General features: G+C 45.9%; 1 protein-coding gene across 10 annotated transcripts; it reads right to left on the bottom strand.

Annotated features, from left to right (window-relative positions):
• Window positions 1–9866: 9866 nt before the first annotated feature.
• Window positions 9867–45388, bottom strand: RBM17 (RNA binding motif protein 17). Of its 10 annotated transcripts, none has more exons than XR_013956890.1 (14): window positions 44751–45296; window positions 43457–43597; window positions 41387–41503; window positions 39874–40040; window positions 37905–38002; window positions 36537–36593; window positions 34577–34718; window positions 32320–32471; window positions 31207–31280; window positions 30764–30862; window positions 30209–30281; window positions 21350–21464; window positions 17871–18111; window positions 9867–9897 (listed from the first exon to the last, which is right to left on the bottom strand). XR_013956890.1 is itself a non-coding variant. In XM_080618485.1 (12 exons), the coding sequence occupies exons 2-12, from the start codon at window positions 43577–43579 to the stop codon at window positions 29981–29983; spliced, it is 1206 nt and encodes a 401-aa protein (XP_080474611.1). In that variant the 5' UTR covers window positions 43580–43597; window positions 45314–45388; the 3' UTR covers window positions 29800–29980. The 10 variants fall into 10 exon arrangements, 6 of the variants coding, with proteins under 6 accessions (XP_080474611.1, XP_080474612.1, XP_080474608.1 ...); XR_013956891.1 differs by having other exon boundaries at window positions 9869–9897; window positions 17871–18042; XR_013956892.1 differs by lacking the exon at window positions 9867–9897 and adding an exon at window positions 15352–15369.
• Between the last annotated feature and the right edge of the window lie 17475 nt (window positions 45389–62863).

Below are 62863 nucleotides of genomic sequence, written 5' to 3'. Positions count from 1 at the left end.
CTGCCACAGGCAGGGACACCTTCCACTGGAGCAGCTTGCTCCAAGCCCCTGTGTCCAACCTGGCCTTGAACACTGCCAGGGATGGGGCAGCCACAGCTTCTCTGGGCACCCTGTGCCAGCGCCTCAGCACCCTCACAGGGAAGAGCTTCTGCCTTATATTTGAGCCAAATCTGCATTTTTTCATCCTAAAGCCACCCCTCCCTTGTCCTATCACTACACACCCCTGTAAAACGTCCCTCTGTAAATGCCAGGGCTTCAAAACTGAGGATCTTGGTGGTGGGCAGGGAAAAAAATGACCTTGAGCATCCCAAGGACGCAGAGGTGCAGTGAGGTGCAGAGGGAAAGGCAGCACAAAGGAGGGGGGTCTGGGAGAAAAAGGTGAAAAACCCTGTTTCTGTCAGAATAGGACACAGGTTTCTTACAGGGTTTGCAGGTTGTGAACTTCTCCAAAGCACCAAAGCCCAAACCCCTCAATTCCCTTCTTTTTCCCCTGTTGCTCAGCTACCAAACAGCAATGCATCCTGAATGGGGGAACTGGGCTCTGGGTGTATCCCAAAATCACAATCCCAGACTAAATTCCCCATCGCCTTTGGAGAACCTACCAAAACCAAGCGGCCAGCTTCCCCCAGCACCCTTCCTTTGGCATCAAAATCCAGGCAACAGCAGTGATTCTCTGGCAGCCCCAACTCTGACTAAGCCATGATTCATTCTCCTTTTTCTTTCTTTGATTTTTTTTTTTCCCTTCTAAAGCAAGCTTGGAAGCAAAGGAGAAGTCACGTTCATGTCTACGTTCAGTGCAACACGAACCATCTGCTTAGGATGTGTCATGCTGGGGACACAGTGTGTGATTCCTGGTGGGATCAGAGTTGCGCAGTCCAGCCCTGCACCTAGCGCAGTTTGGAGACATTGGCTGGGAGCCCTGCATTCATCACCATAGAGCATCATAGAACCATTTGGGTTGGAAAAGCCCTTTAAGCTCATCCAGTCCAACCATTCCCCAGCACTGCCAAGGCCACCACTAACCCATGGCACTGAGGCCTCGTCTCCACAGTGTGTGAACACTTGCAGGGACGGTGACTCCAGCCTTGTTCCAATGCCTGAGCACCCTTTGGGGCAGGAATTGTTCCTCAGCTCCATCTAAACCTGCCCTGGTGCAGCTTGAGGCCGGTTCCTCTTGTCCCATCCCTTGTTCCTTGGGAGCAGAGCCCAGCCCCTTCCTGGCTCCATCCTCCTGTCAGGCAGTTGTAGGCAGCGATCAGGTCCCCCCTGAGCCTTCTCTTCTCCAGACTGAACCCCCCAGGTCCCTCAGCCCTTCCCCATCACACTGTGCTCCAGGCCCTGCACCAGCTCCATTGCCCTTCTCTGGCCCCGCTCCAGCCCCTCAATGTCTCTCTTGTAGTGAGGGGGCCGAGAACTGGACACAGGATTCGAGGTAGGGCCTTAACTCTCATATAGATGCAGCCATACATGCTCTCCATTGCAGGGCAGCAGTTTCCAGCACAGCCTCAGTTTACACGGATGTAAACAGTTCTCTCTACCCTAGGAGGAAGGTTGCAAAAGTCAGGCAGCAGCTGCCTGAATTCTTGTTCGTGCATCAACAGCACCTTCTTGCAACAGAGCAAATCATTCCTCTGGGCTGGCTGGGGGATATTTATACACTTCTTTGGAAAAAGGAAGAGAAACCAACTGGTAAACATCCAAAAAACCCATCAGTGGGGTCCTGGAGAAGCCGAGAAAATTGGCTGTAATGTATTAGGAGAATCAGGGGCTTTCAAAAAGGTCAAGGAGGAAACCAAGTGGTTGGCCCTCCTCTCAGCCACTGGATGCTGAGCTGGTTTTGCTGCTAATGGCACTTCTTTGCATGGACTTGGAGTCTGCAAAGCTGCTGAGGGTCACGCTCATGGTGGGGAGGGTTTTGCCAAGGCTGGTACAAGCGGGTTTGGAGAGGGAACGGAGATCTTGGTCCTTTGTGTCTGCACCTCCCCATTGCCCATCACAGTATTTCAGTTCCAGGAATACACAAATGAGGAGTGAAGTGCAACCTGTACCTACAGCATGGAGGTACCACCGCTCCCACTCCTCATCTCACCTTCTCCCTCTGCCTGCCCCAGCCCTGCTGCTGGTGGGACCATGATGAGCTCCTGCATCAGCCCCTGTAAGACAGTGAGGGGGTTCTGCCATGGAAAAGAGGTTTTGCTGTGAGGGTGCTGAGGCGCTGGCCCAGGGTGCCCAGAGAAGCTGTGGCTGCCCCATCCCTGGCAGTGTTCAAGGCCAGGTTGGACACAGGGGCTTGGAGCAAGCTGCTCTAGTGGAAGGGGTCCCTGCTCATGGCAGGGGTTGGAGCTGGATGAGCTTTAAGGTCCCTTCCAACACAAACCAGGCTGGGATTCTCTTAATCTGACATTTTCCTTCATCATTTCTTGCCCTTTTCCCCCCTACCCTTGCAATCTCACACTTCTTTCCCTCCTCAACAGCATCAAACCTGCAGCATCAACAGCACTGCTGGCCGAAGAGCAACCATGATCAGGCAAAATCTTTTATTCCCGGTATTATTTCAATTCAGGGCTTCCTGCAGTGGTTATGGGATGCCCTACACTTGCAGTCCCCTACCCTGACATCAGACACCTCTCATGTTTGAAACCAGGCGCAGGGCAAGGCACATCGTGTGCTCGGGCTTCCCCTGAGCCGTCCCTCCCTTCACCCATTGATGCAAACATCCATTCCCCTGTATGGGGACAAGCCGTCCAGTTTTGAGACTATTGCACTGGAACTGTACTTCATGTGCTCATCAAACGTCTTCCTTCCCCAACGGTAAGGAACTAGTCGTTACTAGCAGCCGAGCACTGAAATGCCATCAGAGCAAGCACTTGGGGCTGCCACTCACATGCCTTTACTTACAAATAACTGCAAGCAGAGAAGGGGAAAATTCCAGTCTCAGGCACTGAGAAACTGAGCACAAGAGAGGGAAATCCCCACAGAGGCTCAACCCCGCTGTATCAGCACCGGTCAAACACCACACCAGGAGCTGATCTTGCCTTTCCTGACAAGAGAGGCAGGAAAAACCACGGGGAGGCTGCAGAAATGCATGGGGCTGCGGCTCCCAATGCCTCGGCAATAAGCAGCAAGAATGAGCTCTTGTGCACCTGACCTGGCTTACAATGATGGGCGAGGAAAAAACCCCATCGTTTCACTGTCCACCGGCAATAAAGGGGCTCTCTATATTCTTTAAGTGCTTTTTCAACCAACTCAAGCCTCAGGACCTGTTTGCCACTGCTCTGAGCTCCCCTGTGTGCTGACACTGCCGCTCTCTGTGCAACACATAAATTCTTTCAGGGGCAGTGAATTCTGCCTGAAATCAACCCTCTGTCATACTCTGCCATCAGAACTGCTAAAACCAATTCATTTGTTATAAACCCCTTTTCATTTAGGAGCCCTTCAAGCAGGAGGATGAGGGTTCAAACCTGGTTTCTTTTGAGCTGTCGATTTGTGCACTAACTGGAGGCATTTGGTTATAACTGGGTGAGTTAAAGGTAGATGGGAAAGGAAATGGGGGGGTTGCAAATGCATTGCTGGCCATAATGAATATGGGGAAGAAGGAAGGATGCGAGCCTGGATTTAATCTCAATTCATCAAATTAGAAGCAAAATTGCTCAAGGACCCCTCCATTATCCCCAGAGATAGATGGGTGTCCCCAGCTGTGCTCAGGTTTTGAAAGGTCCTTGGGAATCATGGAGTCAAAGAATCACAGAATGATAGAATCACAGAATGGGTTGGGTTGGAAAGGACCTTAAGATCATCCAGTTCCAGCCCCCTGCCCTGGGCAGGGAAAAGACCCAGGGAAGCTGAAAGCTAGGGATGGGGAGGTGTAAAATGGGTGTTGAGTAGCCAGGACTGATGATCCCAAAGGAGCCTCCAAAATCAGTGTTATTTAAAATCACAGGGAAGAGATTTCATCTACAATTTCTGAGAATTACATTCTATAACAGAATAAACTTGGAAATAACGTTCTGAACCCACAACATCCATTGGAGCAGGGACGTTTCCCAGCGTTGGCGGGTCTGCTCAGAAACACGTTCCGGAGGATTGAGCAACCTCCTGTGAAAGTTCCTGACCTTACAAGAGTAGTGCAAAACAAAAGTCACCCCATAAACAGGGTTTATAAACAGGGCTAAATCATAAACATAATTGACTCCATGGGCTGTGGAGATGGGAGATTTAGATGAGATATAAAGAAGCTCTTCCCTGTGAGGGTGCTGAGGCACTGGCACAGGGTGCCCAGAGAAGCTGTGGCTGCCCCATCCCTGGCAGTGTTCAAGGCCAGGTTGGACACAGGGGCTTGGAGCAAGCTGCTCCAGTGGAAGGGGTCCCTGCCCGTGGCAGGGGTTGGAACTGGATGAGCTTTAAGGTCCCTTCTGACACAAACCAGTCTGGGATTCCATGAAATATGCGGGTTTAAAAAGTGGTTAGAGGGTAATTAAATGGCAAGAGGTTGGGATATTCCAGTCTCGGGAATCTGATACTGGTTCTCCTTGAAATAAAACCTGACTGCCCGATTTCAGGCTTGATCCCAAAAGAAAGGGTGAGGCTCAGTCAGAGAGCCACAGTTCAGGTTTTAGCACTGTCCGTGGCTCTGAGTGGCCAATATTCACATTAGCCTGACACTGGGTTGTACCTCCTATTCCCAGGGACTTTTAGTTATGTGCAAGGAGCTCCCCATTTGCCCTGTGATGTTGGGGTGTGAAATTCCCCATTGAACATCCTGGGTGTAAATCTATTTGACTTTAGTTCACCTCGTCCCTAAGCAAGATGCCACAACAACCTTCGACAAGGCACTGATCCAGCACAGAAATCCAACAAGTGTGTTTACAGGGTTACTCTATCCCCGCTGCCAGATCAGATGTTACCTGTCCTGCTGTTGCCGGCATAAACCTGGCATATGTTACCATAGAGCCTTTTCCAGATAAATCAGCACAAACACACAGCACACATCCAAAACACAGCCCCATACCAGCTGCTATGAAGAACATTAGCCCAGCCCAAACTAGCACAGTGCTGCAAAGTGATGCAGCAAGTTGGAGATCCAGCAGGAAGGGGCTAAAATCACAGCCCTCCTCTAAGCACAGATTGTGATAGGAATCAATGCCAAGTTGCCCAATGGCTGAAGTTCATGAGGAGCTTAATTCCCAGTCCAGCGATGCATTCGTGATGAGAAGAAGCATGAGCAGCAGATAAAGGGAGGGGATCCTGCCCCTCTGCTGTGCTTTGGGGGGACCCCCCCTGCAGTCCTGATCCAGCTCTGGGGCAGCAGCACAAGAGGGACGTGGAGCTGTTGGAGTGAGTGCAGAGGAGGCCATGGAGATGCTGCGAGGGCTGGAGCAGCTCTGCTCTGGAGCCAGGCTGAGAGAGCTGGGCTGGGGCAGCCTGGAGAAGAGAAGGCTCCTGAAGGGGAGACCTGAGAGCAGCTCCAGTGCCTAAAGGGGCTGCAGGAAACCTGGAGAGGGGCTTCGGACAAGGGCCTGTAGGGACAGGCCAAGGGGAATGGCTTTAACCTGCCAGAGGGGAGACTGAGATGAGCTCTTAGGCAGAAGCTCTTCCCTGTGAGGGTGCTGAGGCGCTGGCACAGGGTGCCCAGAGAAGCTGTGGCTGCCCCATCCCTGGCAGTGTTCAAGGCCAGGTTGGACACAGGGGCTTGGAGCAAGCTGCTCCAGTGGAAGGGGTCCCTGCCCGTGGCAGGGGTTGGAGCTGGATGAGCTTTAAGGTCCTTTTCAACCAAAACCTTTCAATGATTCTATGGTCCGGGATGCAGCTCTCCTGCCTGAAGGGCCTCAATGACAGATATGAACCCCTCTATGGATGAGACTATTCAACTCATTTAGAGCTGAAAATGGTCACCATCTGGAAATCACATCCTGTCATTATCCCATGGACTTTGCTATTGAACTATTTCCTAACATCTTATTAACACCCACCTTTCATTAACAGCCTGGATCGTTATCTCATCGTTGCAGGTTATTAAATCAAACAATGGCAAAGGCTGTGGCCTTTCATTCTGAGGCTGACTCACCTCCTGATGCAACAAGCCCAGGCCAGTGTCAACCTCAGCATCGCCATGGTGACCAAGAGGCTTCTAAAGAGATGTAGGCAATGATGGCATGAAGCCAGATACCCAGGAGATGCTGGGGAATCTCTTCAAAGTAATGCAGAAAGCTACAACACGAAAGCTTTTGGGAAGAAAAGGGGTGGTTTGTATTTCTGCTGGTTGAGGAGGAGGTGCTTGTAGGAGCAGCATGCACTGGATTAATTACAGCCTAGGAAAAAGGGTATTTTTTTATCCCTGCTGTCATTCCCTACTAATATTGGGTTTTGATACAGGGACTTTTGATCAAGGGGTGATGAAATGCCATCCCAGGAAGCAGCATCCCAGGAGTATATGCACTGCTTGGAAGGCTCAAATGGAAATGTTACTCGAAGGATGCTGAGCAGCTAGGAGATGTTCCAGCCCTGAAGGGCTCCTGCTGTGTCTGCCTCCACCCTGATTCATGTCATTTTGAGTGTCTACAAGGAACGGGTCACCTTTGACTTCTACCATCTGCAGAGAGAAATGAGCACTCCCAGAGCACCACACTTTCCCTGCTGTGGATGCTGATTGTAAACCAGATTGAGATGTGTCCTGGAGATGTTTTTAGCACAAAGGGAGACCTCAGTGTTCTCTGCATCCAAAGGCACCCAATACACATTTCAGTGTGCCCCAGCATGAGGTGACACAAAGCACAATTCCTTGTTCACCCCAGAGTCCCATGTAGGGAGGAAGAGTAAAGCTTTGGTGAGGAAGATGCATTTTGAAACCGCATACGTGCTGAGGATCCTTCCACCTACACCCCCATAGGCACATCTGCCATATCGACAACCTGCTTAACCCTGCTTCCTCACAAGCCTGGGATGATACAGGCAATGGCAGGTGATGGTTGTCCAACAGAGTCCTACACACCTCAACTCCGGCCAAGAAGAACCACTCCTGAGACCAACATCACTCCTCAGGCTGAGCTGGTCCTTGAATCAGACTCCCCAAGGGTTCACCTCTCCATTCAATGGATGGAAAACCACAAGGCAGTAAGAGGTGAGGTCTAAATGACTGTTATCATGTGCTCTTAAACCTGAGACCTGCAGGAACTGCTTCAAGACAACTAAGGGAGAAAGTGTATGGTCAATAGGTTGAAATTGAGAACACTCTGATTTTCCATCTCTTTTGATGGAGCTCTCTACAGTCAAAGCTTCCCCCAGGTAACCTTTCAGCTATCTGGTTTCCTAACAACCCTCCTAACCAATTTTTGGAGCCAAATCACTGGGATCAGATCACACAGGTTGCTGGAATGCAGAAGTTAAACAACCACATTCCCTTATCAGGGTTTTCTTATTTCTTTTCCTGCTTATAGGGCAAAGATTTTCACTTATCTAATTCCTAGCAGATGTTTTGAATTCATGCATTTCATTTACTCTTTTGCATGCCATGGAGACCTGGCTGGGGAAAAATAAAAATAAAAAAGGCTAAAATTATCCAAAAATATCTCCAGAATTCCTTCTTCCCCTGATATTTTCCATCAGACATGAGAAAATACTAACGGGGAATCTCTCTGCAATTTCGGGACAAGCTGAGACAATATGGGGAGCTTCCTGCCAACGTATTTTCTCCAATGCATTTAGATTTTCCAAGCCACAGTGACAAGTTGCTAAGTCCTTGGAAAAAAATAGGAAATGAAAAAATTCACCTTAATGTCTAGATTTCTGCCCTGGAGTTTAACATGCAGTTGCAAGCCAGCACTGGACGCAAACTGCATCCCCCTGGCAGTTTGGTGGGAATCACAAGGGAAGATGCTGTGCTTCATAGACCTAGGAAGTGACCCGTTTTCCTCCCAAAACAGCTGCTGTTCCTTGAGATAAGAACCAGAGCCATGTATCTGAAGGGGGCCTACAAGGATGCTGGGGAGGGACTCTTCATCAGGGACTGTAGTGACAGGACAAGGGGTAACGGGTTCAAACTGAAACAGGGGAAGTTTAGATTGGATATAAGGAAGAAATTCTTTACTGTGAGGGTGGTGAGGCACTGGAATGGGTTGCCCAGGGAGGTTGTGAGTGCTCCATCCTTGGCGGTGTTCAAGGCCAGGTTGGATGAGGCCTTGGGTGGCATGGTTTAGTGTGGGGTGTCCCTGCCCATGGCAGGGGGGTTGGAACTGGATGATCTTAAGGTCCTTTCCAATCCAAACCATTCTATGATTCTCTGTGGTGGTGGCACTGGTGAAAGCACATGTTTCCGTTCACCATGAGCTGTCTCCACCAAATAGTACGGAGAAGGGGGAAAACCGCTTTCATTGCTTCTGTCTCAGTATTTCTGCCATCAAGGAATCCCAGCACAAACTCAAGTGCCCCAGATAGGGCTCAAGTTTTGCTTCTCACTCCTTGAAAACCAAAGAAATGACTCCAGGAGAAACGGGCTCACTCCGTGTGTTCATCCCCACCATGCCCATGTGCAACTCTGCACCACACCAGTGGGTCTGTGCTTCTCTACTTGCACCTCCTGGGTTGACGCCTGTGGCAATGGTAAGGTCAGAGGGAAGGTTCACATTTCCCAGCCTTGCTGTTTACCCAGTGCTCAGGCTGAATTAAAGCAACTGCTAGAGATTGGCCTGAGTAAACAAGAGATTTGACAGGCACCCGACTCCCGGGCAGGCTCTCCTGCCAACTACCCAATGACGAAAGAGAGCCGGGCTCGGATTGAGGGCATGACCTTCCTTTGCTTCATGATGTGCTTTTATCATCCAGGTTTGGATGGTTTCAGGCACATAAATGATGGCATCTCATTCCCACTGCTGGGTGAAGGTGCTTGTGGTGCTTTGTAGGATGGTTGGTGTCTCCCGACCTGTGCATTAAGCCACCAGGAGCTACAGTCTGCACCCATGCAGGTGCCAAGGCCCATGGAAGTTTGCATGGGGAAAGCCCAGAGCACTTCCTAAACCTGCCAGCTGTGCAAAAGCAAGGTCTTTCTGCTGTTGTGGCTAATGGGGATGCCACCAGCATGGGTTTGGGGTGAAAGCAAGGGTGGCCAGAGGGTCAGTAGCTGCAGTCCTCCATATCTGCAGGACATGGATGTGTTATGTGTCACCTCCTTGTGCTACTTTAAACACAGATGCTCATTTCAGAGCTAAATAACACTGAAAACCCACCTTGGAGAGGGTCCAATCCAGCCCCCCATGCCTGGACAAGCACAGCTCTCTTGCACACATGCAAGAGCACACACACCACCACCTCGATCCCTGGCAGCCCATGCCGCTGCTGCCTTCGGATGCTACTCAAACATCTGGTCCTTTTGCATTCAGACAGAGTCAGTCATCAATGAAACAGGGTGACTAAGACTCAGTGCTGGCACATGCCAGCCTCATCCCACGTTGCCTTGTCTCGTCTTGTTTGCAGCCATTAACCATCAAGGCCACCCAACCCCATTGCTGTAAGCTGCAAGCACCGCATCCAAAGGCAAGCCAGAAAAGGCAAGCTCAGGTTTTCCAACATTTGGACTGGTAAAGCCATACCCAAAAAAAGACTTCCTCCCACCTTAATGTTCTCTGCCCAGAAGTTGCCCAAATTGCTGCTGTTGCAACAGCCATAGAACATTTAATGGTTTATTAAATTGCTCTCCTGTCTATGGTGCCAATGTGTTTGACTTGTGTCTGAGCAGCTCAGCTGCAGCCAACAAGTATGAAAAGAAAGAAAGGGGGAAAACACTGCAGCAACCAGAGGTGATCTCATGTTCAGGAGGACCAAAGGCTTTGCTGGCTGCATTCTCCTATGTGCACGTTCTCCATGGCTGGAAGGAGGCAGAAATCCGTTTGCCTTTGGCAAATCAACCTTGGAGAAACAAATAAACACAGAAATCACTGCTTGGCAGGTGCCTTTTCTGTCTCAACTCTTCCTGCCCAGGTCAGTTCAACAGCATAGAGGTTTCGGCAGCAAAGCCACTTCTGAGTCCCTCTTCCCACTGCAAAGCCTCATCCTCATCTATGAGCAGGATCTAGCTGGGAAATGGACCCACGTTGGAAAACAAGCCAATAGTTTCTTTTTTTTCCCCTTCTTTATTATTATATTTGGGGTTTTTTTGCAAAGGGAATGTTGTTTTCAGAGCATGGATCCATCCTTGGAGCACTGGTGTTGGCACAAAGCAGGGCAGCATCCCATGGTGCTGGAAGTGGAGGGGCTTCATCAGTCTGCTCAAGCCCAAATCACAGCCTCAGCAGTGTCGTTCTATCCCTGCTAGAAATCCCTTACTAATAGGGAAGATTCATAAGAAAATCAGTGAGTGGGAGAAAAAAGCAAGTCAAACCTTCCAATTTGTGCACCAGGCATGCCAAAGTCTCCTATTAGCATCAAGGGTGGGATGTTTCCGTGGCAAGTGCTCAAGGCCAGGTTGGACACAGGGGCTTGGAGCAAGCTGCTCTAGTGAAAGGTGTCCCTGCCCGTGGCAGGGGTTGGAACTGGATGAGTCTCAAGGTCCCTTCAACCCAAACCAGTCTGGGAGCCTACGAAGGGAGAATTTTCCTCCAAATAAACTTATATTGGTGACTAAGGATCCTTTACTTTCTACTTGTGCAGGGGAACCTGGCAGTGCCCATTTATATTTTTAGGGACAGACTAATCCAGTCTCCAAGGCGCAGGAATCACCTCTGCCAATCACTCAGTGGCCTCCAAGCCACGAGCGAGACACGCGCAGCACAACCCATCCTCCTGCCTATGCCGAAGCAGCCGGAATATCCTGCCCAAAACAGGGAACTCGCATCCATTTGGGGGCTTGTAGCCAGATCTGCATGCAGGAGGCAAAATACCCTATTTCTCTCCCAGTACATCTAGGACACAAACACCTCCTGTCCCAGCCTGTTATCCCTGTTGTTTACGCATCTCGGCTGTCCTCCATGCTTCCTGGAAATAGCCGGAAAGCCCAGCAGCCCCTCTCTGGCACCGCTCATGCCCCTTTCGCATGTCTCTGGCGGAGGCTGCAGCTGCTTGGCGTGGTTCTGGGTCAGGCACGCAGAGCCTGGCAGCGTTTCCTCCCTTGTGTGCATGCGAATGGAGCATGCACAGCCCGTGCCGCTTCCCGGGGCTGGCACGTGCTCCGGCGGTCCCCGGCATTCCCGGCGTCCCCGCGTGCCAGTGAGCCGCTGCTGGCCAACAAGTCATAAACACATCGGTAAACAGGCTCAGCCCGCTGCCCTGCATCAGGCTGAGCAAACAGGCTCCAGAGCTGAGCGACCGGCGTCAAGGAAGGGGATAAATCAGGTTGCCCGAAGGGTCGTAGCTATTCAATACCAACCCCGCCGTGCCCTTGCTTGAATGCTGGCTGCCGGGCCCATCAGGAGAGCACTAAGTCAGGATGGGGCTGTGCAAGAACATGGAAGCGCCTCCTTCTCCCGGTGGATTTAGCATCACCCCTTCCTCAACCCCGAAGTAGCATCATTTCTCCCCCATCTATTTCACAGGGAGGCATTTGCCTCTCCACCTCCAATAAGCTAATTCCAGGGCTGAGCAAAGCTTTCCCTGCTTTCCAACCCAAATATCCCCAGCTGGGTTTAACACTCTGCTCCTACCCACATAGGTTGGTATTGAAGCCCCACGTTGCACTGTGGTAGGGTATGGACCAGTGATGCACACCAAAATGTACCGACATGGTGCGGACACACTGCAGGATGCACTGGCACAGCCAGGGTTGATGCAAAGTGAGCTGGATCTGTGGATAAGAGCAGCTAAAGCCACAATCACCGTGGCCTCCAGCCTGTAGCTGCACCCTGCCGTGCCTCAGTTTCCCTTCAGTCAAGTGATAAAGCTGGAAACTTTGAGGTTGAATCAATGAGGGTTGAAGGACTGACGAGAAGGAGAATAAATGTCTCAGCAGCCAACTATGAACAAGCAGCATGATGAACCTGGAGAACATAATATGAAAATCCAACGGGAAAATCCAATTCTGGGCTGTTTTACCAGGAAGGTTGCATAGAAAGTGCAGGAGGTTGGGTTTTCTGGCCCAGATGGTGCTGGTTCCTCAGCACTGGGGAAGGGCATGTCCCACTCCATGCTCCATGCTTTTGGGAAGAGGTTTAATCTAGGACGGGCAGCGCCAAGGAGATGTTTCCAGAATGGAATATATGGGAGAGCACCAGAGTGATTTTGTGCTCCAGGAATGAGAAAACTGGAGTGGAAAATATGGGAATAGCTTTCAGGATGAAAAAGAATGCTATGAAGACAGTAATAGATGTTCTTTATAGCAAGGAATATTTAAGGTAGATAACAGGAAAACTTGCCCAGGTATTAGGGGGTGTCTAAAGTGAGATCTCCCTGCCCATGGCGGGAGGTTGGAACTAGATGGTCTTAAGGTCCTTTCCAACACAAACATAGGGGAAAACCACAATGGAAATCTAAACCTGCGTGTGTGGGTTTGATGTTGATTCCCATCCAGGGCTCATCCCTCCTCCTATGTTTTTGATCAGCCACACAATGGGGTTATGCAGGGCATAAGAAGCAGGGTGCCCTGCAGAGACGTGTGTGGCTGCGTGCGTGCACGCACGCACTGGGCAAACTGGGATCCTGCCTCCCAGCTGCTGGTTTGGAAATCCTCCCACGTCCCTCAACCTGTGCTCATCTGATCTGCAGCCTTTGGAGTTGCTCTTATGCCGAGGTGAGTTTCTCCATCGCCGAGGGTGTGTTAGGGAACGGTTCGGCATGCCAGCCGGCACAGCTCCTGGTGCCAAAGAGAATGTCTGAGGTGGTGGGATGCCACATTGAGAGTGGCAGTGGGGGGGGATCTCAGCACTGGGGTAAAGTCCAAGCCCCTGCTGAGCTTCCTATGGAGGGGTTGGACAATTCTTCATGGGCCAAGTGCAGGCAGATGGGCTTTTCCTATGGAGACAGGCTGAGGGAGTTGGGGCTGTTCAGCATGGAGAAGAGAAGCTGCGTGGAGACCTCAGAGCAGCCTTCCAGTATCTGAAGGGGGCCTACAAGGATGCTGGGGATGGACTCTTCATCAGGGACTGTAGTGACAGGACAAGGGGTGATGGGTTCAAACTGAAACAGGGGAAGTTCAGATTGGATCTTAGGCAGCAGTTCTTCCCTGTGAGGGTGCTGAGGCGCTGGCACAGGGTGCCCAGAGAAGCTGTGGCTGCCCCATCCCTGGCAGTGTTCAAGGCCAGGTTGGACACAGGGGCTTGGAGCAAGCTGCTCCAGTGGAAGGGGTCCCTGCCCGTGGCAGGGGGTTAGAACTGAAGGAGCTTTAATGTTCTTCCAATCCAAACCAGTCTGGGTTCTGTGACCCTATAACATGGCTACTGAGACTGGTCTTCAGCTGGTGGCACAGACAGAAAGCACCAGGGTCATGCTCACAGTGTAAATACATCAAAGTCCTTCCCCCTCCGTGCAGGAGGGAGGCAAGACACCAAAATGAGGGTTTCTTCCAGCATCCTGAGTTACTTGGTGGGTTGCTGGCCATGGGAAGGCAGGCTCCAGCCACGTCTGCCTGCTCCCAGGGTAGGAGATGAGGATATGCTATCAGCAACTGCATCTTCATGTGGTTTCAGCTCCCAGACTAAGGAAGTCTGAGAGGTGGGAAGAACCCATCTCTCCTCACCAGCGGGTTTCTGGGGAGCAATCAGGGTACCCCAAACCCCCACTGGGCCTTACAGATCCCACCTTTACAACAGTCTGAAGTTGGGTGATAGTTTCACCACAGCTTGGCATGCCCTCCATCATGAAACGAGGTGGGCTTTGCTGCTTGGTGCACGATGCCAAGAGCATCAACCACTAATCACAGCGGCTCCTTAAACCCATGAGAAGCTGTCCATGAGTCAATGCTGAAGTGTAATGTCAAAGAGGCAGCAGAGGGATCATGCTCACCAAGAGCTTTCTTGGAGCTGCAGGGACGTGCTGTGTAGGGTGTAATGGGGGGACAGACACCTGCTCCTTTGGGTCATTTACTCGTGTTGCACTTGAGAAGCCAGTGAGGTGAAAGGGGATGCAATGAAACCGAAAGCCAGAAGGAAAATACCCTGCCAAGAAACAGCACCCAGGGGTTAAAGCAGGACAACGAGGGGGTTTCCAGCCCTAAAGGAAAGGTGCTAACTGAAAACAAGGTGATGGATTGACTCAGGCATCAGCTGGTGAGTCAGGAGAGATGGGGCCACATGTTTCCTCCTGCCCTTTGAGCAGACGGCTGCGAGCAGACACGTACATCAGTGAGCAGGCACCTGCACCAGTGAGCAGACACCTGCATCTGTGAGTAGACACCTACATCAGTGAGCAGACACCTGCATCTGTGAGTAGACACCTACATCAGTGAGCAGACACCTGCATCAGTCAGCAGACACCTGCATCTGTGAGCAGACACCTACACCAGTGAGCAGACACCTGCATCTGTGAGCAGACACCCATCAGTAGGACATCCCCAGTAGGAACCTGAAGTAGGCAAGACCCCCTCAAGCATCTCCTAACTTCCCCCCCCCAGGCTTCTCTGCATCATCAGTGCTCATAAACCCTCCCCAGTGCCTTTGACAGGAAGCTCTGGATAAAAGGCTTTCCGTGCTGCCAGGAAAGTACATCGAGGAGTGATGGGGGATGTGACCAGCAAGCACAGCAGCACTGCCGGCAAGCCAGAAAGTATCCCAAAGAGGCAAAATTATCCTTTTTCATACCAAAAAGCTGAAGAAAGACAAATCTCTGCCTTAGCTGTAATCACTGTGTAAAACCAGATAGCTTCCTATCAGAGGGTGCTACAGTCTGACTATCAGAAGTTGTGATATCAGGAAGTGCTTGATAGAGAAGGGGGTGCGCAGCAGGGATGGTGATGTGTGGATATGGTGCTGTCCTGCCCTTTCCCTTCACACTCATGTGCAAAAGGCACCTTTGCTCCTGCCAACAAGAACCTCCTTGATCTCAGCAAGCAGAAACAAGACCAGAAGTTGTCGTAAGTTCTGCTAACAGAAAGCAAAAAGGCCTAGTAGCATTGTTAACAGTGACAGGGGGCTGGAACTGGATGAGCTTTAAGGTCCTTTCCAACCCAAACCGTTCCACAAGTCTATAATTCTATGATAACACATTCATGGTGTCATGCTTTTTCCAGCTGGGAAGTATCTTGCACCATCGGTCATGCCCTTGCCAGCTTGCTAATGGGAACCAGTCGCTCCCAGCGTCACACATTCAATCTCTCCTCACTGGCTTTCAGTCTTCTCTCCAGCTCCTTCCCAGCCAGCAGCAGCCCCAGGACCTCATTTGTCCTCCAGCAAGTGACAGACGTCCCGCTCTCTGGCACTATCCTGCTGCTTATCACCTGCACGCTCCCCGGCTGCCCTGTGTCCACACAGGAATTAAAGCACATTATCCAGACAGGATGAAGAGCATTTTAGGTGCGAGCTCCCAGCAGGTCCTGCCAGCAGAGCTGCAGCCAGGGATGGGGCTTTGCCGGGGTAACAGCATCACTGGGGGATCAGCGCTCCCAGCTGATGCAGCGATGCTGTAAGATATTAATTCCTGCCCTAAGCTCATTCCTTCTATCTGTCCTTGACCATCGCTGCTAGAAACACCTTCCCTTAGCATCTGAAACTGCCAAATGCCTTGTGGTTGGCTATACTGAAACTGTTGGATAGACACAAAGTGCAGATCCTGGGGCAATGCCACTGGTGACGATGCCCCAAGAGAAAGGAGGCAGAACAGAGCCAAATAGTGAGGATTTAGCACAGACTTGTCACAGAGAGCCAGGAAAGTGATGCCAAAGCTGCAAGTGGTGAGGAACTGGCAGAGCTAGTGGTGGGGTTTGCATTTTAGTCCATGGGATAGTCCAGACCCTCCTCTGTGCAACCTGGATCTGGGGGGCAGTGGGTGAGCCCTGGGGTGAGATGGTGTTCCCAAAAGGCTCCCAAAGGAAAGGAACGGGGTGCCCAGAGAAGCTGTGGCTGCCCCATCCCTGGCAGTGTTCAAGGCCAGGTTGGACACAGGGGCTTGGAGCAAGCTGCTCCAGTGGAAGGTGTCCCTGCCCGTGGCAGGGGTTGGAGCTGGAGGAGCTTTAAGGTCCCTTCCAACACAAACCAGCCTGGGATTCTCTGACAAAACCCATTCACTTTGGCCTCTCCACTTCTCCCCAAGGCAGAGCTGCAAGTGGATGCAAGGAGCAGCTGGCATCTCCTCTAGCATTTCAAGGTTGACCTCTACAGGAAGTTTGTAGATGAGCCATGTCTGCAAGCGTGACACAACGGCTGCAGTACAGAATCGCCCACAGCAAGGCTTTAGTGCCAGGTGTCCAGTGGTGACAGCAAGCACAACACGGTGCCCAACAACCGGGTTCTCCCCATTCACGTGTGCTGGGCAGGACAGCATGGAAATACATCCTCATTAGTGCAAACCCATCGTGTGTCCCCAGGCACTGGAGACCTTCCTCTCATTTCTATCACCAGCTCCTTGCTGAGGCTGCAACAGAGCCATGTGAGCTCTTCTCCAGCATAAAGCTCTCCCCAGCTCCCCATGCTCACCCTCAAGGGCTCAGTGCCTTTAAATCCTGACACACTGCTTTCTTCCCCCATCCTCAGCATCTCTCCTGCTCTATATGAACCCATTTGCCACCTAAACTTAAACCAAGACCTGACGGCTGTTGCACTGTCAAGATGTGAGGGTGTGAACACATCGCACTTCACTGAGCCTGAACAGCCCACGTTAATCTCATGTGAGCATCACTGTGGGCAAATCCCCGCACACACAGGGCATCCTCCCCGGAGCAGGGTGAGGTGAGGATCAAACCCAGCCCTCCCTCCCCAGTTCTCGTTCCCTTCCTGATGCCCTTCCACACCATGCAGCCTCGGTGGGTAACATCCCTGCAGTGGTACCCTCTGCCCCAGCATGACACAAGCCCAGAGACACTGGTCCACTTCAGCAAAGCATCTGGGTTAGATGCTGAGCAGCATCTTCTCCCTGTGTCCTTGCACATCCCTGCTTAACCCTGCTTCCCTGGCTTTTGTGTCTCGCGGAGAAGACTTTTCCCCTCTGTTTCTCCTCCCAATATTGCTGCTAGGAGAAGGGGCTATCATGAGCTGTTTGCCACCATGCCTGCACTGTGATACCCCTCTGGGATAAGCAGGAGGTGACGTTAAGGGCCTCTGCTTTACAGCAGCCTGGAGAGGACGGAAAACTCATCCATCCCCACTGCAGGGCAGTACAGAAGGAGCATCAGGGGGTTAGGTCTCATAGCTGGGTCCTTCTTGCCCCACGTTGCCAAGCCAAACGCTGGCAAAGGGGAAATGCTGCCAGCTGATGGGATGGAGTTTGGGGGCAAAAGAAATGGTTTGTGGTGCAGATCTGAGAGCTCCATGATATGAAAGAGGGTTGCCCAGGTGGGATACCCTGCTCAGAAACCATTTACCTCCGCGGTCTCTCCTCCCAGGCTCCCAACAGCAGCTCCTCCAGCTGATCATCCCCCAAAGACCACCACGAACACCCACAGGTTGCCAGTTCTCACCCTGCATGTCCAAAACAACCCCCAGCAGCATCCCCCTGCTTGGGAACATCATTCATCCTCAGCACTAGCATCACTCAGAGTAGCTTATACCCTGCAGCAAGGACATGAACACACCACAACCAAGGAAAGGCAGAGGGGAAACCACTGCCCTTTACAGGCTGCATTTCTGCCCCATCCCCACCAGCATCACAGGGTGCCCTGCATCCTCCTCTGAAAGCCAACGCTGCAGCAAAGCACCCGGTGCTCCCATCTCCCACCACGGAACCCAACCCCAGAGCCCTGGACCCCCAGATCCCCCCTCCAGGTTCAGGAGAGCCCTCTGTGATGCTGAACACCCCAATCTTACCTTTGCGGAACGGCATGAGGCAGAGGATGCAGGCTTCCGCGGTGGCGATGACTTGCTCTTCTCTATAGATCTGTTTCTTCTTGATTTCTATCTTCTTTCTTCCTTCTTTTAGGAGGAAACAGACATATTTGGGCAAAGCCCGGCAGCAACTAGCGTCATTGGGAGGCAGGCACTGCAGAGAGGAGGAAGTGTGCTTGCTGGTTCGGAGCTTTTAACCCCTTGCTTCCCGGAGGCAGCGGGGCTGGGAGAGAGGCGATAGGGACAGAATAGTGAGCTGATGCTGTTAGAAAGAGGTGGAAGGCACTGAGCAGTGGGACTTGGGTTTGTCTGTGGTGGTGTTTTTTATCTTTCCTGGTAGGACCAAGAGAGAACTGAGTGTAATGGATGTGTGTGGGATAATGGGGTTTTGGCCTCCCACATCCCCTCTGCCAATCTTCTGAGCTCAGCAGAGCACCGATCCTGTCTCCTCTATGGTAGTACTGGGCCAAGCTGCTTCTAATAGGAAGGCAGAAACTCAGAGCCTCAAGCTTAGTATCTCCTGTTTGCCCCTGCATGGGTTGGACCATCCAAGGTAAAGGCAATTGGATGCAGCAATAGGACGTGGAGCTGTTTGAGCGAGTGCAGAGGAGGCCACGGAGATGCTGCGAGGGCTGGAGCAGCTCTGCTCTGGAGCCAGGCTGAGAGAGCTGGGCTGGGGCAGCCTGGAGAAGAGAAGGCTCCTGAAGGGGAGACCTTAGAGCAGCTCCAGTGCCTAAAGGGGCTGCAGGAAACCTGGAGAGGGGCTTTGGACAAGGGCCTGTAGGGACAGGCCAAGGGGAATGGCTTGAACCTGCCAGAGGGGAGACTGAGATGAGCTCTTAGGCAGAAGCTCTTCCCTGTGAGGGTGCTGAGGCGCTGGCACAGGGTGCCCAGAGAAGCTGTGGCTGCCCCATCCCTGGCAGTGTTCAAGGCCAGGTTGGACACAGCGGCTTGGAGCAAGCCGCTCTAGTGGAAGGTGTCCCTGCCCGTGGCAGGGGTTGGAGCTGGAGGAGCTTTAAGGTCCCTTCCAACCCAAACCATTCCATGATTCTATGATTCTATGAATTGCAGGTTCAGATCCTGCTGTGCTAACCCTTGTGCTGAGGATGTGCAAACCCAGCTTCTGCGATTACATCAGGACTGAGAGCTGAGCTAAGCTGTGAGCTGAGCCTAGGTATTTGGAACAGAGTCAGGTCTGTGTGTCCTGATCTCTACCATCCAACCTGCAGCTCGGGGTGCAGCAGGATGCGAAGGTGCAGCATTATCACCTGAGAAAGTTGCTTATTCTCACTGTGGTTCCTTTACTGCCCTCCCTGGATGTAGAAAGAGGCATTGGCTTGGAGCTAGCTCAAGAGAAACTCCAGCTATGCAGGTCTGGACCCCATCTTGGTGGTTAACAGCCACACCATGAGCTCTCTGCTGTGGCTTTGCTCCCTGCCAAGACCTTCCTCAAAGCATCCCTGTGCCAGTGGCCGTGGTGGTTTAAAGCCTCCCTGCCCAGCTAGTACAGGCTCCAGCGCCATCGACCTTAGTGGTGCTCAAGGTGAGCGCTCTCCATCTGCTCCAGTGGACAGCTTTGACTCAGTCTCCCCTTGGAGAAGCCTGTTTGAGCCAGTGGGTTGAGAGCACTCAAAAAATACCCCTCAGGCTGTGTTACAAGAGCTGGAACTCCAGCAGGGACATCAATGTCTTACATTGCATTGCTGCCTTTCCCCTGCTCTGGGACTGATCACTGCAGCATCCTCCCACACTGCTGCATCCTCAGCACCATGAGGGACAAAAGCACACCAGACCTGGTGGCATGGGCTGCTGGGCTTCCTTCCAGCCGCTGCAACCAGTTAGAGCTGCTGGTTCTTCCCTGTCCCTGGAGAACATGGCAGGACAGGCTGCAGCTGAGACTCTGCCCAGGCACATTGAGCAGGCAACCATTTTCTTGGAGAAAAATCATCCAGAAATGGAATTTTGCAGGATACTTGAATCCTAATTGGTTTGTATTGACCTCTCCCAGCTGTGTCTTGTAGGAAGCTGTCTCTAAAACAAAACCATGATGATAATACTTCAGGCAAATCATATTTTAGAGGAGTTGTTTAGTTACAACTGACCCAGCAAAGAGTCCTTTTACCTTTCCCTCAGGCTTAAACCCCCTATTTTATGGCTGAGATGCTGTAACTGCAGCCCTCAGCCTCATCCTTAACCCCAGAAAACCCCTCTTTGGCCAGGATAAAGATGGAGATTTAACTTGCCTGGCACTGAATCAATAGGTGCGCACAACCAGGCTTTGTATCAAGGGGTACAGGAGAGACCTACATGGCTCAGCACTTCTGCACGTACCTAAGGGAAGCTGAGACATCTCTGTCTATACAGAGAGGAATGGATCTTTGTGTCAGTGATTGCCCAGCCAGGAAATCAGTATTGAACTGACCTCCCTTTCCAGTTAGTGGTGAAATAATGGGTGGGAGCAGCCTGCGAGACAAGGATGCTTTGCTTGGGCTGGAGCCACTCAGTGCTTTCAGCCTGAGCATCACTCTCGGGATCTCCTTCAGTACAAGCAAATCATAATGCAAACAGCTCATTTCAAATATTTATAACCTTCCGAATGGCTTGTGTGGCACAAGCCCAAGAAGGACGAGGGTGCTGGTAACTGCTGGTGCTGGGATGTCGTGGGACATGCTCGCACCATCGATCCAGCTTGCATAATCCTACCTTGTCCTTTATAAGATGTGTGAGCACTCAGGCAGGCTCCGAGCCTCACCCCCTCGGTCACACGTTGCAGGGAGGTGCTGCTCCCCCTGCCAGCATCATGCCCTTATCCCACTGCTGGGCTGTTGCTGAGATGATGCATTTACACCTAAGCCGTCCCTCAAGGCTGCACTTCAGTGACCGTCAGTGAGTTGTATATAGCCCTGAGGCTTCTGTTTTCAGCTCAAGGCATTTGCTATCTCTCCCACAGCCCCAGACACCTGATACCCAGCTCCATATCTTGATCACCAGCTTGATGCTTCAGCCCTGCAAATGTAGAAGGGAAAGCTGGTTTGGGGCCTCTTGTTTGCAATGGCAATGCTGTTTCTGCTGGGAGAGCAGGCAGCACAACGAGGTCATCAGGGTTTAAGATGCAGCAAGGACTGGGAATGATAAGCTTTTGGAAGCTGTAACCAACCTCCACATACCCTACAGCCTGACCTAGACAGATTACTTTTCACTAACCTCTGGTATTAGAGCTGGCGTCTTCATATCACAGGGATTAAGTGCTCCATAAAGGTGTCAAGACAAAATTGGATTAGAGAGATAGAGGTGAAAGACTTAGGACCAGGTGCTCTTGGTCTCTTGCAGAGCTCTGGATCCTGCTCTCCTGTTTTGAATAGTTATCAGGGTTTTGGAGAGAAGGAAGGAATGGGACAGCATTCCCTGGGAATGACCTGCACGCAGTGAATACTGCAGCAGCACCATCCGCTGTCATGTACCTCAGTGGCTTTCCTCCAGCAGGTTTCTATGATGTTTCTCTTCCCATGCAAAAAAACTCAGTCTTCCCTCTCCATCGATTTCCATCCTTGAGCTTTTGAACACATCCACTTGGCCCTGAAGAGAAAACATCACATTTGGAGAAACATCTCCATCTTTCCGATGCATCCAAAGCGACAATCAATCACTGTTGTTTCACACAGGCAAATCCTTGCCATGTAGTTAATCCCTACAATGTAGTTAATCCCAACAATGTATCTATTGATTTTGTTATGCCATAAATTCATTTTTATGGTGTCCCTCCTCTGGATGTGCTTGAAGTGGGAAGATGCTTAAAAAGTGCTTTGGAAAAATCCCCACATTCTTCCTACAGGAGGAATAAGAATCAGGAGAGAAGCAAGGAAAGCTTTAGTCATCCTCCTGGAAAAGATCCTGTTTTCCATATAGCTGAGGTTGTTTTGGCCTTTAAGCACATGCTGCTGGAAGCATCCTTGCAAAATCTCTGGTACGTGCTTTAGGCATCCTCAGCATCAGCTGGGTTATCTTATAATAAACAAGCAGTGCTGGAGAGATGGGCAGGCAGGCACCACAGCAGGGCAATGAGGTGTCCTGCACAGGAGATATGGTCCAGAGGAGCAGAGCTCCAGTTCATTGTCCCCTTCTGCCCACATCTACAGGGCTGAAAGCTTAGGGTGTGTTAATGCTGCTTGGAGATAAGACATAAGGCTGAGCTCCTACATTTCCATACTAACAAGAATGAAACACAGCTTGAATCCCTGGGCTTTGGGATTTGCCTGTTTCCTGATGCTAAAAAGAAAAGGAAAAGAAAGGAAAATCCATAAAGCCACAATCATGAGCTCAGCAGGGATCAAAAAAAAAGAAAACAGAGATGAGAGGAAAAATGTGCAGAAGTAACACGCTATCCCTTCTCCCACTAAGTGCAATGCTTTCTTTGGCTCTCAGTTCTCTGCTCTTCCACTGCAGCTTTTCCACCTCAATGTTCATTTTCCCCCCTATTCAAGTAGGACTTTGCTCACTGCTATGGAAAGCTGTGGGTTTGCTCCTGTGTACAGAAAGCCACGAGCAATGCTCAGTCCACCACATACAGAGATCACTCCAGGAGCACAGCTCACTACAGGGCCACATCTGTATTTATTGTCAGCCACTGCATAGCTCTGGGTAAGCTATGAAGCACATATGGACTTTGGCATCCATTTCTCTTATAACAGTGGAAGATTTTAGCTTTGCCCACCTTTGTTCCCCAGCAGTTAAGTCCTGCACTTCCCTGCATCTTCTCCTCCTTGCACTAAGTTGCTGAGTTGCATCTTGAGTGACACAAAAGGTTTTGTCACAGTGACTAGGTGAAAGCACACAGCACATCCAACCCTGTGACCTGCAGGAACAAAAGGGTAATCTCACCAACATAAGTGCTTATTTAGAGAAAGGCTCAGAGTTCAGAGATCCTTTCTTGAGGAGAAGAAAGGAGCAGCTCCTCATTTGGACACAAGACATGAATGTCTATAATAACATCCAGAGCTGCCCAGGGGTTAAGGCCCACAGGCTGTGGAGGTGGCTGACGTTAGGAGCAACTCCTATGCTTGCCAGGTTTTGCATCCTCTATGAGGCATGGAATGTCACCACAGGCTTCTGAGGAAAAGGTCCATTTTGCTGCTCACTCTTCAGTGTGTTGATAAGAGCGTTCACATGAGATCTGTTCCTCTTAGGTACAGACCAGTTATTGAGTTAATCCCTCAAAATACCCACAATCATCTCTCATGCATTACTCTGAGCACCATCACCCCTCCATCTCCTTAGCTCAAACAGTTGTTTCTCCAGGACACTGCAGTGAACCAATATTCAGGGAAAGGAAAGGCAAATGCATCCATCCACTAAACTACACCACAGGTGAAACCACCGGCCTGAAATGCAGTTTTGGGCCAAAGGAGGACAGAAATGAGCTTCACATACAATACACAACCAAATATCATGTGTCCTGTCACGAGCTGCCTGACCTTGTCCAGCTGGACCTCATGAAGTCCATTCTTCAGCCGTAACTAGAAGTCAGTGGTGGTGCATAGGAATTGCTTTGTTCCTCCATGGTCACACAGCACCAGGGTTGCTCATGCTTTTTCCCACTGTATGAATAAGCACAGAACATTCATGTTTTATGTTTAGACAGGCTGTTTAGTTGGGGCTGTTCAGCCTGGAGAAGAGAAGGCTGCGTGGAGACCTCAGAGCAGCTTCCAGTGTCTGAAGGGGGCCTACAAGGATGCTGGGGATGGACTCTTCATCAGGGACTGTAGTGACAGGACAAGGGGTAATGGGTTCAAACTGAAACAGGGGAAGTTTAGGTTGGATATAAGGAAGAAATTCTTTACTGAGTGGGTGCTGAGGCACTGGAATGGGTTGCCCAGGGAGGTTGTGAATGCTCCATCCTTGGCGGTGTTCAAGGCCAGGTTGGACAGAGCCTTGGGTGACATGGTTTAGTGTGGGGTGTCCCTGCCCATGGCAGGGGGGTTGGAACTGGATGATCTTAAGGTCCTTTCCAACCCTAACTATTCTATGATTCTATGATAAACCCCTCAAACCATCTGGGTCTGGTGTACAGGATTCAGGAGAAACCAGTACTGGAGTCTTGGACGACAGAAACCTTATTCATAGAGCAGATGCAAGGACCAATCTGTGTTTCTGCTGCCTCATAGTTGCCACCATACTCTGGACTATGATGCTGCCCATCAGTGCCTCCCTGCCAACAGGTTTAGTCTAGCACTAACCTCAAAGCCTTCACAGTTCTGAAAGTCCATGGGGGGATTTCAAAGGAGAGCAAAGGCCCTGAGGACATGTGGGAAATAATGAAGTTCCACATAAACTAAACTGATCGGACGATGAAGGCTCTGGGATGCTCTTTAACTGCTATGCAGATAGAATAGCATCTTCAGCATCACAGGGCAAGAGGGAAGTCCTGTATTCCCAAGGCCAGGTGCTACTCACAAACCCCGCTTCCCACAGCACAGCAGAAAGCTGCATCTCCTGGCTGACACATCCAGAGTTCCACAGATCTCCATTCTTCCTTCTGGCACAGGGTGAAGCCTAAACTCAGGCGCTGCTTGCCAAAGAGCAGTAGCTGGAGCCTGGCCAGTGGGTGGTTCTAGGAGCACTGGTGTGAGAGCCCACTGGATGCTTGTCTCTCTTGAAGGGTCTCCTTCCTTATAGAAATGCTAATGGAGGTTTAGAAATCCAGACAGAACCAGAGAAACCACAAGGGTTTTTAAAGCAGCAAATAAAGCCTCCAGCTGCAGACAGGCTGCATCCTTTCATCACTCAGCTGACAGCAAATTAGCAGGCAGAGCACTGCTAACACAATCAATCCTTGTTCCTCCTTTAAGGACAACCACCAGCTGTGGTGGTTCAGCACCTAAAGGCATGGATTCTCTGAAGCAGACAACCATTACCACATACTATTGCAGTTACTGGTACAGAAAGTGCTTGTAAGCAATATAAGAAGTTCTTCTTGATTACAAGCTCTTGCTTTATTGGGAAATGGAACAGGGTTGCAGTTGTACCTAGTCAGGAACACATCAGTGCTAGATGCTGCTGTAAGCTGCCCTCAGCTGGATGGATGCTCTCGGTCTACTCCAGTCTTTAGAGAACTGATTCTGGAGCAGCTCATCCTGGAAACTCTTTTTTAAGGACAAGGATATCATCAGTAGTAGTCAGCATGGACTCACCAAGGGGAAGTCATGCTTGGCCAACTTGATAACCTTCTACAGTGGGATGACTGGCTTGGTAGACAATGACAGAGCAGCACATAACGTCTACCTGGACTTCCATAAGGCTTTCAATCATTGTCTCCCATAAGATACTCCTCATAAAGAAGCTGTTGAAGTATGGGCTGGATGAGCAGACACGGAGGTAGACTAAACACTGGCTGGTCCCAGAGAGTGGTGGTCAGTGGCACAAAGTCTAGTTGGAGGCCAGTAACTAGTGGTATGCTTCAGGGTTTTATACTGGGTCCAGTCCTGTTTAACACCTTCATTAACGATGTGGGTGATGGAGCAGTGTAATCCTCAGATTAGTCTGCAGGTAACACCAACCTGGGAGGAGTGGCTGATACTCCAGAAGGATCTTGATAGCCTGGACAAATGGGCTGTCAGGAATGTCACGAAGCTCAAGGAGAAGTGCCAAGTCCTGCAACTGGGGAGGAACAACCTCAGGCCTGGGATTTAATTTAACATGGGATGAATCCATGTCTTGCTCAGGGCCTCTTGCACCAAGTGCTGTAAGGACAGAAAGTACTTCCTCAATAGACTTCTGCTTGAGGAGCAAAACAGATTTAAGAGGTTTTAGAACCTCTTTGAAGCCTTCCACATTTTTCCTTCTATCTTTATTAAAGCTACATGAGGTTACAATGGTAAAATACCCCAACACACTCAGAGGAGCCGTTTTCAGGTAAGCACCTCAAAAGCCAAGCGCTTACAGACTGCAGCACACAAATTACATCTCCTTCCTCTCAGCTGAATCTGCTTCAGAATTCAAAATTCAAGGCTGAGAGCACATTGTCTATGGTTAAAAATAAAAGCAACTCTTCAAGGAACATGGGTTTTGGCTGCATAGTTGCAAGTATAGGGCAATAGGGTGCAATCCCAACTCTTCAATCAACCTTCTGCATGACCCTGGGCACGACACTTTCTGTACCTGCCTCCCTCCCTCCTGGTACAGGTATTCAACAGGACGTTCTCTGGGGCAACATCTCTCACTTTGCATATAACATTGGCCAAGCAAGCTTAGATTTTAACAGTAGTGATGTCAACTTGCCCAGAGAAGCTGTGGCTGCCCCATCCCTGGCAGTGTTCAAGGCCAGGTTGGACACAGGGGCTTGGTGCAAGCTGCTCTAGTGGAAGGTGTCCCTGCCTGTGGCAGGGGTTGGAACGGGATGAGCTTTAAGGTCCCTTCCAACACAAACCAGACTGGGATTCTGTGATTAAAAACGTTCCCTATGGGCTCCATCTCATCAGATTTCTTTAGTCTGATGCCAAGCAGGCAAGTGAGAAACTGATTCAACATGGGTTATGTGTAGAACAGTGCATATAAGAAAATGCTATTATAACCTATGTACGTAATGATGGGCTCTGAAATAGCTGCTACCACTCAGTAATGAAACCCTGGGGTCATAACAATAACGAAAGCAAAGTCATTATTTCCCTACTGTTAAAATAGCAGCCAGTGTTATGAATTAGGAAGAAAATAAGGCAGCAAATGGTTATCTTGCTATGCAAATCCCTGTTCTGGAGACTTCAGGGTTAGTAACACACTAGGGACACCTCATTCAGCTCAGGCTGACACGTCCTACACATTCCTCTCAGCTTGCTGTTAGTTTCAGGACACTGTCAAATCTCTCCTAAGCAGGCATCTAGATTCCCAGAAGTAATGAGCAGTTCATACTTAGCTCAACAGGAGACTCAGGTATTCAAAGAATCAGAGTATTTATGTGGGTACTTCAAACATGATTAAAGCTTAACGTTAGGAAATCAGGCCTGAAAAATACCAAGAGCCTCATCTGAAGCAGCATAACCAATCCTATGCTGCCAATGAGGCAAATTTATCTTAATAGGCCATCATCCTCTTCATTTTCTTTACCTTTTAAGGCACCACACAAAAAGAGAAACTAAAATACTGCTTCAGGCTATAGTTACAAGTACAAACCTTACAGAAAAAGGTGGCTGCACAATATCAAGTATGCAAAGACAAAGAAACAAGTAAAACTTTGTAGCTGCAATGAGGAACTCCAAATTAAGTGCTGCTGAGCCTTTTGAGAGGATACCGATCAATCATGGAGGCGGAAAGAAAAGGATGTGTAAGCAGGAAGCACTGGAGGTGTTAATTTGAGCAGCTGCTAGAAATAGATATGAATCAGTGACAAGATTCCAGAGGTAGGAAGTAGGGAAGTTAATTCAGAACTCAGTTTTTCAAGGCATGCAAAATACAGCCATATCCAAGAAAGACTGAGCCAACACATCAACACATGCCAAGTGGAAGAATGTGCATCTGCAAAACATGCTTCCCAACTATGTTATCCATGATACATAAGGTCTGATTAAGGGCCCCAGCCTTTCCAGGTTTCCACACCCCTTTTTAGGTGTGGAAACACCTAAGGACAACTGTTTACAAACCACCAGCACCATGTATTTGTACAGCATCCACAAAAAGATTAAAGTAGAGCAGCATAGATCTGCTGACACTTCTGCTGTCTTAGTGAGCCCATGGTACAGAGAAATACTTCATTTATAGCATGTATCTCCTATACAAAACACTAAATGAACCAGTCCTCTCTCCTACATTTCCAGGGGTAAACTTTACCTGTAAGTCTTCAACCACAATAAGGAGCTTTAGAACCAAATGGTTCAAAACTTGCTAGTAAAGTAATTCTCAGCAAATGGAAGAGCTGCATCTCATCAAACTGGAAGCTCAGAAGCTGGATTACAGAGAAAGCAGCAGAACAGCTGGTAAGAAGGCAAAAAATAGCCTGTATACATCAGGAAAAGCTTACAGTCAGTAACTCAGAACAGAGATATTTGCTGAAATAAGAGCCATAAATAAACCATGTTGCTTAAAGCTGAGTTATATTGCAAGCTAAGTTCAGATCGCACTAAATCTGTTATCAGTGCTTAACTTTCTACAGCATGCCTCCCAAGTTATTTGACTCCTTTAAGTACATCTATGCTAATTTATACTAGGTAATTTGTTTTACTACACACAAGTTCTTTACTGTGAAGGTGGTGAGACACTGACACAGGTTGCCCAAAGAAGTGATAAGTGCTCCATCCCTGGCAGTGTTCAAGGCCAGGCTGAACAGAGCCTTGGGTGACATGGTCTAGTGTGAGGCATCCCTGCCCATGGCAGGGGGTTGGAACTGGATGATCTTAAGGCCCTTTCCAACCCAAACCATTCTGTGATTCTATGATAGTAGCAAAGACTTTAAAATGTTGCTCAAAGTCAAACAGAAAACTAAGAGCAGAGCCAACAACAGAATTTAGATTCTGTTATTGCCCCAAGTCCTGTGGTTTTAGTATTAGTCAGGCTGGTTCTTCACCTCCGCTGCAGTGAGGTTGTCTAATGGTGGATCACAGCAGTGACTGACTGTGGAGCAGACCCTGCGCAACACAAGAGGGTAGTAAGGAAGCCAACACACAGTAAGTAAAATACAAGGGTTTTTTAAAAACTGATTTCTGTTTTACAAGCAAATGTTTGTACAGAGGTTGGTGGAACACAGACAAAAGAAGTGAAACACAAGACCAAGGGTTTCTCATATAGATCTGCAGCCCAAACTTAGTAAAAGGCCAATAACTGGAGATATTCACAGCGTTGATCACCTACAGGTCTATACCCCCTCCCCCCAATACGTGTGTGTAACAGGAAGAAGACATCCAGCATCAGCTTTCAAACAGCTTAAATACCCTCAGAGCTCACTTCCATATTGGTATCTGCATAATCCTAGGTGCAATGGAGCACAGAGACAACTGCCATCACTGCATAGCCACCCCTTGCCAACTCTTTGTCACATACTGTTCCCAAACAAAAAGCAAACATCAATCAGGAGCAGAGTGCTAGCTATGATTTTACATTAGATTATCAAAAACTAGTGTTTAATCGTTTAGTTTGTACTCTTCAGATTACATATGAGAATTCTCCTCCATCACCTCCTACTTTGAACTGTTCCACTGGCACTCCTCAGAAGAATAAAACTAATCCTGGTGTTATTTGACCTCCAATATAGAAATATAGAGATATAACAATGGCCAGGTTAGAATCAATGAAACAAGAAGTTAGTTATGCGTGGTATTAGAGGAATTGAGATTCTGAGACACAAGAATGAGTTTCCCTCAGTTCCACCCGTACCATTTTGAGTTAACGACCTGTCATCAGTTAACCCTGGATATTTCTGCAAAGACTGTCTGACAGCACAAAGCTCCTGCTAACAGTCCACTCATTCAGATTCAAATGGCAAAGCAGTTTAAATTCCTTTCTCCTTCCATTTCCCTGGGTTAAACATGTATATTCTTTGGATTTGGGAAGAAAGACAGACTCATTCCTTGTTACTTCAGTCTCCATAGAAAGCATGGTCCCAGAGTCAGGTAAGAACAAACTAGCTGCCAACTGTCCAACAACCCCAAATCACTCTGGCGTGCAAGGCTGTAATGTAACTCTGAGAGATACCATCAGGGAAGAGAAGCATGACAGCACATAGTCCCTTTCCAGAGCTTCCCACTTATTGTGGAGGCAGCACAGGGACTCCAGGATGAAGCACCAGAACAAGGAAAGCAGGAATACAGACAAAGCATCTCCTCAGCAGTGGGTTTTCAAGAGAACCACGTCATCTGAAAGCTCCAAAACAATCCGGATCCCCAGAGCAATAAGCGGAATTGTGCAATTCAAAACCACACAGACGTGAATCTGACTTTCAAAGGGCTTTATATTACAAAAAGAAAAATGTAAGTCACAACGAATGTGAAAAATCCATTCAATGAGGCTTGTTTCCAGTTTGCTAGGAAAGCTACTTTGCTCTTCCTTATTCCCAGCCTACTGCTGAAAACATGATTGCCAAAACAGTGCCACCTCGAGCAGGAGTTTTAAAATCAAACTTGCTCTGCCAGATCCAGTACTCGGAACTTGTCCAGGTTGTAGAAACAAGCCTTCACGACTCTGCCTCCGAAGTATCTTCCATTTAGATCCACAACAGCTAAAAGTGAAACCAGTGACAGGTCAGCAAGCACCAATTCAGCTCACTAATCAATCAGGGAGAGTGTTCAGTGTCGCTACAGGAGTTAACTCTGAGGTTCACAGGATGCTATTTACTATCCTACCTTTGATGGCAGATTCAACCCGTTCAAACTCTAGGAATATTCTTACAGCTTCATCATCAGGGGCACCAGGAATCTGAAACAAAACAGAAAACAAACAAAATATCCAAAATCAGAATGAGAACAGGACTGAAGATACTGCTTTAAATTGCTGTTCTTCACAGAAGTAGTGAAGAGAACATACTAAGAAGATTCCAAAAGCACAATACCCAGAGATTTTTGGATTTGGTGAAGACAGACTCATTCCTTGTTACTTTAGTCTTCACAGAAAGCACTGTCCTGAAGTCAGGTAAGAATAAACTAGCGGCCAACTGTCCAATGACCCCTAATCACTCTGGTATGCAGAGGATTTACAAGAGCAAGGCTGTCATGTAACTTAGTTTCTGACACTAAGTTTGTGTTTTACAGATACAGAAAATCCAGGTTCACAACACAGCAAAGGAACATGTGACATCTCCTAATCTACACCCTTTCTCCTGGGCAGTAACAAGCCAGTTGTGAGGGACAAGTGTTCAGTTTGGTTTCAGAGCAGCCTAAAAGAGACAGATTATTTCTTACCTCAAAGATGACACATTTCCCAACCTTGCCATACTTCTCGCATTCCTCCTTAGTTTCAACTTCTAGATCTTCATCCACCTCCCCAGCACCAACCATGTTCTGAAAGTTAAAAGAACAAACCCAACTCACCAGGATGTATTTGGTACAGACCATTATGTAGACAAACCACAGATGCATTCAACCGTGACCATAAATACTTTAAGCTTGTGTTCACCAGTAACAGCCACAGAAGGAGAGAGTTCCCTACTACTAAGACAAAGTAACTGTATAATTCAAAGCACTACTGATTTACAGTCACAACTTGTATCTCAGACACGTTTTCACCATGTAGATGCTGCTCAAAACCACTTAAACTGTACAGAGTCATTGTAAGAGGAACACAGACTTACACATTTCAACCACAGATGCTGCAAGCACAAAGACATGTTCTACTCCCAACTTACCCTTAGTAAGACCACTTTAGTTGGGCATTTCAGTATCTCAGTCAATGGGTTCGAATCCGCTTTTTTGCCCGTTTCTATGAAGACAGAACAGTGAATCATGAAATAACTGAAGATTAAAGCTCAACTGCCTGACAGGAGGATGGAGCCAGGAGGGGGGTGGGCTCTGCTCCCAAGGAACAAGGGATGGGACAAAAGGAACCGGCCTCAAGCTGCACCAGGGCAGGTTTAGATGGAGCTGAGGAACAATTCCTTCCCCAAAGGGTGCTCAGGCATTGGAACAGGTTGCCCAGGGCAGGGCTGGAGTCACTGTCCCTGCAAGTGTTCACACACCATGGAGATGAGGCCTCAGTGCCATGGGTTAGTTTGGTTTCATGGGTTGCCTTGGCAAGTGCTAGGGAACGGCTGGACTTGATGAGCTTAAAGGGCTTTTCCAACCTGGTTGATTCCATGATTTAACCTTATAGGGGGGATTTTATCAGAATCTGTTATCAAACAATGGAATAAAAGCCATAAAATGTAGTTTCATATTAGTGAGGAACAGTCATTCCGAACCTGTAAGAACAGTAATTCTACTTGTAAGGACAATGAGAGAAAAAATCACTTCTGCAAAATGTGAATTAAGCTGAACATTGGCAACGTACTATTTCATAATAATTCATCAGTTCAGAATAGTATCAGACTCCCTAAGAACTAAAAATCAGATCTGACTTCCAACACTTGTGTTTAGGCACAGGTGCTGTTCTAGTAAGCCTACACCTTGTCTTGTCTCTAGATCAAACACCAGAGGAATGAGAGCAGTGTCTAAAGCATGTGATAGGGAGAGAAAGCCAGCAGGAACAGAGCAGGATCACCTCTTGAAGAGAACACTAAATTTCCAAACACTGAAGGAGGACAACTGATGGAGGGAGGGGAGGATGAGCTAAAAACAAAGAGGACCACTTTAAGAAAGATGAATTACTAGAAGAAGGAATATGAGCCATTCTTCCAACTCTAACCAGTATTTTCTGCAAGGACAGGTGGCAAACTAACAAATCCAGGAGTGTCCACTGAGCCTGAACTGTTCTTTTTCCCCTGACCATTTCTCACAAACTTATTCGTGTAGGACAAAATTACCTTTCTCTGTAGAATCACCAACAATGATCTTGCCACCCCTCTTGCTTGTTTTCTCCACTGAGAGGGCTGTGCTCAGCCCCTGTTCATGCTTCCCAAGCCCCTGGCCCTCTCTGAAACCATACTTCTGCATGATTTTATGAGCCACTGTCCCCCTGCAAAGAGAAAAAGCATCAGTTAGTAAAGGTTTCTTCCACAAAACATTAACATTGTATTTTTCCTAAGTGCTTGAACATTCTACCTCCTAAAAATCTCATTACATAGAGACTGAAAACATAATAGGTTCTGTAAGACTTAACAACCTAGCAACAACAGCACCCTGTGAAGAAGAAAAGTGTTATCCCTGAGTTAGATGAGTTGTCAGGGAAGGTGACTTAATAATATTGCTCATACTTTTATAGATACAACCCAACTTCCATTAACAGTGCAAGTCAGCATCATACATTATACAATGGTTTGGGTTAGAAGGGACATTTAAAGACCATCTAGTCCAACCCCACTGCCATGGCAGGGACACCTTCCCCTAGATCAGGCTGCTGACAGCAGACCACAAATGAGATCAGATGAAGGCCTATTTAGTTTGGTTTCTTATCTTTATCAGTGGCTGGTATCAAAAGCTTGAGAGAAAAGGCAGATGTGAAACAACCTAACTCCCACATTAATCAGATTCTGCTGTTAGTTCCAAGGGGGCACAAGCTCCAGAGTACAGAGCTTTGTCAGCCCATTCTCTAACAAATCTGAATATCCTTGTATTAAACACATCTCATCTTTCTGAATTTTCAAGAACATACTGAGGCAATAAAATCATAGAATGGATTGGAAGGGACCTTAAAGCTCATCCAGTTCCAATCCCTGCCACAGGCAGGGACACCTTCCAATAGAGCAGCTTGCTCCAAGCCCCTGTGTCCAACCTGGCCTTGAACACTGCCAGGGATGGGGCAGCCACAGCTTCTCCGAGCACCCTGTGCCAGCGCCTCAGCACCCTCACAGGAAAGAGCTTCTTTACATCTAACCCAAACTTCCCCTGTTTCAGTTTAAAACTATTCTGCCTTAAGTACTTTACAAAAAGCACCTCCAGTGACAGGTTTTGACATTCCCACTGAATGAATACTCAGAATCAAAATATACCTGAACATATTGACATTTCTTTGGAGACCACAGCTAAAGACACAAAAACCACACCATGGTTTACTAGTTTAAACCACAGTAAATATTCTATGCTCTGTCACCCCCATTTTATCAAAAGACATTTAAGATGCATGTAAGATTATAATGATCCTGTGTAATCAGTGACTACATGACTATTTTCTAAGCACACTACATGAAACATACAAAGACACCTTCAAAAGGCCACAAAGTCTGGCTCTGTAATGGTGAAAAGTTAAAACACTAAGTCACAGAATTAGCAGTAGCTAACTGTGTGGTCAAAATAAAGCAGGTTAGATCTTGTATTTAGCACTTTCTTCCATGAAGTGAAGGCCTGAAGGTCCTGGGGTATTGCTAACTAGAGGTGGTAACAATGCATTAATTGATCCAACAGTGCTGAGTTTGGTTATCCTTTTGCTGCACAAAGTGTTTCTGTTAAAAAATGCATTAAAAATCATTTCCAAAATGGAAATGCAGTGTAATAATGTTTGACTACACTGAGGCTGCATTTCCACAACACCCAATGCAACTGCTAAGAGTACCACATCTAACTACTCCACCTTTCAACTGAGATCTCAAGATGTTTTTAGCTATGAATTCAACTTCCCCTTGTTGCCACAGTAGTAACAAGAACTACACATGATGCTCATTCAAGGCAGAAAGTAACTGGGCAGATCTGCAGCCACAGCTGCTACATTCCTGCAAATATGCTTTGAATTTCTGAAGAAACAAACAAAGCAGAGCTGATTTGCCCCCTGGTATGTACCACATTTAAGACATAGGTGGAAAAAAAACCCTAGAGGAACTAACATGCCATCTGTGATTTCCTGTGTACTACATTAGCTTGGCTTGTAAAAGCCATAAACACTTTATGCCAGAGTGTGGCTTCAGAACTCGCTTAAAAGCAAAGCTTTGAATGCAACCACCTCAAATGCATTTCTTTCCATCAAGTAAATCCACAGCTTTTCCTGTATCCTGCCAGTCAGAACTATATGCACTCTGACATGTGGTGGGATGTGTTCTTCTCTACTGACAAGCTATTTAAACTTTTGGTTTCCACCACCTTTTTTCCACCACCTTTTTTCCACCAAATGAGCATAAGTCAATCATTTACCCCATGTTAGCAAGGAAAGAGTTGCTAGGTCCTGTGGGGGAACGAGGTCTTTCTGGCTCATCATATACTGGAGGAGGAATAGCTGCTTTGGAAGATGGTGGCCGAGGTCTCGACTCCTCTTCATACGGAAATGACGCTACAGCTGAAGAAAACAGAGACATTTGGTTTTTCAGTAAAATACTTTGCATGATCTAACCTACTTGTTATGAGTACTGCAGTACTGTGCCTTCAGTTTACCACATTTACACACAGCTGTAAGTTGTACTTTCTTCTGCTTTGATATTAACAAAAGTCTTCCACATAGAATCCAAATCAGAAGACTTCCTTTGCACATGCTGCTTTAACATCCCTTTTCCTCTCTCCCTCTTAGAAACAAGAATTAGCCTGATTCTCCTCATTGGATATAAAGCAAGTTTGTATCCACAGGTCTATAATGCATTTATTGACCTCTTACTTATCAAATGGAAAAAAGAAACATAAGAGGCCACCTGCACTATGAGTTTATCCACACAGAGGGCAAACAAACTTGAAAGCCTCATTCATCAAGAACAGAATTACAACAAAACCAGATCAATGCATACAGCCTGGGGGCTGGGGACTGGGAAGAAAAGTGCACTGGAGATATACACAAAAGAGAAAGTCTTAAAAAGAATGAATGCAGCTCAAAACAAAGTATTTATACAATCTGAAGAGATCTGACAATCCCTGAACTGAAACTCTTCCTGCAGTGTGGAGATATATCTGTATCTGTCTCTGTATCTATATATAGGTATCTCAATCATACTGGTGAGATTATTGGACTACTTTCCACTGACAAGTCAAATGTAAAGAAAAAAAGCCTACAGAACACTGAAGGAAATATCAGGAACACACTTTTCAATGGACTTAAGGACTTGCAGACTGACATAGTCTTAGATTATTTCCTGCTGAACCAGTAGTTGTCCCTTACCAAATAAAATGTCAGATATAACGCTTGGGGATGGTGTATGAGTAAAACCCAATCCCTGTTTAAGCAGCAGATGGACTGGTCTGTGGGACTTCTGCTACAGCAGTGTTTTCTCAGGATTTTCCAGTCCAGCTTTAAGCATTAAGTAACAAACTGTATAAAGGATTCCTTGTCAGATCATGTCCCATTTCAAAAAGCTCTCTCCCTCAGGATATTTCTACCATTTCCAGCCTCCATTTACTTTTCCTTGACACCGCTCAATTGCTCTTCATTATTTACTCAAAACAACCTCTTTCTGTTTTGAATGTTTGCACACTTCAAATGCTTTCATTACTGCATCATCCACTCACGCTGACAAGCTTCGCTTCTGGTAAAGTTGAATGCTCTCACGAGTAAAACCAGGACTCCCAAAGGAACGTTTGTGTGCAGAAGATTCTTCTCCCTTATTATTTCTTAACATACACCACACACTGTTCCATATTTTAATTGACAAATTTAAGACCATTCAAATGGGTTTGTTCTTGTAGCAAGACTGTGCCATCTACTGGTTAAGAGAAACCTGGTGCACACACACCTCTTTAGCAAATACTGCATCCCTCAAAAACTCACTAAGTTCTGCGTGTAGCACATAACCCCTTCAGAAAGATATTCATAAAGTACCTCCTACAGCAAAAGGCAATTGAAAAATTCCCTCTCCATGCTGTGGAGGTTTCTAGTCTACCCAGAGGAACTTGTCTGCAACGTCTCTCCTTTCACATCACAAATGAGTAACTGAGCATGGTTATAACAGACCAGCTTGCCAAACCACTTCTCCAGCAATATAGAAAGAATCCTTTAGAACAGAGGTGTGAACCACAGTAGTGTTTCAGGACCCCCACAGCTTCCCCCATGAACAAAGAACTGGTACAAGTTCTTCTGCCAAAGAATTGTATGGGAAGAACATCAGGACAACAGAAGGCTGAGCGAGAAATAAACACAGCCAAGTTTCAGAGAACAGGATTCTGGTGTACTTACGTTCTTTGTCCTTCTCAACAAGGGAAGTGGGTGGTGCAATGGCAGCTCCTCCCATACCTATGAGCAAAATGGAAGATAACATATTTGTATGGTTATGTTCTGCTGCTCAAAAAACCTTCACTGAGTCTTAAGATAGCTCCTGGCTCCTCACCAGCCAATTCTTAACACACTTCTCTATCAAGAGAAAAGCAGCAAGAGAGAAGTCTGAGAAGCTTCAACAGTGGTGAGCTAGAACTGAATGAAAAGCACATCAAGGGAGACATCAAACCGCAGTGATGTACATGTCATGTCTGTCATAAACAGGATTTCAAAGTTAAAGACTACAGTGAAACAAACCTTTAGTTCTAAAACTGCTCAATCAAACCAAATGAGAAGGATGCTCTGTTCAAAATTAGCTACACTTTCAAAACAGTAAAGTACAAAGCCTCTTAATGAACAATATTCTAATGTAGTCTCATAACTTTCAAGGCAGAGCAAATACACATCATGTCCCCTGTTAGAAAGGTTTTTTTTTAGAGTAACAACAGTCCTGAATTATTTACTGTAACTTTGGTGTCTAAAGTTTCATTTTATAGAATCACAGAATGGTTTGGGTTGGAAAAGAGCTTAAGATCATCCGGTTCCAACCCTCCTGCTATAGGCAGGGACACCTCACCCTACACCACATCGCCCAAGGCCCTGTCCAATCTGATCTTGAACACTGCCAAGGATTTACCATTTCTTTGGGCAACCTGTACCACTGCCTCACCATCCGCACAGTGAAGAGTTTCTTCCTTCTATTTAATCTGAACCTTCCCTGTTTCAGTTTGAACCCATCACCCCTTGTCCTATCACTACAGTCCCTGATGAAGAGTCTTTCTCCAGCATCCTTGTAGGCCCCTTCAGATAGCGGAAGCTGCTCTGAGGTCTCCACACAGCTTCTCTTCTCCAGGCTGAACAGACACGCAAAGACCTATCTCATCACTCAGATCCACATCATCTAACTAGTTCTAAGGGCATGAAATAACAAATGCAGGAATAGTCAGCTTTAGTAGTGAAAACTCAACGGTGATCCTCTTACAGTGATTTTATCTCATGCTTCACCCCTTTCCTGGAACCTACACCATGCAGAAACTTAAATCAGGTTATCTACAAATTAAAGTAAAAAGAGGTCTTTCCACAATTTAGCCTACATGGGAAGAACAGTTTTCTGCATGACGACAGTTACGGTTGTAATAAAATGCTAGGGTTATTCTAAAGGCTCAGAAATAGCAGTATACACCTCAGCTGAGAATAGAGACATACACAATCCATGGAACAGGATTGTGAATTCCCTCCATTTATTTTTCTCCTCTTTCCCCATCAAAAAAAATCAAACAGCTCCCTTACTTCTTTTTCGTCTCTCCCTTTCATAATCTTCATCTTCATCAGAATCTGGATCTGGTCTTCTTGAAAAGCCACTGGCTTCATGTCTGTCTTTACGTCTTCTAGGAAACATAGTAAATTAGAAACCATCAAAGTTAACTCTTGGCTTTAATCTGTGATACCACCTTTGCAGTGTGAATTATACTGTTCCACTCTAATTGGCATTTTATAACGTTTTCCATGAAGGTGTGAGTAAAAACCTTTACTTTTGGTTCTTTGCTTTTATCCTCATGGAGTATATTTTGTAAAATTAAGATAGATCCAAAGCAAGATCATCTTCCACTTGCAAGTCAGCCAAGAAGAATGTATGAAAATGAGGAAGCACCTGAATAAATCTAGTGCAAACTGACTACGGTGACTGAATGACTACAAAGGAAGAGGTGTTGGGTGGAACAGACCACAAGATAACAGAGATGTTAATTAATCACCCTGCTTTGAACAGAATCCCTTTTACATTCCCCACTACACACTATACAGAGTAATATCACTTACTCAGTCAACTTAAAAAACCCCCAAAACCATCAGATTATTGAGTAGCTTGGTGATTAAATAAGATTCCAACAAGTTTATTAAAACGTATTTAACATTAGGTGAGAAATGCTTCAAGAAGTGTTTGCACTTCAGCTGTCATTTACTGTGATTATGAAATTACTCACTTTAATATCTCAGAAAAAGGAAAAGTAGTTTTCCCAAACTGTGAGGAGCACAGTGTGGAACATAAATCAGATCTCATTGCCAGCACAGCCATCAAAACTGTGCTACAGGATGTTAAAAACAGCTCAACTGTTCTGAATCTCTGCATTGTGAATTTAAACCAAACTTATACCCTGTTCTAACACCCAAGTTATTACAATGCATCCAGCTGATGCAGGCTTGGCTGAGATTGTTTCCCCAATTTTAATTCAAAGTGTATGATGTGTTTTTCACTTCCTCTCTCTTAACGTTATATATAAAGACTATCCTTTTGGCCCACATACAACAAGCACAAGCATGACTGAACAGCAATCAACTCTGAAGCTGTGGAAATGACAGCTTGGATTTCTGACATCTTGAAGGAGAGCATGAGGCATTCCTCCTCCACCAGATCAACAAAGATAGAACCAAGAGCGAACAGAGAAGGCCAAACGACCGAAAATATCAATTTCCACGAACTAAAAAGGGCAACAGAATAACCCTCCTGTAATTCCATAGACTTGAGATGATTCATACCATGATGAAGCTGGCTTATTAATTTCACTTAAAATAGGCAAATATAGTCTTGCCTGGCTGGCAGATGTTTTACCACCTGTTTCAATAGGACATCGAATCTGCATTCAACTTCTTTACTATGATTAGAGAGATTTCTTATTCCATGGAAACAGTATAAAGGTAATTACAAGTAAGTAGTGTTCTCTTTTGTTCAGAGACAAAGAAGTAATAAATACACAATTAACTTACTTGAACTGAATGCAGACTGTTAATAAAGCGTAACTATGCCTCTCATAGGCTGTGCTAGCTACATCTTTAAAACTGGATGCATTATGTATCAGTTTGTAGTATTTAAACCCAGAAATGATGGTTTATCACTGAGTGTTGGAAGGTATTTCTGTAGTCAAGGTATACTGACAATACTCTAAAGGTCAAAGTCTGATAACGATGCATTAAGTACCCAAATCCTGCTGCTACTGTCAAAATAAAGTAGATATGGCAAAAGCTGACACATATCTTTCAGCTAAAGAGGCTGTTAACATGATAAATGTTGTAATTTTTGCACTAGCAGTCGATTTAGCAAGAGTATTACAACATACAACATACTAAAACCTTGTGCTTGTTTCTAAAAGCACGGTTTTCTTCACAAAAGCTTTAAGAATTTCCCTGTTTAGAGGGATAAAACTAAACAAATTGGTATGTTTGTTCTTTGTATAATTGTCATAAATTTAAACAAAAGCCTTACTTTTCTCTTTCTTCAATCTCCTTTTGCCTCTCCAGCTCACGCTGCCTCTGTCGCTCCTCCCTTTGACGTTTTACCACTTTTTCATAGTCATTTGGGAACATGGGATCATACTCATCTGCCAAAGGAATCAACACATCTCCTGCAGAGAAACCACTGGGTACAGGATCCTTAAAAAAAGAAAAAGGCTTTGGTCAGCTGATATCTGAAAGCAACATTCAGTTCGAAACCACTAATTTAACACTTCCTTCTCACTCTCAACACCATAAACTGCAATTCCAGACTTCAATAATGGCAGGTACCAGGAGAAATATTTGCTTCACTTAAAACTAACATTCCATCCAGGCTTTCACTATCTCAAATTTTTCCATGAATAAAAAGTTGCCCCCACTCACTCCCCCTACCAAATACAAAGCAGCAGCACGTCATCATGGACAAGGATTTTTCAACCCCCCTTAATTCATTATTAGAAGTATTAGGGCACCTTGCTCTTGCAACCATCTGCAAGGGGTCCTCCCACATAATCTCATCAGTCTTTTTCATCAGCTGCTATTAATATAACACAGAGGCTCACACACTGTTCTACCCTCATCTGAAAGAACTATTTAGGGCCATGAGGATGATCAGGGGCTGGAGCACCTCCCATATGAAGAAAGGCAGAGAAAATTGGGGCTGGAGAAGAGAAGCTGCAGGGAGGACTCAGAGCAGCTCCCAGTGTCTGAAGGGGGCTACAAGGATGCTGGAGAGGGACTCTTCATCAGGGACTGTAGTGATAGGACAAGGGGTAATGAGCTCAAAATTAAACAGGGGAGATTTAGGTTAGATATAAGGAAGAAGTTCTTTACTGTGAGGGTGCTGAGGCGCTGGCACAGGGTGCCCAGAGAAGCTGTGGCTGCCCCATCCTTGGCAGTATCAAAGGCCAGGTTGGACACAGGGGCTTGGAGCAAGCTGCTGTAGTGGAAGGTGTCCCTGCCCATGGCAGGGGTTGGAACTAGATAACCTTAAGGTCCTTTTTCCAACCCAAACCATTTTGGGATTCTATGATTCTATTTCAGAACCACCACCTTTGAAAAAGTTTCAGGGAGAAAGTTTCTTTTGATTCCTTACCATGAGAAATCCATTTTAAAAGGTCAGGTGGCTTTTTTTTTTAAGTTGATTGATGTACAGGTCCATTGCCAACACTGATGCAATCACAATACATTCATTATTAACCTGACCAAACTGCTGTCTTGCAAAGTACCTTCAAGCTGATCAGAAGAAATACACTAGGAACACTTTTATTTTAACTACATGTTAATATTGGTAATCCCATGCTGTATCACATGGAAGGACTGTATGAAGCTGAAATGTTCATTAATTGAACACTCTTTGAGCAGAGAAAATCAATTTCAGAAAATGGTCAGTTTTTTGACCACTAGGAAAGATGATGGAAAACTAAAAATACAGACTGCAGTCAAATAACTCAAGTCTTAAACCATTAGTTTACAGGCGAACTTTTTAGCTGCCTTGGTCTTACCTTTAAGCCGGCTGCTACATGAGGTGGTGTGTCCACAATCTGTCTCTCATCAGAAGAGCCTCCTCGTTTCAAGTCAATCACTGGAGCAAGCACTGTGCTTTGCTTTGTTCTCTGACTCTGAAAAATATCATCAAAACATAGAATGTCTAAAAAAAGAGAAATCAGCAGCTAGTTTTATGTATTTGTAGCTGGTATCGCCCATTTTTGTAGTAAAAGGATGAAAACCATTGTCTCAAATCCTTCACTGTGCAAAGCTCAATAAATCATTTGTCTTTAGTTTACCAAAATACAGCAATTTCTGCACTCGTAAGACCCCACTTGGAGCTCTGTGTGCAGTTCTGGTGTCCTCAACATAAGAAGGACACGGGGCTGTTGGAGCAAGTCCAGAGGAGGCCACAAGGATGATCAGGGGCTGGAGCACCTCCCTTATGAAGACAGGCTGAGAAAGTTGGGGCTGTTCAGCCTGGAGAAGAGAAGTTGCGTGGAGAACTCAGAGCAGCCTTCCAGTGTCTGAAGAAGGCTACGGGGATGCCGGAGTGGAACGCTTCATCGGGGACTGTAGAGATAGGACAAGGGATGATGGGTTCAAACTTAAACAGAGGAGGTTTATGCTGGATATAAGGAAGAAACTCTTCACTGTGAGGGTGGTGAGGCACTGGCACAGGTTGCATCGGAGAAGCTGTGGCTGACTCATCCCTGGCAGTGTTCAAGCCTAGGCTGGACAGAGCTTTGGGCAACACGGTCTAGTGACCATGGCAGGGGGCTGGAACTGGATGATCTTAAGGTCCTTTCCAATCCAAACCATTCTATGATTGTGTGATTTGTAATGGACCTTGACATAGATAACTAAGTTTATGTCATATTTTAGTGGTTGCAAAGGCGCTCATTTCCGAGTCAGATGCTTGCCAACTATGTTTAAAGAGCTGCTACACAAATACAGATCTGATGGAATATTTCAAAGAATGCTTGATGAAACCAGTGCATACTTTCCTCTTTTCAAGGAAGCGAGATCACGCTTTGCTTGTGCACACACTAGAACATACAGTGGTAGGTGAATGCTTCTAGGCTTGGACTAGGACCAGAAAGACACCCCTTAAAAATTCAGACAACCTTTTCAGATGAGTTTGAACCAAGTGGGTTCTTTAAGGGGCTCAGACTTATTTAACAAATCTATTGTTCTTCATATTTTATCATTTGATAAAATGTATTAATCTATTCTGAAATCTGAGTTTTCTAATCCTCTTCTATTTAGCCTATGCATATACTGATACCAGTTACACAAAGAATCTACCTATATGGAGTAGTTTAGATTTCATTCATGCAGGTTGTTCCAGTTATCACCTAAATCCTGCTCTCAATTTCAGTGGCATAAAACAGGAGTAAGTCTAATGAAAAAAATGCTGTGCCTACTGAAGTGTTCAGTATCTAAGATGCTACTTATTTTTAATCAAGTAATCTCACTCCAGAAGCTACACACCACAAAGAACACACACATGTCCTGCCTGAACCAACGTATCAACACTGCTTGAAGAAAGAGAATGAAATATAGCGATAAAAAGAGAAAATGGCTCTGTCACAGCTCAGGCTCAGGGAATCAGCTTGAACTCTTTTTCCCTTTAGGTACATTGGAAATACTTTCTGCAGACATTTCTAATACACAACAATTCGCACTTTAGAAGCAAAAGCCTTAAACAACATAAAAGGCATAAAGTGATGCATATGGCCAACCGTCAATCACAGTACGACCTTTACTTTAAATAAAACCCCAACTTAACCTCATTACCTTTAAAGTTAGATCTGAAGATCACCTTCTAGCTCTGTTACTTAAAAGATTGTCATCAGTTCTTGGTTCAATTTTAATGTTAATTTTGCTATTTCCCTCTAACAGACTTTAAGAAACTTGCACATTGCCTCTCCTCCCCTCAATTTTGTAACGCTCCTTGCTACAAACTCACAGCCAAATCCCAGCAAAAGTATCTGACACTGGTATTCTAAGGTCACAAACCTTCCTCAGTGCTCCAAACAGAAAAGAAGCTTTAATAACAAAGCAAAACCACAGAGGGACTATACCTTTGCTTGTGTGAGAGCTGCTTTCTTCACCTGCAGCTGAGACTGTAGGAGTTTGAAGTTTTTGGACCAGCCTTCTGTTTTAGAATCGCTGGTCTCAACTCCCAAGTCATCGTAAAGTGACATTTTCTCTTCAACTGAAAACTAGAAGACAAAAAGACAAATTCCAGATGACACAACAAACCTATGGCAGCGCTTATTTGCTACTAGTTTGTTTGTACACCATATTCTGATACTGACTTGTTTTCAGCGCCAGAGAAAATCTGAAGTAATCAAACGTTACTTAAGCTAGTAGCAAATACACATAACTACAGTAAGGCTGTTTAAAAGCAACTGTTTGAAAAGTAATCAATACTGTTCAAGCATTAACAAGTGATGGGAAGCTCCTAAAACTACGTTTGTAGTATTAGATATCAGTAATTTCAGGTTTTAGAGAAGGGACGCTCTGTGCATCACACAAGCCTTAGGACTTCAGAATCGAACACAAAGGATTTATGGTTTCTGCTGCCCTTAAAAACATACCAGCATTACAATCATCTTATTAGAGATCACTAATTTTTGCATCACTGTAAAGGAAGATCTTTCTTATATTAAATACACTTGCCACAGTATTATTAAGTTGCTATTTCCGCATATTTCAGAGGCCCTTTTAAAGGCCTATACACAGAACTTACATCTGTATGTACACATACACCACACACATATACATGCACACATATATAAAATTAGCTGGGTAACAATATCAAAAACATGACATGAAATGCATCACTTTGATATTGCATCTCAGGTGAACAGAAAAAGAGATGCGACTGTAATGAGAGGTCTAGCATTTGTGGAACAAGCTCACTAAACGGGTTTAAAGGCCCTTTTAAAAGCTCACTATTTAGTCTCTGATAGACCTGGATCACAGGATCTTCACCCCAAAACTAACCTCTTAATTTACTGCAGGATCAAACAGAACTGATCAATGGTCTTGCAGATAAAGCTTAGAGACTCATCAGCAAGATCCTGATCCCACAGGTCTGACAGACACTTATGTTTGAGGGAACCTGCCTGACATACGGGAGATGATGGTTGCTGCAAATATAACTTACATTCATCTAAGCCTGTGGGAAAAGTCTCGGATACAGCAACTATATTATAACTCTAAATTTAAAACAAACCCAACAATTAAATCCTGCAATGGAATATAACAACCAGGGCTCATCAGAACAGAGTTCATTGCCAAGAAAAGGGAAGCTGCACTTACTGGAGATTATTAAACATAGGTACACACAAGTGAAATATACAGAGGTACCTTATAACACATATAGGCACAGGATGAGGACAGGGAATGACATGAATTCCCACCCACCGTAGGGAATAAAGTTAACGCTGTAAGAACTATGCTATTCTATGAAATATAATGAATATATGAGATATATGATATGATGCATATATGGCAGATACGATGCACTCCGGGTACGTGATGCTACCCGCATACATATAGGGAATACAGGGAAGGTGCTGCCACCGCGGGAAAGGGACTTTGTGCCTCAGCGCCTGGAAGGGATGGGGTGCACCGCGGGGAACACACAACGGAGCAAAGCAGAGGCGCTGTCACCACGCCGACAGAGCGATGGGCTCTTATGTCCCCCCTCAAGCGCGGTCGGAGGGGACCGAGGCCTGGGACGCTGAGGGGCCCTGACCACCCCTCGCAGGCCTCTACCCCTCCGAGGGGAGCAGCCGCACTGCCAAGGCCACTGCAGAGGAGTTTGGAGCCGTCCTCCCGCTCCGCCCTGCTTCCGCACACCCTCCCGGAGCCCGGTACCGCCTCCCCGGGCTGGCACAGCCGGCCGCGGCCCGTAACCCACCGCTCACCCGTCACCGCGCCACCGCCGCCATTAGCCGGCCGCCGAGGCAGCCGGGAAGGGGCCGCACCTGCGCACTGCCGCCCGCACGCCCTCTCTCGACCAATGAGCGCCAAGCGGCAGCGCCTCTGTTGTACTGCCCCCTGGCGGCGGCGCAGCGCTGCCTTCTTCCCTCCCTCCCGCTCCGCTCGGTGCACACCAGTATGGCGCTGGGAATGGCTTGAGGGGGACGCTCGTCGGGAGCTGTGGGGTGGGAAAAAGCGCTCTAAGCCTGAAAAGAAGGGAATGGAGGAAGCATTCGGAGTGCTGGCCTCCCCATGCAGCCCTGTTTAAGGTGTCAGACGCGCAGCTGAGGCCCCTCTCTCCAGCTGAGCCCCGGCTGCTGCTCCTCAGACTCCACACACAGCAACTTCCTAATGCAGCAAAGTAGGATATGGGGATGAATTTGGCAAGGGAAGAAAGATGACAGCTAGTTGCACACACGATTTTTCACCCTGGGTGGGAAGTTTGGGTTCCTGGCTTCCTTAGTCCCGAAGAAATCCAAATTCCTTTTGGTTTTCACAATGCACATCGAGTGTAATCAGCACCCTGAGCTTTCTTTGCTTCCTCACACCTGGAATCCAGTCCCTGATGTGACTTGAGAGTCGTGCAATGAAGCAATACAGTGATGCTGTGGGTTTTGGGGTCTCCCGCAAGTCTGGGGTCTCCCTCAGTTCTGAGTCCTGTGCAGTGGTGAGAATCACAGACCTGCTCTGGAGGAGATGCTGTGAATCACTCATCTCACGATCTGAATGTGATGTTTCGCTCTATAATGACCCCCTGCAATAACCCTTTTATACGGTGCATGTAACTATGGAAACAGAGACAAACAGCAGTAAATACAAAGTTAAGTTTATTTTGGCAGGATGATTTAACACCAAACAGCAAATACTATGGGATAATCCATGTAGCTCACTTAAATAAAGCCACTTTAAATCCCAGTGGCAACAGCAACACCAAGGCCTCGTGTTAGCTCTGCACTCATAATTTGAATGATCATTAAGAGGTTTTTCAGGTTTAAAAGCCTGTGTCACTGCTGAGGAGAGAAGGAATCATTGTTATAGCTGAATTGTGAGGGGTTTGGGAAACAGTTATGTCTCTGCAATATGATGAGCTGCCACTTACCCTTGTTTAGTTGGAGCTGTGCTGGAGTTTGAAGCAGATTTAGCAATTCGATCGGCAGAGGGCAGGACTGTATTTCTGCCCAACGCTGTATTTTCCCTGTGTATCACAAATCTCTGTACTGTATTTCTAACTCATTAAGAAATTGTGGCAGCTTATTGAAAGAGTAACCTGACAGCTTGCCTCCTTGAGCATTTCCAATTACCAAGCAAACCTTAATTTTGGGGGGAAAAATGGAGACAATAATATGAAGCTCTTCTTCATAGTGAACAAGTTAGGAAGAAAGAAAACTTACAGACATTTCACATCAAGTGTATTCCAGACGTCCGCATCTATTATTCAGGCATGCTTGTTACCATTGCACTGTGCCATTACTGAGGTCACCAGGTAATCATGTTATTGCAAAGTATCTGGCTATTAGAAGTATTTATCCCATTACATCATTTTGGCCTAAAGTGGGCTGGATTGGTTGCTTTCTCTGATCATCTAGTTGCAGAAATCAGTTTTGCTTTCCAAAATAATCCCTAATATTCTGTAGCTGGCTGAGCGTGGATGTTACCCAACCACACTGATTTCCCGTCTTCTTCAGGTGGCTGACCCCAAAGGTTCACACTAATTATTCTGTGTTTTCTCTTTGACAGTGGCAAGAAGGGCTGTTCTATTTTGCTTTAATGGGCATGTGTATCTCCAGCTCATGCCAGTCTCAAACTGGGTGAGCTGAGATTTCTAAGAATTATGGCCACTTCCACTACGTGATAAAGTGATGGAAATAAACATCGACACTGTCTGCAAAACAAAGCACAACCTCCAGCCCCAAATCAGATAACATTGTCACTGCAACCTCAAAGTACTGCAAGCACTATCTCTGTATTCATCAGAAAGTCCTTACCTCTAACATTGCTTTCCACTGTGCTACTATGCAGTTTGTTTCTCCATGGTTAGCTGAAAAGTGGTGCTAGTAAGTACAGCTACTACTTAAAAAAGATCTGATTTCAAGTTCTGGACTATTCTAGGATCTTCCCTTCCTAGTTATGCTGCTTTCTACGAAGGCAATCTTCATAGGCAGTGCATTTACAGATGAGTATATTTTCATAACAACAGTGAAAGCTTCTTAAATACAGGAAGAAATTGTCTTAGCTTTATTTATGGAGAATCTTCCAAGTATCTTCCTTGGCTTTCTTGACATAGTAATGCCTGCTTTTTTAAGGGAAGGATTTGTAATATTAATATATATATATATATGTAACTTTGTGGAAGAAAGAAAATCAGCAGGACACTTGACTACTGATTCTATAGTGACAGAATCCTGTTGAGAAAAAACCAAGTATCGTATGTTAAAGGAAGAAATCAGTTAATTGCATCAAAAGGTGCTGAGAGAAATCACCATGGATTGAAATGTCACAGAGCAATAGCACAGCATGACAATCATTGCGAAAAACTAAAAAGAGGTCAGAGTCTGCAAAGGTGGAAAACATCATAACAATGGGAGATTGCAGTTCCTCCTAGGAACAAGTCACAACAGGGAAGGCAAAGGCTGAATTATTAGACCTATAAATAACTGCCTATTAAAGAAATGAATCAGATACTTCACAAGTAGAGAAGCAGCTTTTGGTTTAGCCTGGAAACTGCGTTAGGCATGGATCAGAACTTATCCACCACAGCAATAATAGCCACAAAACACTTGTACACACCCATAGAGGAGCAATGAAGCCCAAAAAAGTCCATCTCATTCAATTCAGGAAGGCTGCAGGCAGGTAGAGAAATCTCACCCACCTGCCAAGTGTAGAGGTTCCGAACAGACTGGGAATGAGGGGGACATTCGTGGTCTCATCCCCAGCATACATATCCTGGAGGTAGGTAATAACTGGCAGAAATCTCTTCTTCCAGCAAAGGTTTTTCCACCATCTGCAAAGGTGGGGAAGCATTGGCCAGCTCTGTGCCCTGCAGCAGACCCTCAGTGATGCTAAAGTTGGATCTTTCAACTATCCTTATTGCTTTGTTTTAGGATTTTAAGCCTCTCCATGTTGGTGTTTTTCCTCTTGAACCCCACTAATGATCGCTGCTTCAACAGTCCTACCTCTGTACCTTATTTCTGGCTCTGCCCTATACATTTTCTTGCAGCTCTTTCTCCCAACTTATCAATTTTCTCAGTAGTTTGATACAGCTGGGTCTCCTGAACTCCTTGGAGAGGAGAGGAGGGAGATTATGGAGATGGGGTTATGGGCAGAATGAGGAAGCTATGAAAAAACTCCTGATACACTGTGAAAAGCCTTGCTTGGGACCCCTTTATTGTACCAACAGGCAACCTGGAAAGGTGAGCAGCCAAGGTGATAAAACTTGCTATGGATTCCAACATTATTCAGAATAATCAACCAAAAGCTCAAAGCAGAAAGTTGCAGAAGGATGGCATAATGCTGGCTGGGTGATGAGATGGCAGATGGGACCCAGTGTTAATGAATGCAAAGCAATGCACGCAAGAGAAAATAGCACTAACAAAACACACACAGCAGCAGGCTCTAAATCAGCTGCTTCCATTAAGGAAAGAGATGCTGCATTCATTGTGGATCATTTTCTAGAAATGCCTACTCAGTGCTCTGAAGGAGGCAAGAAAGCAATGCTAGGAAGCATTACAATTTAAAAGAAAAGGAGAAAACCTACTCATAAATCTAACATTCATATGCACCTTTTGGTGGCCATCTGCACTCCTGGGCATCTGATCCCCCCCAAGGCGCAGCAATGTAATACAAAAACTTAGAGAAATCAGATGTGTTGAGTGAAAAGAGACAGTGAAAGGGGACCTCAAAAGCATCAAGCATCCAAAACAGTATAGAAAAGGTAAATAGGGAGTTCTTATTTCTCTCTTTGATGGTGACCTCTAAGAAGGTGTAAAATGAAACAATGCTGGAGAAGAAAAAGCAGCCTATAAATGCCTCATTTCTTATAATTTCCCCAAAGCATTGATAGCAGGTTTCGCTGGATGTGGATCATTTCTGGTATGTATTACAGATCTCTGCTGAGGGTGAAGGTTGCTAATATGCCAAAATGGCATTAGAGGGCAGTGCATTGCAGCCTAACTGGAGGTCTTTGGGGTGACAATCGCGATTGCAGAACACCCCCCCCCACACACACACCAAAAAACCATTGGTGATCAAGAGAAGAGAACAGTTCCAACCCACATAAATGAGAAATGGTGGAGACCACAATGTGGCACAAAAGCAACACATCAGGGCTGCTAGAGAAGAGTCAATCAGGTTAAAAAGTGGTTAAATCCCATCAGATGGTGGTTTCCAATCAGTGGTAAAGGTCCCAGCCAGAGATCAGACCCTGCTGCACACCACATACATTGTCGTGGCCCTGGCAGCACCTTCCTGGACTGTTTTCTTGAGAAAATACCTGTTTGATTGTCACTGCCATCTTCCTAAAGGACCTTCAGCATTGCCTATGTGGCAAAATGAAGGATGAAGAGGAAAGTGCCAGAAGAAAATCTATTCTGGCTTGGAAAGATTGGCTTAGGTTTGCTAGCTCAACAATACCCCAAAACTTGAAGGAGTAGTAACCTAAAAGAGTTAAAAATAGTTAGAAAGGCATTTGATATATTCTTTCTTCTGCTAAGGGCACAGCTGAAAGTGCAGCTATGAAAGCAATGAAGAAAACGGTGCATTTTACCATATATAGGATGACCCCAAACCCCAGCAAATCGTTGGGTTTTTTCACCTCATTTTTCTTTACTTCACATTTTTACCTAGTTTCATGTTTTGGCTGAGTTCCATAATGAAAATGAGTAAGAAATGTCTCAGAACAGAAATATTTTGTCACAGATGAAGTTTCCGACACCCATATTTCAGTATTTTCAATCGCGACTCAAGAAAGCGCCGTTGCTATTGATACTGCACCATGGGGTGTTTTTTGTTTGGCCAGCAGTGGGGAACAGAAGTGCTATAAATGAGGGACTGACCGTTTTGTCCCACCGTCACTGTCTCAAGCTTGTTTGAAGAGCTGAGAAAACATGTTGAAAATGTAACAGTGAAAATATTACACATGACTAGACTTGGTACAGATGGAATGTCTGTCGTCACGCAGGGAAAAAAAGGGTTGTGCTGCTCTGCTAGAGGAAGGATTTGGATGGGAAGCTATTCCGATCCCCCTGCGTTAGCCATAAAGAGGGTCTTTGTGCCAAAAATGCTGGTTTCTTACATGCTTAAAATCCCACTGTTTGAGGCACCAGTAAATGGGAGGGATTTCAGCAGGTTTATGTTTGCTGGGAATTGGACTCGATGATCCTTATGGGTCCTTTCCAATTAGAGAGATCCTGTGATTTTCTAATGAAGAAAGGGGGAAAGAAAACTTAAAACTCCATTACATTGGTCATCAGCTCTAATAGCTTTGAGGAAGATTTTGGAAGCCAAGGCAAACACTGAGGGAGGATTTGGAAGAGAAGGAGAAAATCAGCTTTACGAGCTGGCTTGCCTGCCTTCCCAACCATTACTGTGCATGCCTTCTGTGAAAGCTTTCACTCTAGTGTTAGTATCTTCCTTTTAGCTTTCTCTTATATCAGAGCCAAACCTTGGCTGAACCATTATTAACCCCAAATTTCAATAGCTTCCATTCCTTTTTGAATGATGTGATGATCCTTTTTAAAGATCAAGTGCAATGGTGGAGATCCTTTGCTATTACACTTGTGTCCAAGTTTGAAGTTTTTATGCCAGGAAAGACCATTGGTTAAATTCACTGAATCTTTTACCATCTAAAAGGGCTGGTTCTCTTTTAGAATCATTTAACCCCTTCCATTTTCCTCCCTAATGCTTTTCCTATGGTTGTGAGAGCCCAGCCTGAGACAGTTTGAAGGATTCTGGGCATCTGTTCTCTGCAAATTAAAGTATCTTGAGTAGTCAAAACAGAAGGAGTCTCAGACAGCAATTTTCACTGTCAGTTAAAACAGCTGAATGAATTTACAGGTGCATTTTTTGGACTGAAACACAGTTCCGGATTGGAGATTAAATTCTGGGAACTGTGGTTTGTTCCTGAGTGATGCAACATCTCTCTGGAAATGCATCTGTACTGATAGGCATCGCAACTGATAGGCAAGGTTACCCTTGCACTTGCTGCAGGTTTATATAGAATTCTTATGAAGAACCTTAGACCTAGGGCATCACTTGTCGTGCAGAGTTGTAGGCATAACATAGCCTAACCTATTCCAACTCTATTCTAGTCTAGCCTAGTGTAGTCTGTTCCATTCTGTCCAGTGCCGTTCCATTCCCTAAGCTCACCCTGAGCTGAATAACAATGAGACTGATTTCTTTGCAATGTCAGGGGTTTTCAGCACCAAAAACATTTACAAGGACACAAATCACAAAGTTTTCAAGTGGAAACAAGATTTTATTTTATTATTCCATTTGATTTTGGTTTGTTTTCTTATATTTTATGTTATTTTAGAATCATTAAATCCTAGAATCATAGAATGGTTTGGGTTGGAAAGGACCTTAAGATCATCCAGTTCCAACCCTGTGGCATTGGCTGGGACTCCTCACCCTAGACCATGTCGCCCAAAGCTCTGTACAACCTGGCCCTGAGCATCTTGAATCTAAGATAAAGCTGTGATATTCAGAGCCTTTTGAATGAAGAACTGCTGTTTTAGAGTAGACCTAGAGAACTTACACATCAACCCTCCAAGACTGCCTCTACCACAGAGCTGCTTGATGCAGAGACAGGTATATTGGAACAGCCTTATCCTTGCTGTTGGGAATGGACCAGTCTGGTCTAAATGATATGACTAGTTTAGGATTCTGAGCTTCAGCAAGCCCCTGGCAGCATTTGCCAGCTGTTTAGCAGTGATACTTCCCATCTCAGAATAGGACTCTGTATATTGGATATATGAACGTAGAAGATCAGCTAAGATGTTTTATACAATTCTAATACAATTAACTTCATCTAATTTTAGCTATCTAAAACTGAGGTGCCCAGTAAGCTTTCAAGCATGAGCTATGGCCATCTCTAGACAACAGTTCATGGAACAGCTCTTTCTTAATTTACTGAGACAATTTCCAGATTCTGCCTTGTGTCCTAGGAGATATTTTTGTTCATAGTTTTAATTTCACAAAGACATTTGTGTCCCTTGAGGCTTTTGGTAACTCTAAATTCACAGCATACTGCTGTCGTAAGAAACGAGGAGCTGTATATTTATTCAGAGTATGCCACCTCCTGCAAGACAGAAAAACCTTTATCTTGTATGTTATAAAACAACCCAGTACTGGAAGTAAAGACAAGATTAGGGACAAGGGATGATTAATCTGCATTGTTCTAGGTAGGATTTCTTGGCTCTTCCTTTGGAGATAGAATCCTGATTATTGGAAAAGGACCTGATAAGCAACTAAATTAGTGGGCAATCTAGTCTATAGAATCATAGAATGGTTTGGGTTGGAAAGGACCTTAAGGTCACCCATTTTCAAGCCCTTGCCATGGGCCGGGAAACCTTCCACTAGAGCAGGTTGCTCCAAGCCACCTCCAACCTGGCCTTGAGCACTGCCAGGGATGGGGCAGCCACAGCTTCTCTGGGCACCCTCACTAGTGTCTCACCACTCAGGTCCAGCCTGTCAACTCCTATGTTTCTTAAGAAAGAACACTGTAGTCAGAGATGAGCATCCCAAAGTCCTTAATGACCTGGTCTCATAGCTTCATGGAAGTCAAATGAAGGAACTTGAACACTGAGCTCTCATATGTTTTAAACATGACAATGTTCACCACATCTCTTGTTTTTCCTTCTGCAGTCTTTCCAATCTTTCCAAGTCCTTAACCATAAGTGAGATATGGCCAGGTGGGAGCAGAGTCCATCCTTCTGTTCCTGAAAAACAAGGAAGACATCATTAAAAAAGCACCAACATCTCTTCAGGTAACAGCCTAGTAAACAGCATTATCTCCACCGTGACAGCAGACCACATGCACATAAAAGGATGTGTTATCAAAAATATCTATAATGGTGACCTTAAAAAAGTACAAGAAGTGCTAATGAATTTCTTGTTATTTCAGAAAGGGACTTTCTTCTCCGCCGGTATGGAGAGCTTCCTGAAGCAAAAACAAATGAAGCTCTTGTCTCTTTCTTTTTAAATAGAAGGTTGGAAACTAAGCTTCTGCTCTGTTGTTTTCTAGCTGTTCACAATTAGGAAGTGATGCTCTGAATGAAGACTTTTAAAGTACTGTCTTTACTCAAAGGCTGCATGACACTAAGCAGGGGAACATAGAGACATCTCTGCAGTTGCGATCATAGAATCATAGAAAGGGTTGGAAAGGACCTTAAATCATCTCAAGATTGTTATCAACAATTTATTGTTATCGAGAGCTTACGGGTGTTAGGCAGGGGGAAGCAGGGAAGTGACATCCCCTGGCCACATTTGGAGTTAGTGGAGGAGCCAAAATGAGGATGAGGTGCTCTTAGCTGTCCCCTCTGAGCTCATCTTTCTGATGCTTGTTGCCTGCAGCAGCAGGTCCTTCTCATGAAGCTCTCCCTCTCTTGGCTTATCTGGTTTCTCAGTTATGTTTGCTGGCTATGATTTTAAAGCCCTGTGTTGAAGCTGGATGTTTCTGGGATTGAGCCTTCCACAGGCAGAGCCAGGCTGTGCCACCATGGGTATGAGCTCATGGCAATGCTCATGGTGGTGAGTCTGTACCAGCAACTCTGCTTTGACTGTATCACTTTTTGGGGAGCATGAGAAGCTGAGGTTTTGCTGTACATGGCCATTTGGGATGCCACAGCAACCAGAGTGCAAACCCAATTGCATACAACAAGTGCAGTTGTTTCTTCTCTCCTGAAACCCAAAGAATTCTTTTCTTCTGAGTTTCTTCTGCTAAAAACTACACCTTATGTTAACACTGGCTGGCACTGCTGGTCACGCTGAGCCACAGCAAGATGAGGTGCTGGTTTTGTGCCAAGCTGAAGCAAGCCATATCTTGGTACCTGTCCAGTTTCACCATGTTATCTTCTCCCTCCCTCCTCTACGATTGATTTAGCAAAGCTTTAGGGCAGTGCCCATTGGAGACACAGCAGAAAGACTCTGTCACACTGCACAACTTGATAAAGTAAAAAAGGGAGCAAGCTATGCATAACAACATCCAGGCCAAGAACTGGGAAAAAAAACAGTCATTTTTAATGTCTTCCTGCAAACCTTGGATTTCTCAATCTTTATTCCCCTGAAGAGAGATGATACAGATATAATCATCTTGGTGGACATGGTTTGAACACCAAACAGCCAAGCAGGTAGATACTATCTTTCTATTATAATTTATATTGTCATGTTATCCTTTATGTGTTCTTTCTATATCATCTGAGCTGCTCGTATCAGGCACAGCATCTGGAGTACTTTCCTCTTCTAACTTTAAATGAGCTGACAAAACACTCCAAATTGAGGAGGATCAGTGTCTGGTTTTTATTAGTCACATCAAATATTTCAGGCTTTCCACTTGCTTACCATGAAAACAGCTAATGAGGTTTGGAGGGGTTTTTGAGGGTTTTTAATGAGTGCTACCCTGTGTATCATCAGATGGGATGAACATGGTCATGGGGGCATCCGAGTGAGGGGCAATTAGAGCCTCACTGATAGGCAGCAAATCAGCCCCAGGAAGTTTTGTCCTCTCTTCACGGCTTCAGCTCAAGTGACATCAGCCTTTGTATAACATGAGGCCGTGTTACACCCTCCCAAATCCTCATTTTCACAGTGTTCTTTCTTCTACTTTGAATAAAAGAATTTTGAGTAATTTCCTATATTAAAAGAAAGTTACAGTCGCAAGACAAACTGCCCAGATGAGGAAATACTGATCTGTGGGAACTGGAAATGGAGAAATTTAGGAGCTTGGAAGCATGAACCTTAGGACAGAGCATGTAATTACAAGATTGTTTAATACTTTCTTCCTAAGACCCTGTTCTCCTATAGGGCTGACTGCAGTTATCAGCATGCAGTGATCAAAATCAATAGGACTTCAGAAGGGCTGAACTATGATAATCAGAGGTATCAATAGAGAAGAGTGTGTGTAAGTCCAGAAGAGAAACAGAAGATCCCATGCATTGCTTTTCCATCCAATTCCTCGCTTGCAGTAGGTGGCAACATACCTTTTGAAGCATGAGACTATCCCACACATGATGGGATTCTGTGGGATGAAAGTGGTCTCCAGCAAAGTTTGCGCATCTCTTTTGTGATTGAGCAATGCAATCAGGTTTAAAGCCAATTGCAATCACTGTCTGAGCATGGAGTCTTGGGGTGAAGACCTGTTTTCAGCACTGAATGCTCTCTAATTGCAATGAGCTTTGTCCTGGCCTTAGGAAGAAAGTTTGAGGCCATTTGCCCCACATGAGTGACCCCTCTGCAACGTCCAAAGCCAACCACCAGGCTTGGATGGATGCAGATGATGAAGTAGGGTCTAGTTATAGTGTGGACAGTTCAATTTATGAGGATCAGAGAACTTCCTCAGGGTAAGCGTAATTCTGTTGAGCAGCCTGATGAATAGTTGCTGTTTTATTGGAAGAGAAGCTACAGGGCATGAAATATGAACTGCTTTATGGAGATAACTCCTGTACTTCATTAGCTTGTTTTACAGTCAGCTGCATCATGTCTAGGTCACCTTTCTTTTTCCTTCTCCTCCTAAGCACAGGAGAGGCATTGAGCATCGTATGCCCTGAACAGCACAACTGTTAGGACTGGTGTGGACATTGTGGTCCTTTTAGTGCTACAGATTTACCAGCTGAAGTTCATTGCTTTCACCTTTAACTGCATTTACATTCAAGAGTGAAGTTGCCCAGAGCTCAGCCCCAAAACTGTCCACAACACCATAAAGAGATGGTGAGGTTGGTTATAGGGTCTGGATCCAAGACAAATATGCTAGATCATCTGAGTGAAGGGGATAAATCTGATGATATGAAGGTTAATTTTGCCAAGCACTGGGAAGCAGTTATAGACATCAAGGCAACAAAGGCCAATTTTCACTGCTCATTACAGAAGATGGAGTATGTTTGTGACATCCTTAAACCAGGTGGGATATTTGGTGGGTATCCTCAGACCAAATGTGACATCTGCAGCACCTGGGCATTTGGCTTGTTTGTGGCCAGGGCAGAGAAGCAGACAATTCTGCGATGAGTTCATCTTACCCGTATGAAGACACCTAAATTAGGTGTATTTAGATGTAGGCACATCATAGCTGTGCCTACCCCTCTCTGTTAACTGTGATGGCAAATGGGTGACTAGCTCCAAAGTCTGCATCTACACCGACACCTAAACCTAATATTATGTGGGGAAAGGTGAAAACCACCTTGCTGATCCCCAAGTGTTTTCTTGTCATGCTTCCCTCTAGAGAAAGAGATGTAGGGCTCTGGAATACCCAACAAGCCTTCTGGGTTTCTCAGGGCTTTGCTTCTCATGGTCATTTGTTAATCCCAAGGTCTCCATCCCAACCCCACCTTTTTCCCCTGCACAAATAATGCTTGGTCCATGCAAACAGTAACAAAATGGGTCATGGAAATCTAACCCAATGGAAAGGATACCCACCAGTAGATGCTATTTATTTAATATTTCACCTGTAAGTTTCTCTCTTCCAGCTTTGTTGACTGGCATCAGTGCTCCCTTTTTAGCCAGAGCAATGCTTAATTGCCCCATTTTAGATGGCCTTTGTCTACAACCCTTGGTTGCCGATTGCTGCAATCCTTGATTTGAGAGCAACTGAATGCGTGTTAGAAAGCCACCCTACAGAGAAAATCCTCAAGCAACCACAGGAAATTATGGTCTTAAAACTATATCCCAATTCATGAGGTCTGACTTGTGTAGCATAAGCTCAACCTGAGTTACTCTGGCAATAATGTGAAGGGTTGCTCTGATACTGCAACAAAAAGCTTGGGGACTCATCGAAAAGATGTTGGGCCTCATTAGGAGCACAAACCAAGGCATGAACCCTTATTCTGCAGGGAATGAAAGGGTCAGATTTAATAATTTATGCTCAAGGAGGAATAACTCTGTTTCTTTAGCCTGGCTGATGCAAGATGCATCCTGACCTTTCTATGTTCAGCTTTTCATTTTTTCACTCTCTATTTCCTTCCTGAGGACCACACCGATTTTCTCACTCACACACTAACATTTCTTGGTTAGTGGTTAGATTTAGAAAGCTTCAAGTTACTCCAGCTCAAGAACTTTTCTAAGTATTTCTTACCAGTGCTATTTGCATTTAGAAATTCTCCTTTTTCCATTTCTGCAAGGAATCCTTGGTTCAGATGGGTTTATCTTCACTCCCAGGGAAAAAGCACTAGATTAAAATCAGCCAAGAACTGAAACGCAGCCATTTACATTTAGTTCTGTGGCAGAGTATTTAGCCCCAGTTCTTGGAACATCTAAAGCAGCTTCCTATGAGGTGGTAAATTCAGAGCTGACTCAACAAACTTCATACATTTGAGATTAACTGTGCCTTCACTGAAGTAAAGGAACCCGCTGAACTGTGCCTTCCTAAGCAGAAGCATCTACACAGCTCCTTAAACTAAATAAGATGTAGGAAGATGCTTTATGAAATGGAGTAGAAAGATTTCTAATGGTGGTCTTCAACCATGGGAAGTTCACTTGGTAACATAAGAGTAAAGGTGGAATGGGAATGGTTTAATATGCTTTAAAACTTGCTGGAAGTCAGGCTCATCTCTGAATTTAGATGCCTGTAATAAAGGGTATTTATGCCTGAATTTAGCATCTAGATCCTCTTTATTTTCAACAGGGAAAACCAACACTTACAGGACATGTCCCACCTGTTTAAAACACCTTTTTTAAGATACAGTCCTACCCTAGTTAAGCCTACTTGTGTTCATTGATGGTGAAAGGAGTCTAGACAGACAGCTCTGGTGTTTGTCTCCAATGCGAGTCTCTAAAGGTGGTATGACACCTTTAGTGTCTAGTTATTGGATAGGGGAGAAAGCTGCTTTCTTGGTTAGACAAAGGCAGATACTACATACCTGATGTCCAAGACGGATGTTATGTAGAGTTTCTGTCTGACTTCTATGGCAACAATGCCATTGTGTTATTCAAAATGTGCATTTGTTCATTTAGTCACAAACCTCTTTAAAACTGAAGGTCTGGCTGTTTTCTGGGCTAAAGACCATAGAATTGGTACAAAAATCAGCCAGATTCTGAGACTGCCTGGAGATGGGTTAAATGGTAAATAAGAGCTAAGGGTAATGCAGAAGGACTTCCTCTGACTGTAAATCATAGGGTTAGAGCACTGGCTGCAGCTTGCTGGGCTGTGAGTCTAGAACTTGAGGAAGAAGAGCACAATCCTTACCAGACCCTAGAACTTGAGGAAGAAGAGCACAATCCTTACCAGACCCTAGAACTTGAGGGGTCATCTAGTCCCTGCCTATCAACTCCACCTCTTTCAATGCTGAAGACTGATACCTTGCCCCCTTCTCCATCACCATTCCTCATAAAGCCTCAAGTTATTCAGTCCTTCCTTTTAGGAAAAGTTTTCTAGACTCCCTTGTCATTCCCCTTGCTTCCCTCTGATTCTCTTCTGCTGCTCCATATTTCATAATGTGTAGTGCCCACAACTGAGCATCCTATCCATGGTTTTATTGTCACAGCATAAAACAAGGGATTGCTTTGCATGTGTTACACATCTCGGAATTAGATTTACACTTTTTATGTGTGACATTGCCAGTTGGTCTTCTGTATGTAAGCCATGATTCATTTCTGGAAGAACACCTATTGAATCAGTGATGCTGCTGCTCCACTTCACAGGCTGTTTCCTTCCTGCGCTCTAATATATGCATGGAAGTAAGGATTGTCTGTATTTATCATCCAGATAACTGTTGAAAATACAGAATAGCCTAAGACCCACATTACAACCTGGGGAACACCTTTCAATACATCCTTCTCTTCTCCAGTTAATCGGTGCCACTCAGTATGCTCTTCCATTTGGCACTGTTGTGAACTATGTTAAGGCCACTTTCTTTTCAGGGATTTTCCAATCAATTTTTTACTCACCTTATAATCCTTATAATCGGTTGTATTTCCCTAACTTGACAGATAGTGCAGAACTTCTTATTAAAGTCAAGCAAAGTGACAGGGTTCACTACACCTGAGTAAGGAGCTCACTACAGAGGCTGGCTTAAGACTTGTGCACTTTACAGGATTAAGTATACTTGATTAACTATAACCTGATGGTAATAGAAAGGAGAAGGGAAGGAACAAGTATGATCATGCAATAATATGCTTCATTTACGGGTTTCTTTTAAGGTCCTGAAATTTTCCTGCTCAGGCCAGAGGAATGATGATTGCAAATAGGAATATCTAGAGAAGAAACTTACCTGTACTACACAGCTGTATTTACATGGGGAGGTATTAAAGAATCCAATGTAGGCATCTCTGTGTTCATGAAGTTGTGGCAATACTCACTACAGGGAAACTAAATATATCAAGAATTTTTAAGCTGGAAGCTCAGCCAAACGCTAACTCTGAGCAGAATAAGATTAAGAACTTAGTGTCCTCCAGATCTGCTCATTAGACCGTTTTATTGTAACAACAATGTGCTTGGTGTTTGATTCCCACAGGGAAATACTAAGGGATGTTTGGGGTTGCTGCAGACTAACCTGATAGTTTTGGAGAACGGCACCAACAGCCAAAAAAGCCAGCATGATGTTGGGTGTTGTTGCTGGGAATAGGCAGAGAAGATCATTTTTCTGTCATATAAAATCTTGGTGGGCCTACATGTAGGGGAAATCCTGCCATAGTGGTCTCTGCATCCCAAAAAGGATATAGTGAGATTGGAGAAAGTCCATAGAAAGGCAACTGAAATAATCATGGGACGCAATCATGGAGCAGTGGCCTTACAAGGACAGACTGCGAAGGTCTAGAACTGTTCAACATGGAGAGGATAAGGATGTGCGTAGGTTAACTGTATCATGGAGGTGAGGGATTGCAGACCGTTAGTCACCAGATCCCACAATAACAGAACTACAGGACATTTGGTAGGACATCAGTATAAAACATAAAAGCAGTCCCTTGTTTGCACAGTGGGTCCTTTAGCTTGCTGCCAGAGGAGGTTGTGGAGGCCAATGGTACTGGCAGGTTGTCATAGTTTAAATCCCAGCCAGCAATGAAGCACCACAAGCTGCTCACTCACTCCTCCTCAGTGAGATGGAGGGGAAGAGTTGGAAGGGTAGAAGTGAGAAAACTCATGGGTTGAGATGAAAACAGTTTAATAAATGAAAACAAACAAGCAAATAAACGGAGTCATGTCATAGAATCATAGAATAGTTATGGTCGGAAAGGACCTTAAGATCATCCAGTTCCAAACCCCCTGCCATGGGCAGGGACACCCCACACTAAACCATGCCACCCAAGGCTCTGTCCAACCTGGCCTTGAACACCGCCAAGGATGGAGCATTCACAACCTCCCTGGGCAACCCATTCCGGTGCCTCACCACCCTCTCAGTAAAGAATTTCTTCCTTAGATCCAATCTAAACTTCCCCTGTTTAAGTTTGAACCCGTTACCCCTTGTCCTATCACTACAGTCCCTGATGAAGAGTCCCTCCCCAGCATCCTTGTAGCCCCCTTCAGATACTGGAAGGCTGCTATGAGGTCTCCACGCAGCTTCTCTTCTCCAGGCTGAACAGCCCCAACTTTCTCAGCCTGTCTCCATACGGGAGGTGCTCCAGCCCCTGATCATCCTCGTGGCCTCCTCTGGACTTGTTCCAACAGTTCCATGTCCTTTTGATGTTGAGGACACCAGAACTGCACACAATGCTCCAAGTGAGGTCTCACGAGAGCAGAGTAGAGGGGCAGGAGCACCTCCTTCGACCTGCTGGTCACGCTCCTCTTGATGCAGCCCAGGATACGGTTGCTTTCTGGGCTGCGAGCGCACACTGCAGCCGGCTCATGTTCATTTTCTCATCGACCAACACCCCCAAGCCCTTCTCTGCAGGGCTGCTCTGAATCTCTTCTCTGCCCAACCTGTAGCTGTGCCTGGGATTGCTCCAACCCAGGTGTAGGACCTTGCACTTGGCATGGTTAAACTTCATCAGGTTGGCATCAGCCCACCTCACAAGCGTGTCGAGGTTCCTAATGTCACAGAATCCCAGACTGGTTCGGGCTGAAGGGAAAGCTCACACAGTTCCAGCCCCAGTCACGGGCAGGGACCCCTTCCACTGGAGCAGCTTGCTCCAAGCCCCTGTGTCCAACCTGGCCTTGAACACTGCCAGGGATGGGGCAGCCACAGCTTCTCTGGGCACCCTGTGCCAGCGCCTCAGCACCCTCACAGGGAAGAACTTCATCATTGGATCTATAAAACAAAGAATGCCCAACTGAAAATTTAATACCACTTGAGTTCATTTAATGCAAAGGGGGCAAGTCCTTTGGTCCAGACCTCTGAATTTCTGTTTGCTCGCCAGCTTCTGAATGATTCTGCTTTTTTCCCATCAGACAAAACTGCACCAGATACACTGCACAATCAGCTTACAACCTCCACTACTCCGACCTCCAGACCGAACGAGTTTGTGCAGTGTTTTAAAAGCACTTGCAGGATTTCAGAAGGCCTTTGTTAAACCTTAAAGAAGGCTGGAACTGTGTCTGGTTTACTTCCTGGCAACTCCATTTCTGCCTCTTTCTTGGCATTGTACAAAAATGATCTTCATCATCTCATCTGTGGTGACCTAGGCCATGTGACAAGGTCTTTTCCTTTGTCTCCTCAAAGAGAGGTCTTCTCTGAGCAGCAGAACTCTGGTGACCAACAGCAAGCAATAGAGACCATCTTTGCCCCCTACACCTTCCAAGGTGCTCGACACTCCTGTTTCTCTTCATCACCCAGTTTCCACTGAGTTTTCACAGCACCTCCCCTCCTTTACTGCCACACACCTCTGTTGCTAACACCTAATGTTCATCATCGAAATTATAATGCTAATTACGGGGTTTTTATCTCATAACCCCCTGGTTTTTCTGTGTCTGGATAACTTTCCCCCTTGCTGGCTCTCTGTTCTCACGTTCCCCTTTTCTGCCTCGCTCTGCTTCGGGTCAGTCGCTTGCAGAAGCAGCACTGGTTTTTCCTGGTATGGTTGAGCAAGCTGACCTGTTTCACAGAGCTGACCTAACTAATTGCTCTCACAAGCAGTAACCTGCTTTTTTCCCTCCTCTGACCTTTCAAAGGTCTAAATGCCAAGTTTCAGGTCTTTCTCATGAAAGCTGTGCTCGTAGCAATTAGCCACCTGGGGTCACCGTTCCTGCCGGTACAATTGACTGTGTACATCGTGTGTTCTTGCTAGGATAAAACCTCACAATTTCTAATCAAATCTTAGTGGCTATTATCCACCTACGCTGAGATTTGCTGCTTGAAAGCAAATGGCTGTGAAAGAGGGAGCACGTTCAGCTCATCTGCCAAAAAAAAGACCTTTATCAG

The sequence above is a fragment of the Psittacula echo genome, assembly GCF_963264785.1.
Source record: "Psittacula echo genome assembly, chromosome: 1".
Classification (NCBI taxonomy): domain Eukaryota; kingdom Metazoa; phylum Chordata; class Aves; order Psittaciformes; family Psittacidae; genus Psittacula; species Psittacula echo.
Note: the sequence above shows the minus strand (reverse complement) of the source record. Positions and strands in the feature narration are given on the sequence as shown.

Coding starts and splice junctions, on each gene's coding strand:
- RBM17 (XM_080618482.1), bottom strand. Junction 41,504..43,456: donor CAGCTCTCACACAAGCAAAG/GTATAGTCCCTC, acceptor GATATTTTTCAG/AGTCAGAGAACAAAGCAAAG. Junction 40,041..41,386: donor ATGTAGCAGCCGGCTTAAAG/GTAAGACCAAGG, acceptor TCTTTTTTTAAG/GATCCTGTACCCAGTGGTTT.